The sequence below is a fragment of the Chrysochloris asiatica genome, unplaced genomic scaffold, assembly GCF_000296735.1.
Source record: "Chrysochloris asiatica unplaced genomic scaffold, ChrAsi1.0 scaffold00055, whole genome shotgun sequence".
Taxonomy (NCBI): Eukaryota; Metazoa; Chordata; class Mammalia; order Afrosoricida; family Chrysochloridae; genus Chrysochloris; species Chrysochloris asiatica.
The window spans coordinates 4,865,029-4,922,440 of NW_006408573.1; the positions used below are offsets into that span (position 1 = coordinate 4,865,029).

Sequence of the window (57,412 nt, forward strand, 5' to 3'; positions counted from 1 at the left end):
GTTTCCAAGGGTGTAAATCCTTATGGGAGTAGAAAGCCTCATCTTTCTCCCGCGGAGCAGCTGGTAGTTTCGAACTGCTGACCTTATGGTTCGCAGCCCGATTCGTAACCACTACGCTACCAGAGCTCCTTGAGGACTTAGGTTACACGTTTACAAATGGCGCCCTCTAGGGGTGGTAGTGGTGGTTAGTTTTGACTCAGAGAAGATTCTGGTTTGGAAAATTAGTGGCTTCCATTTGTGTTTCTGCTTATGGTTTCAGTCTGTTCAAGTGTCTGCTAGAAACTGCATTCCTAGTTCTCATCCTGCATGTGGGAGGCCCTGTTGTGGAATCTTGGGCCCAAAACAAATTCAAAATCATTCCTGCTCAAAGGTTCTCAGCTAAGGGATCAAGTCAGACCCTTAATTTGGATTCCCTGACTCCAGCCTAGAGTAGACTTGAAACACCCAGTACAGTACGAGTCAGCCCACCCAAGGCTGTCATTTAAAAAGGAAAAGAAAAAAAAAATCCAATCAAGAAATGCAACGAAGCATTTCTTAGCAAAAGAACAATGTGTTGGAAGAAGGGGGTGGTGGTGGTGGTGTCATTATTACTCTCATTTAGCTGGCTGCCAAAAAGGAAATTATTTAGTGACTCTCTTTTGATGGAAATAATCACTCTTTGGAACTATGGGGTGTGAAAAGCTGAGCCCATTTGTCTGGAATGAGAGGAAACATCCTGAAAGTGTGTGTGGAGGAGAACAGGGCACAGTTCTGAGGGAGTCTGCAGTTTTCTTCTCGCCATCTGTGTGAGGCCCTTCTGTCTCCAGACATTTGTCCCAAGGGGGGATCAGAGATGTGGTGCTAGCTGAACCAGCATCAAACCAACAAAATGGTGCTGCCTTGTGGCGGAAGTTGGCTCCTAAGCTTGGGGTGGGATGAGAGGAAACTGGCTCCAAGTCCAGGGCCCCTAGTGGTGGGGTGGGGTGGGACGTTCATGGAAATTCTCATGAAGGTGCTGGGACACCTCTGGCTTCACCTTTCCACCCAGGCTTATTGGAGAGTGGGCTGTTTTTGTGTGTGTGGTTTTTTGTTTTTTGTTTTTTTAAATAGTGGAGATTGCCTAGAACAGGCATACTCCTGTGTACTGTATAGGACACTTTTGCTATGTTACCAGGTTTTAAAAGAATTATTGTTTTCCATGAAATGTAGAATCATTTTAAGAATCACATTAGCTTGTAAAAACAAAACCAAATTAAGTCCATTGCCATCAAAGGATTCCTATGCCGGGTTACTCCATGTGTCTCAGAGTAGAACCCTACTCCCTCGGAATTTCAGTGGCTGTGGTCCTATGGAAGTGTAGACCACCAGAAATTTCTCTCGTGGATTCCAACTCTGACCTTTCTGTTAGTAGCCAAGTGTAAACCGTTTGTGCAATGATTATTTGATTCCAGATGCACCTGAGACAAGAAGGAAAGATGGCGTCTGTTGCCAAATACCCAAAACTGCCTTAATTCCCAGAGGTAACTCCCGCCCAAGTGGGAGCCAATCTCTGGTCTTGAGATCCTGTTTCCAGCCCTAGAGATGTGAAACGAACACATTCTTACCAAAGAAGTAAATCTGTAGTAAAGCAAGCCCCTGAGCTCATTTCACTATTTATTTTCGTTGAAAGCCATGAAATGGAGCAGAACAGAGAGGGCGTGTGGTGCGTCAGAAAGAGCAGAGCACTTAGAGTAACACAAGCCTGAGGCTGGGTGATGTCAACTTGCTGGGCTTCCAGATTCTTCATCTGTAAAATCAGGGGTTGGGTCAGATCACCAAAAGTCCCAACCAATTCCAAAAAAATGTGTGTCTTATGACAATGTTCTTGTGAAGGAAGCATGTGTTTGACTGCAGGACTTTCCAGAATGATCCGATGACCCATAAACTATTGAGCAGATGGCTGACTTCTGGAAGGTTGGTTCGTCTTTTCTCAGATAGCTCTCTGATGGATGCCAGAAACACTTAACATTAAACAAGTAACAAAAGAACCCAGCCCTTTTGTTTTGAAGCTTGTTCTGGGGTCTTTGAGGGTAACAAATCACCGGGGTCGGAGGTTGGGGGGGGATGTCCAGGGACCCACAGATCTACGGGGAGACAGCCTATGCTGCTGCTGTTGCTATCACAGAAGCCACCGAAACACTGTGGAATGTGAAGTCCCTCTTGGGGTGCCCACCCTCGTCCCTCTGTCTCTTCGCTTCTGTGTAAATAAGGACTGTCTCGGTGTCTTCTCAGTGTCACTGGCTGTCCCAATGCCATGCAGATTTCTATGATTATGATTTATTTTAAAAGCTGTCTATTCACAAAAAATAAATGTACAGACTAATGAAGGCTGTTTCCTGTGCCATGTATCTTATAGTAGAGTTCTGAGAGCTTTCTACCAGAAAGGTAAAATGCTATCAGTTATATAAGGCAAGTGAGTGTGTCTGTGGTCAGCCTTCAGCTGGTAAGGAGATTCTGACCATAAGCGTCCATTTTCACCGTGATAACTTTGTTTATGACCTATCAAACCTGTTCTTGTTGTTCAGTGCCATGGAGTCAGTTCTGACTCATGATGACCCTGTCTAGGACTTCTGAGGCAGTAGATCTTTGTGGGAGCAGAAAGCCTCATCCTTCTCTCTTGGAGTGGCTGGTGGGCTTGAACCGCTGACCTTATGGTTCGCAATCCAGTGTTTATGCTACAGAGTTACTGCGCTCCCAAAACAGGAATCTAGAGAGGTGGTAATCTGTAATCCTGGATCTGAGATTGATACAGTCTTTTAATTTAAATAGTAACATACCAAGTGAGATGAGTGTTAATTATCCAGTTTTCTGTTTTTATAAATCTGTGGTGGTGGTTTCCAGGGAGTCAGACCCTTCTGACCCGAATGCTCAATTCAGTGCACATGTGCATTTTTCTGGTACAAGGGATCCATTCACACACGTAGGCTGTGAGCTGAGGACATTCATCATCTTTTGGGAAAGGTGTAAGCTTATATGTAGTTATTTTTTATGTCAATCAACAAGTACATGATTACCTTGAGATAAAGGAGGTATTGTCGAATAACCAGTAAAAACTACCAGGAAGTGACTGGGAGGGTTGGGCCCAAGGACTGAGTTGGAGCAGGATATCAAAGGAGGCAGTTTGCAGGAAGATTAGACAGCATGAGAGGATGGTGAGGGTACACTCAGCATGGAGATATGTAAGCAGATATCAGGCAGTGTCTCCTGGAAGGCCCAGGTAGGGCTGGGGAGGGTGGTTGCAGAGCTTTTTTAATCCACACCCACATTCCATTGACAGCTTCTGGGATTCCTCTTAGATGATGGTGAGCTCAGCCGTGGGCCTGTGAATTGGGAGATGCAAAGAAATACATGCCAAGGGTCTGGGACCAGTTGGGGTTTGGCCTCAGTGAATTGTAGTTGGGTAGACATCCCAGACAAAATATTGTCATTCTGTTCATTATATTTTAACCTAAAATTGGTGGTGGTGGTTAAGTGCCATCGAGTTGTTTCTGACCCATAGCAACCCTGTATAGGGTTTCTGAGGAGCAGCTGATAAGCTTGAACTGCCAACCTTGTGGTTCAAAACGACTTTGCAGTGCAACGCTTTAACGCACAGCGACACACCAGGACTCCTAGAATTTGCTAGGTTTGATTAATGAATAAAATAAGATAGCCACATTTGCAGCGCCCTTCGTGCGTGTTGATATTTAATGAGTAAGTGGCCCTTCAGAGAGAGGGAGGGAGGCTGGGCCAGAAGGGGCAAGGGTAGCTCTTCTGGGGGTGAGGGGGCTCTGGTAATCCAGACTGCCCCTCTCCTCCCCTGGCTAACAAATAGAGTAGGAGAAGCCGTGGAATCATGGGTAAACCATGCCTTAGGCGCCTAATGGTGATTTGAATTTTCCCATGTTTAATCACACCCTGTCCTATGTTTGGAGACAATACAACTTCTTTCTGACCTTTCAAAAGGAGGTCAATACCCATGTAGTTGCCCTCTAGGCCTCACTGTGTTGATCTGTACAATGGAGCCAGAGTTAGCAAAACTGAGTGGAAACATTCTTGGAAACTTCTAAAACTAAATAAATGTTGGAATGAGTTCATGCCCACTTTTCTGGAAAAAGAATCCATAACATTGATCAGATTCTTAAATGTGCAAGACCCCAAGGTATCGGTTGTCTATGGGTCCCTCTCTTCTGGGGATGCAGGGTGCTCATCTGCTTCCCACCCCGAACCTCACCAGGATGATACAGAGCTTAGGTCTGAGTCTCCATCACCCCCTCACTCCGGCGGCTTTGCTTTCCAATCAATCCACATTGGTTACCTAACGGTGAACCTGGCCGCAGGTTGGCAGCAGAAGCAGCAACAATGTGCCCACCGCACATTGTTGATATCGTGGTTATCAAAGATAAGGATACTGTGGGCTAGAGTTGAGAAATGACCATCTGGGCAGGAAGTTCAAGCGTCAGGAAATACCAGCCCTCATGGCCCTTGCCAGGTGAAGCCAACATCCTGCAGGACTCAGCCTTCCTGCAAACCCTTCACTGTCTCCCTGTTAGGGGCTGTTGGCCAGGAAGATGCTCTGTGTGACCTCAGCTGTGACCCAGAGGGGCTGCCCACAGACTCCTCAATGAGCTGATAATGAACTGGACTCTGGGGGTCTGCTTGTCAGCTGCTAGCTCTGTTGGCCGCAGGCCTAGAGGGGCTGAGCTGGTCAGACTAGCAGGGCATGAGAGGACAGGGCTGGGCTGCAGAAAACCAGGAAGGGCAGTCCTGGCCCCAAAGAAGGCCCAGCAACGACTTGGCCTAGAGTCTATCAGACATTTCCATTGTCTCTGCTGCAGAGAGCGGCGGCTGTGGGATGCGGCCGCCTCAGTCTAGCTCCTCGGTGGCTCCAGAGCTGCAGTCTAGGATGGAGAGCCTTGGAGGCAGAACCAGAGGCCTGAAGTCACCCAAGCCTCTGGCCACGGTGGGCCTGCTGCAGATCGATGGCCACTGTCTGCCATGTAAGAGAGCATCTACTGTTGCCCACCTGAGCCCATGACCATCTCTTCTACATCCATGGAAGGGAGTGTGGGGAGGTCAGGATTTTTAACGAGGTACATTGCTGCCCTGAGCAGACTCCTGGTTCTGTTAGGAAGGGAATGAGAAGAATATGGAGACGGCCTCCTTTCTGTGGCTTCCTCACCCTCCATTCCATCCTGTGGTCCTGAGTAAATGTGCTCTGCAGTCTTGGTGTGGCGTTGTAGGATAAGCACTGGACCGCTAGGTCAGTTTGAACTACAAGGTTGGCAGTTTAGACCCACCAACTGATCCTCAGAAACCCTATATATACAAGGTAGCTATGAGTCGGAACTGACCTGATGGCACTTAACAACAAGAAGTTATATGGACTCAAGACACGGGTCTTGCAGGGCCAAGGCAGACAGACTTGGGGTCAGCATGCATAGAGACATCACTGAACTGAAGGCGAACATGCACCCACTCTGGTTCCCTCTGCATTTGGCTGGCTAACAAGGCACCTAATGGAGGAAGCTGGGGGGCACTGTGGCCACCAGGTGGCACCAACACACATGCCTGCTGCCTGAGGGAAGAGGAGAGGGTCCTAAGGAGGGTCCTAAGCCAGAGGAGTGAAAAGTGGTCCTCATCTAGGTGAAAAGACCCACTTGGTGTTTTATATCTTGGAGAGAGTTATTCATTCATTCACCCATTTGCTCATCAGCCTTCGTCCTACAGTGACCAAGACAGAACTAAAGATTACAAAGAATATCTCTCCTCAAGCAACTCAGAGTCTGAGGTGGGAAGCAGATGGTGTGCTGATTAAGTATTTAGCTCCTGAATGCTTATCAACTGAATGTTGATTTAAATACAGCCCTTTAGTGACTCCGCATTGCCTTTAAGGTAAATCTAAGTTCTTCCATATTCTTCTTTGCTGTCTCACCCCACCTCTGGGCCAGTCACTCACAGCTAGTTGCAGTACCCTGGAAAAACCCGAGCCTTTCCTCATCGCTCCGATACTGGCTACCTCCTTCCTGTCTCCCCAAATGTCACCTCCTACAAATGTCTTTCCTAACCTGTCAGTGCATTTAGCACAGCTAGTTCAGGTGATCTTTTAGGGGACTAGACAAGTAGACAGGGACAGGCGAACAAGGCCCTCTCACAAGCTGGCAGAGGAAGTAGGCACTGAAGCCCATCTGGTGGTGGTGGTTATGTGCCATGGAGTCGGTTCTGACTCATAGCGACCCTGCATAGGCTTTCCAAGGCTGTAAATCTTTACAGGAGCAGAAAGCATCTTTCTCCTGTGGAATGACTGGTAGTTTCAGACTGCTGCAGCCCATCTAGGGAGATCAAATGAGTGATACTTGAGATGAATTTTGAAAAGCAACAGCATGAAGCAGGACAGGGAGGACAAGGATCTGCCAAACTGAGCAAGGTACCAGTGGAAAGGCTGGAGAAAAGCAATGTGCAGACTGTGAGGGGCTGCCCATGCTGGGATAAGGAGGTACAGGTTTTTCCAGAGGACAATAGTGAGCCACTGAAGCAGTTTAGAATGATGGGGTGGTGTTGGGTAGTGTTGTGTAACTACCCCAAACCTAAACCAACCACCATGCATTTAGTATATACATCTGTGGCTCACTTAGGAAGCTCTGCTGATCTCCGCTGGGCTCCTTCATGCTTCTATACTCAGCTGGGACGGACTGTTTCTGGAAAGCCTTACTGGGGTGGCTCCCCTCCACGCTGTGTCTCGAGCTGACAGGCCAGCCTGGGATTGTTCACATGGCCGTCACATGGGTTCAAGAGAGTGTGGACATGTGCGAGGCCTTAGGAGACCTGGGCTGAGAACTGGCACATAATCACATCTGCCTTATTTCATTGTCAAAGCAAGTCAGGAGACCAGCCCAGACTCTTAATGAGTGGAGTCACAAAGTTGCCTGGAAAAGGGCCTGGAAGCAGAGAGGTGAAGACAGCTGAGGCCATACCGATCCGTCTGGCCCTGTGGGGTGAGAATGGCAGCAGGAAGGCCAGGCGGGAGTCTTTGAGACCCCCCTGAGGGACAGACTAGGCAAGTGTGGCTTTCTGACGTGCCAGGAACTGGATTCCTTCTGCTTAAGACCACCCTAAGCTTCTGTTGTTGAATGCCGTCAGTTGCTTCCGACACATAGCGACCTTGTATAGGGTTCTGATGGGCAACTGGTGAGCTTGAACTGCCTACCTTGTTGTTCTAACCTACTTTGAAGTTCAGGGTCAGAAAGTGTTTAATCTCATCTTGAAGGAGGAATGCAATTGACAAAGTCCACACCCAAGTGGACCTTGTATAGTTAGAACCGTAGAGGTGGAAAGAGCCAAAAGACCAGTTTGAATGCTGTCTCTCAAGGTGTCATCTTGTTGTTAGGTGCTGTTGAGTCTCCTCTGACTCATAGGGACTCTCTGCATAGCAGAACGAGACCCTGCCCCGTCATTACCGTCCTCACAACTGTTGTCATGTTTGAGCCCATTGGTGCTGCCACTGTGTCCATCTGTCTTGTTGAGGGTCGTCTGCTTTTGCTCTGATCCTCTACTCTACCAAGCAGGATGTCCTTCTCGAGGGACTGGTCCCTCCGGATAATATATCCAAATTACAAGATGCAAAATCCTCCTTTCTATGGAGAATTCTGGCTGTACTTCTTCCAAGACAGATTTGTTCTTTCTTTTGGCAATCATTATTCAGTTTTCTTTGCCAACATCATAATTCAAATGCATCAATTCATCACCGATCTTCCTTATTCATTATTCAGCTTTCACATACATATGTTGTTGTTGTTGTAGCTAAGTGCCATTCTGACTCATAGTGACCTGGTGTAGGGTCTCCAAAGAGCAGTTGGTGGGTTTGAACTGTCAACAAGCAGTCCAGTGCTGATCTACAGTACCACATCAGGACCCCATATATATATATGGTGATTGAAAATACCAAGGTTTGGGTCAGGCACAACTTAGTCCTCAAAGTGATCTCTTGTCTCTTTAACACTTTAAATAGTTCTGTCAAACTTGTTCAATGCAATATGTCTTTTGATTTCTTGACTGCTGCTTCCATGAACATTAATTGTAGAGCCAAATAAAATTAAATCCTTGACATCAGTGATCTTTTCTCTATTTATCGTGATTTTGCTTACTGGTTCAGTGGTAAGGATTTTTGTTTTCTTTATGTTGAGGTGTAATTCAAATTGACCTTCATCGGTAAGTGCTCTGCTATTTACATATTAACCACAAGAGGGCAGCAGAGAACCATGAACTAGAATGTTGCCCGCGTTAACGTCCAGTGACTTGATTGGTCTGATCAGGACAGGTCCCGGTAAGGATTTCCTAGCTAGGAAGGCAGGGCTGCTTCACACTTAAAGAACTGAGGCTCTGGAGCCAAACTGTCAATATCACGTCCCAGCTCTGTCACTAGCTTTATGGACCGGTGGCGTGTTCTGTCCCAAGGGGCCTACTCTCAGAAGGTTGCCACACTTGCTTTAATGCTTTGCTGTTGCTGCCTTAAGGAGACCTGGTATCTCAATGGGTTAAACATGGGCTTCCAACTACAAGGTCAGTGGTTCAAGCCCACCAGCTGCTCCATGGGAGAACGATGTGGCAATCTGCTCCTGTAAGGATTTGCAGTCTTGGCCCTCCTAAGGAGCAGTGCTATTCGGTTCTATAGCATCACTGAGCCGGAATTGACAAAGGCAGTGGGTTTGGGGTGCTGTTTAGAAGTTCTGAGTAATTTTTAACAGGGGCCCACATTTTAATTTTTCACTGGACCCTAGAAATTATGTAGTTTGCCTTTTTGTCACTGGTGGAGTATTTTTGAATCTTCAAGGGGTTAATCTTCATGAGGACACGGAATGAGGGATATAATTTCTGATATCAGATGGATCTTGGTTGAAAGTAGAGAATACCAGAAAGATGTTTACCTGTGCTTTATTGACTACGCAAAGGCTTTCTATTGTGTGGATCATGACAAGCTATAGACAACATTGTGAAGAATGAGTATTCCAGAACACTTAATTGTGTTCATGAGGAACCTGTATATAGACTAAGAGGCAGTTGTTCAAACAGAACAAGGGAACATGGAATGGTTTAAAATTAGCAAAGGTGTGTTACAGCGTTGTATTGTTTCACTATATTATGAGCACATAATCTGAGAAGTGGATTATATGAAGAAAAACATGGCATCATGTTTTTGCAGGAAGACTCACAAACAACCTGCCATATGCAGATGATATAACCTTGATTGCTGAAAGTGAAGAGAACTTAAAATATTTACTGATAAAGATCAAAGACCATAGCCTTTGGTATGGGTTGCACCTCAATGTAAAGAAAACAAAAATCCTCACCACTGGGCCAATAAACAACATCCATATAAATGGAAAAAAAAACTGAAGTTGTCAGAGACTTCATTTTGCTCGGATCAACCATCAACACTCGTGGAAGAAGCACCCAAGAAACTAAATGACGTATTACATTAGGCAAACCTGCTGGACAAGACCTCTTTAAAGTGTTCAAGAGCAAAGATGTTAGCTTGAGGACTAAGGTGTGCCTGACCCAAGCCATGGTATTTTCTATAACCTCATATACATGTGAAAGTTGGACAGTAAATAAGGAAGACTGTAGAAGATTTGATGCATTTGAGTTATGGTGTAGGAGGAGAATATTGAAAATGCCATGGGATGCCAAAAGAACCAACAGATCTGTGTTGGAAGAAGTACAGCCAGAGTGCTCCTTGGAAGCCAGGATGGCCAGATTTCATCTCTCATACTTCGGACATATTGTCAGGAGGGACCAGTCCTTGGAGAAGGATATCATGCTTGGTAAAGTGGAGGATGGGAGAAAAAGAGGAAGCCTCCAATGAGATGGATTGTCACGGTGGCCGCAGCAGTGAGCTCAAACGTAACAACAGTTGTGAGGATGGTGCAGGACCGTGCAGTGTTTCATTCTGTTGTGTAGACCATCACCATGAGTCAGAACCAACTTAATGGCACCTAACAACAACAATCACCTCACAGGTTGCTGTGAAAATTATTTGTATAATATGAACAGTGTCTAGAACACATAATAAACTTGCAGTTGCTGCTAGTTATTACTATTATCATAGGGCTTAAACATACCAAATGCAATCAACATACCACTGAAGGTTGAGGTCCACATCTGCCTTGTAAAGATCCATCTCTCTGCCAGTCTATCAGTCGATCCATTTTTCTTTACATCCTAGCTCTTACTTACCAGATGGAGTCTGTTAAGTCATTTATAACTCTGGCAACCTCATGTGTGTCATAGTAGAATTGTGTGCAATAGAGTTTTCAATGGCAGATTTTTCAGAAGCAGATCACCAGGCCTTTCTTCTGAGTTGCCTCTGGGTGGACTCCAACTTCCGACCTTTCAATAAGCAGTTGAGTGTGGTGACCATTTATACTCAGGGACTTGCTAGGGACCACAAAATGAATCTAACCTTAGTCCTGTCCCCATGTAGGGAAGGAAGCCTCTGACCAATAGCTAACTTGCCTTCATTTTCATTCCTGGTGCCAATGTGCAGATAAACGCGGAGATGCTGACGGCTGAGTGGTCCTGAATTTCTAGAGTCATCAGGACCTGAAAACAGGCCTGTGTGTTCTTCTGCTCAGTGTGTCAGCCATGTGACCTTGGACCTCTCTCAGCCTAATAAAAAGAGCCATTCCCCTTCTGCAAGGTTGGTAGTTCAAACCCACCAGCTACTCTGCAGGAAAAAAATGAGGCTGTTTGCTCCCATAAAGATTTCCAGTCACCGAAACCCCACGGGATACTTCCACTCCATCCTGTGGCATCACTGTGAGTTGAAATTGACTTTCTGGCAGTGACTTGGGTTTTTTCTCCAAGGTTCTTGTAAGATTAAGAAGAAGTGTTGGCCATGGACATGCTGTATCCAAAACAGAGGGGCTGTGTGTGATGATTGTGAACGGGGAGTTCTAGGACACCTCCCCAGCTCACGTTCCTCTCACCAATGACAGAAGGAGATGGGGCTGTGGCAAGGGAAGGAGGGATTTTCCTAGCAGCAGAGCTGACATGTCTGTGGGAATCTAACATGGGTTTCATTCTGGAACAGTGGCCTCATTGAGAAGAACCCACGCTCGTGCTAAAGCAGAGGAGCCTCTTCGGCAGCACTGGAGTGCATAGGTGCTCTGGGGTGGAATTTATCCACATCTACCCACCTGATCTTTTGATAATATAAAGAAGGAGCCCTGGCAGCGAAGTGGTTACAAATTGGGCTGTTAACCTCAAAGTCAGCAGTTCAAAACTACCAGTTGTTCTGTGGAAGAAACATGAGGCTTTCTGCTCCCGTAAAGATTTACAGCCTCAGAAACCCTGTACAGGGTCGCTATGAGTTGGAACCAACTCCATGGAACATAACTACCACCACCACGAAAGAATTGGAAATCTGTCCCTTGTTTTCAGTGCAGGCCTGGCGGGCACTATTTTGAAATATAAGCCAGAACTTGTGGCTTCTTTTCTGCTCTCCCCCCGCACCTCTCATTTCATTGTGTCTCTGAATCTTCCCCATTCACTTGCCAAGGGCTTTCCACAATTACTACCTTAGAAATGTCAGAACAGAACACAGAAAACCAAGGACATTTGACTTTCAAGTCTAACCTTTGTGAATCATGAAAGATCTCAGGGGAAATGGAAGATCTGGAAGAATGAAAGATGATACAGGAGTAAGACATAATGAACAAGCTGTAGAGTCCTGGTGTGGTGCTGTAGGATAAGCACTGGACTGCTAACCACAGGTTGGCGGTTCAAATCCACCAGTCGCTCCTTGGAAACCCTATGAGTTGGAACTGACTTTATAACACATACCAACAACAGATGTCCTGGAAGGAGCCCTTATGGTAGATGGTTAACTAAAACATTGGTGGTTCGAGGCCACCCCACTACTCCACAGGATCTGCTTCCATAAAGATTTTGTTGTTGTGATGTGTCGTGGAGTCAGTTCTGACTCATAGCGACCCTGTACAGGGTTTCCGAGGCTGTAAATCTTTACGGGAGCAGAAAGCCTCATCTTTCTCCCGCGGAACAGCTGGTAATTTCGAACTGCTGACCCTGAGGTTAACAGCCCGATTCGTAACCACTACGCTACCAGAGCTCCTTTTCCATAAAGATTTCAGCCTCGAACACCCTATGGGACAGTTCTCCTCTGTCACATGGGGTCACTGTGAGTCAAAATCAACTTGAAAGCATGTAAAATCCACCATTCATCTGTCTGTTTGTCCTACTGTGGTGGCTTTTGTGTTGCTGTGATGCTGGAAGCTATGCCACTGATATTTGAAGTACAGAAAGCATCATCCATGGTTGAATAGGTTTCAGTGGAGCTTCCAGACTAAGACAGACTAGGAAGAAGGAGAGACAGACTGCTTCTGAATGTTTAGCTGCTGAAAACATTATGAATAACAATGGAACGTTGTCAGATACAGTGCCAGAGGTGAGCTATTCAGACTGAAAGACACTCAAAGTCCAACTGTGGAAGAGCTGCCTCCTCCAAGTAGAGTTGACCTTAACGACATAGATACAGCAAAGCTTTCGTGACTTTGATCTGCTGATGGGGCAAAGTGAGAAGCAAGCTGCAAACAACCATTAATCATTGAAATGTGGAAACTTGGAAATTGTAATAAATATTAAATGGAAAAATAAATAAATATTGACATTCTAAGCATTGAGCTGAAATTGGCCATTTTGAATCAGATAATCACATGGTTTACTGTGCCGGGAATGACAAATAGAAAAGGAATGGCATCACATTCACCTTCAAAAAGAACATTTCAAGATGTATCTTAAAGTACTATGCTGTCTATAACAGGAAAATATCTATATGCCTACAAGGAAGCGGGACTCAGCCTTCAGTGGTATGTTGATTGTATTTGATATGGTTAAACCCTATGATAATACTAGTAACTAGCAGTTACTGAATATTTTATTATGTGTTCCATGCATTTTTCATATGAATCCAAATAATTTTCACAGTAACCTGTGAGGTGATTACTTGGTGGCAATCCCATGAAGGTTAACACAAGATCCAAGAATACTCCACTAATAACTGATAAAAAGGATGACACCACTATGATTCAAATTAATGCACCAACCACTAAAGTCAGTGATGATGAAATTGAAGAACTCTATCAACTTCTTCAGAGTCCTGGCATGGCACTGTAAGATAAGCACTGGACTGCTAACAACAGAATCAGTGGATCAAAGCCACCAGCCGCTCCTTGGAAATCCAATATAAGATTGCTATGAGTTGGAATCAATTGTACGACACTTAACAACAATAACAACCAACTTCTTCAGTCTGAAATTGATCAAACATGCACTCAAGATGCATTGATAATTACTGGTGATCGGAATGTGAAAGTTGGAAACAAAGAAGGATCAGTAGTTGGAAAATATGGCCTTAGTGATAGAAACAATTCTGGAGAGCGTGTGATTGATTTCTTTTTTTATTAGTTGCAAATGCATTGTTTAAACAACATAAAAGGTGTCTATGCACCAGATGGAATACACAGAAATCAAATTGACTGCATCTGTGGGAAGAGACAACGGAGAAGCTCAGTATCATCAGTGAAAACAAGGCCAGGGGCAGATGGTGGCAGAGACCATCAATTGCTCATATGCAAGTTCAGGCTAAAGCTGCAGAAAACTAAAACAACTCCACAAGAGCCAAAATGTGACTTTGAGTATATCCCATCTGAATTTAGAGGCCATTCCAAGAACAGATTTGATGCATTAGACACTAAAGGAAGACCAGAGGAATTGTGGGATGACATCAAGAACATCATACTTGAAGAAAGCAAAAGATCATTAAAAATAAACAAGGAAAGAAAGAAAAGACCAAAATGGATGTCAGAGGAGACTCTGAAACGATTTTGAATGTAGAGAAGCTAAAGGGACTAAAAGAAAGGAAGTAAAAGAACCAAACAGAAAATTTCAAAGGGAAACCCAAGAAGACAATGTGCAAAGACCTGGAGTTATGAAACACGAGAAAAGACCACACTCATTATTTTTCAAGCTGAAAGAGCTGAAGAAAAAAAAAATTCAAGCCTTGGGTTGCAATGTTGAAGGATACTATGGGCAAAATGTTGAATGATAATGGAAACATCAAAAAGAGATGGAAAGAACGCAGAGTCACTGTACCCACCCCACCCCGCAAAAAAAAGGTATATGTTCAATCATTTCAAAAGCTACCATACGATCAAGAACCGATGGTATTTCAGAAACAAGTCCAAGCAACACTGAAGCCATCGGCAAAAAACAAGGCTCCAAGAATTGACAACACCAACTGAAATGCTTCAACAAACTCGTGAAACATTAGAAGCATCCACTTCTCTGGGCCAAGAAATGTGGAAGACAGTTATCTGGTCAACTGATTGGAAGAGATCCATATTTGTGCCCCTTCCTAAGAGAGGTGACCCAATGGAAAATCATTGATCAATATCACATGCAAGTAAAATTATGCTGAAGATAATTCAAAAACAATTGCCACCGTACATTAACAGGTAATTGCCAAAAATTCAAGTTGGCATAAGAGATATCAATGTTGATATCAGATGAATCTTGGCTGAAAGCAGAGAATACCAAAAAGATATTTACTTGTGCTTTATTGACTATATGAAGACATTTGTGGATGATAACAAATTATGGGTAACATTATGAAGAATGGATATTTCAGAACACTTAATTGTGCTCATGAGGAACTTGTATGTGGACAAAGTGGAAGTCATTTGAACAAAACAAGGGGATACTGAATGGTTTAAAATCAGGAACGTTGTGTGCCCGGGTTGTATCCTTTCAATCCTATACCTGTTCAATCTTCATGCTGAGCAAGTAATCCAAAAAGCTGGATGATGATCTGGAGTCAGGATTGAAGGAAAGCCATTAACGGTCTGTGATATGTACCACCTTCCTTGCTGAAAGTGAAGACAGGAGAAGAATCAATGCATTTGAACTATGGTGTTGGTGAAAAACATTAAAAGTACCACAGTACCAGAAGAATGAGCAAATCTGTCTTGGAAGGAGTACAGCCAGGATGCTCCTTAGAAGAAAGGATGTGAGACTTCATCTCTCCTACTTTGGACATATTGTCAGGAGGGACAGTCCCTGGAGAAGGACATCATGCTTGGAAAAGTGGAGGGTCAGTGAAAAAGAGGGAGACCCCTCAATGAGATGGGTTGACACAGTGAACACACTGCAGCAGTGGGTTCATGGGTGACAATAGTTCTGAGGATGGTGCACAACTGGACAGAGTTTTGTTTGGTTGTACATGAGTTGTGCAGAACGGACTCAACAATACATAACAACAACAGTAACAACCACCAAGATTTCCTGGACTGGAAAAGCGAAGAGGAGAAGAACAGTATTGCCATCCTCCCTCCAAACCAACTGCAGGAAGGTACCACAGAAACCTGACAGGTCTTAGAGGTACCTAAGAACAGAGGAGACCTTGGAGAATATCAGAAGAAAACTCAAAGCTCCAATCAGCTGTTCTTTCTTAATGAATCTGGGCAGACTGATTAAAGGCAGGGCTGCCACACACAAATATTTATGCAGGTTGGCCACAGCACATTCTCCTGTGCAGGCCTTCACACCATGCCTGAGACAGTCTTACAGCGCTCTCGGAATTTCAGTGAGGTGAAGAAAAGCAGCTTTCTCCCTTTGGGTCAGCAAGGAAGGTGACACGGTAGAGCAGGGGCTAGCACACTACATACAGTCCAATCTAGCCCCACTGCCAGTTAGTGTAAATAGAGTTTTATTGGAACACAATCCTTCTCATTTGTTTACATGGTTTCTATGGCTGCTGTCTTGCTACAATGGCATTGTTGAGTGGTTATGACAGAAACCATATGGCCCACAAAGCTGAAAATATTTCATCTCTGGCCCTTTTTAGAAGATGTTTTCCGATCCTTGCCATAGTCTGGCAGTCAGCCCAGACCCAGATCTGAGGACCAGATGGAGACCTGGAGGTCTCAGGAGACACCAGTGTGGCCAGAGGACAATTATGGCATCTTATTATTCCCCTGCCCACCATAATAGCTCTGAAGAACCAGGACCTGTCAGACCCCTGCAAACTTAGATGCAAACCCAGGAAGGTGGGCGAAAGATCCTGAAATATGTCAAAGGGGGCCCCAAATGAAAATTAGGTTTATAGTTTAAAAAAAAAAATAAAGTCACATTTCTTGCCCGTTTGCATTTATAAACTGAGAAGATACCCTGTCCAGTCACAGGGCTAGGTTTGCAGATTCTAGGCTAACTGTTCAACACCCACCCCCTTTCACTACCCACCTTTGTTCTATCCAGGTGAAGCTCTAGACCAGGTGCCAACTTCAGAAGCTCCATTCCCATGGCGTGGGTCAGGGAGATGGCACTTCCTAGGCTCATACCCTGCCTATGGGCCTGCCTTCTTGTTCACCACCCAAGAGGGCCTAGAGGATGGGGAGGGTCATCAGAGTCGATGGCAATCAGTGTCAGAAGGTGGTTCAGGTAACCCGACAGACCTTCTCTCTGGGGAAGTTTCAAATGAAACTGTACAAAAAGCCAGAGTCCAGGAGAGGGGAGCAGAACCCAGATGTAGGCCGATAGATAGGGTCTTGGTGAGAGCCAGGACTACAGAGGCTGAGCGACCATACAGGTTAGGAGCAGTGGGCACCACTGTTGTTGTTGTTGTTGTTAGGTGCCATTGAGTCGGTACCAACTCATAGCAGCTTTACACACAGCAGAACGAAACACTCCGCGATCCTGGGCCAACCTCACTGCTGTTGACATGCTTGAATCTAGTTCTTCTCACTTGCTTGTATGGTGGCTCCATCTTCCTCCTGGGTTCTACTACAGGCATCTCTATGCAAAATGACTGTCACCTGTCTTTCAGACTATGTGCTTGACTTACAACCTAAGCTTTTTGGTTTTTGTCATTGTTGTTAAGTGCCATTGAGGTGGTTCTGACTCCTATCAACCTTGTATAGGGTTTCCAAGGCTATAAATCTTTACAGGAACAGAAAGCCTCATCTTTCTCTCTTGGAGTGATTGGAGGGTTTGAACTGCCGACCTTATGGTAAGCAGTGTAGTGTCTATCTTACAGAGCCACCTGAGTTCAGGGAAAGTTAGGATTTTGTGCAAAATCCAGCATTGTCCTGCTGTTAGGGAAAGAGAGACATTCGTTGGAGCTTTCTAGATCTGAGCAGAAGTCAGAAGCTATGCCTGTGAGTCTAAAAGGGGCAGTTTTAGGATGATGCTTGAGAGATTTAGCTCAAGAGGTCACTGCCCAAGAAATAGTCCAGGTATAAAGGCTACAGAGCAGCTGCTGGAGGAGGCTGCCTCAGGGAGGGGCAGGGAGGGTACTGTGCAGACTGAAGGTGTCAGACTGAGCAGCAGTGTTATGGGGTCACCATGGGACCTCTCCTTCACACCTCACTCCAGGGACAGTCTCAGGTGGTATCACCTCCAACTGCCCAGGTAGCTCCACAAGGAGGACAATCCTACTGCCGGAAGCTGTTGGTGGCCAAAGGGATGGTCCAGCCCAGAGCCCAGCATCCTCAGCAGAGTGGCCTTCAAGTCTGACTCCTGGTGACGTCATGAGCAGAACTGCGCTCTGTGGGGTCTTCATGGCTGTGATCTTTAAGGAAGGAGACCATCACATCTGTGTCACGGATTGTTGTTTTTAAGGGATTCCAACTCATAGCAACCCTGTGTAGGGTTTCTGAGGAGTGATTGGTGGGTATGAACCACTGATCTTGCATATAGCAGTCTAGTGCTTAGCCTACAATGTCACACCTGGACTCTGTGGCACAGCTAAGGGGGTTTAAACTGCCAACCTTCCAGTTAATAGGCAAGTGCAAACCATTTGTGGCATTTGAGGACTTCATTCTAAGGAGGAAGGTTGAATCTCTTGCCCAAGACACAGACACTGGATTGGTTTCCAAGACAATGTTTATTTCCAAAACTGAGGCCACAGTACAAAACTCCCCCTCCCTGGTCTGCTCACTTCTTCCCTACAATTTTTGAACCTCCACAATAAGAAGCCTCTTTGGGTTACAGACTACTTCTGTAGAATACGCCTGCGTGACTCCTCCAGGCCGACTGAGTTGGATGGCCTTCCAGTCACAGCTCCATGTGCTCCGTCTTTGGTGATATCTTTGCTGCCTTCTTAGCCAAGACCTCAGTCCAGAGAGCCACCTCTTTGTCTTTCAGCTTCTGGGCTGTTTTACTGGTGACACCAATCTGTAGGTACCCTTCCTTCTGGTCATACGCTGGCCAGTGGGGCAGCCCCTCTCCATTGGGGTCCCTGGGAACAGAATCAAATAGGAATTCTCCAAAGTTACGGCATGAAGCGACCTTCTGAGACCTGTGGGTATTCAGCTCTGCTAAGTGGTTCATCCCCTTCCAATACAAGTTGCTTACCACCTCTGGGGAGTGCTTACCCACCTTTAGAGAACTTTCATTCTTAAAGTTCATAGAATCAAAAGCTTTACCACTCAAACCTCTGAAGACAGCTGTTACTGATAGGTATGCCCTGCTTCCCATGTCCCTAGCCCTGGTTCATCTTTGCCACAAGTCTCACCCATTCCGAGCAAAATTAGCCCACAATTTCATCACCATCTTGCTGAGTTTGACCTCCTCTTCTGGGGCTCCCTCTGTGGGGAAGAAGAAGAAGATAAAAGTCTTTGCTAATTAATGTATGGACTCCTGGTGTGGTGCTGTAGGATCAGCACTGGACTGCAAACCAAATGGTCATAGTTCAAACCCACCAGCTGCTCCTTGGAAACCATAGACAGAGTGGCTATGTGACTCGATGGCACCAACAGCATCAGAATTATTTGGGACTCAGAAAAATTGCAAAATCTTGGCCCTTATCAGACCTACTGATTCAAAATCTACATTTCATCCTGATCCTGGAGAATTTGCGGGTGCTTTACAGGTTTATAATTACAGTCTAGGACTCAGCCATGGGTCCACAGTCAATCTCTAAGCAGGCTGCATTTATATTTTTGTGCCCATATGACCCTCAGGCCCTTCAGAATACCACGTCCCCCAGCTTTGTCCACTACAACACCAATTCCCAAGGCTGCTCTTCCTTGGGCACTTTCTCCATCTCGTCTGAAATAAACAGAGTTAAAATGCCCTACAGAGTTATCTAACCAGGACATAACTAGAGGCATGGACAGCCATGAGGTGGGTCACAAATCATCTGAAACACCTAGTAACAGCTGTCAAAGAATTTCCTTAAAATATTATACTACTAATATAACACGTTTAAAAAAAATATGAGTTATAGATAGATATTAAGATAGGTGGTAGATAGCTGATAAAATATCTATTGTTGTTGTTAGGTGCCATTGAGTTGATTTTGACCCATAGTGACCCTGTATAGGATTTCCAAGGAGCAGCTGGTGAGTTTGAACCTCTGATCTTGTGGTTCAAATTGACCTTGCAGTCCATCACATTATCCTGTAGCACCAAACCAGGACTCCAGATACATAGATAGATGGTGAACTACAGGCAGAAACATAGACAAACCAAAGGACACACACACACAAACACACGTAAGAACTAATTCAAAGTTAGCACAGGTCAGACCTCATTCTCACTCACATCTCTTATGCCCTTGTGAGTGGGAGAGGAAGTGGCACTTTAGCCCTTGAGCAGGGCCCTGCAAGTGGCTGGCCTACCCCCTGTCTTCTTTTCTTTCTTTTTTAAAAGTTTTTATTATGAACTGAGTGATAGTTTACATGATAGAACATTGGCTTTACACCATCATTTCATTGCAATGATTACAGTCTCCTCCGTGCATCATCACTCAACAGTATTTGCTTCCATTTCCTCTGTTTTTTGGGGGTGTGTGTGTGTAGCCACATTCTGCAAGCCTGCCTCCTCGCTGCCAGCATCCAGGCCCTCTGTTTCCATGAGTCCAGAGTGCTCAGCTGCTCTCTGTTTCCATGTCCCCATCTCTGCCTCCATCTCTGGTGTTGCTGCTTCTCTGAATTGTGTCCTGCATTCTGCTTGTGTTCTTCTCCCTTGATGGTCCTAGGGTCCTCTGTTTCTGGATTGTAAGATTAACCACTCCTCCATTTTTGTTACAAAACTTCTACCTTTACAGTTGTGACAGTTGCAATTAGTCATGATAACAATTACTCACTATTGAATCTTAAGAATCTTATCCCCATCTCTTTTCACCAGACCCGTCTAGATAAGATGAAAACTATTCAGTGGGGACTCTATCTTCCCCACACACTTTTAAATGAAACTCCCTCTTGAAATTCTGTAAGCCAGTCATTTCGTGCTTTTATTGCCCCCTCATTTTAGGCAGCCAGTGTCTAAGTTTGCCCATCCCTATCTACCCTGTATACAGAGGGGATAGGATTGATACTTGATGTGAAGACTCCTTCCCCTTCAGTTGGTCTTTTGAGCTACTACATCAATAAGTATAGGTCAAGTTCATCAAATTCATCATCACTTCCTTTATCAAAAAAATTTTTTTTAACTTCCTCTAGTTGAGTTCTGATTATCAAGCCATTGAGACTAGGCCAAATGCCTGCCCTTGTCTTAATGAGGCCACAAGTCTGAATTCTGAGAGTGACCTTAGGTCAGGTGGATGCACATCCGCCATCATGTAATAATAAGAGCTCTCCAGCTATAAAGACTGGGAGCTGCCCAGGGAGTCCAACTCTATGATGGTGAATTCAGGAAACTAAAGGTGGGAAATATGGAGGCTCTTGCCTCCAAACTGAGATTTGAGCAAAGATCTCCTGATTCCAAGATCATAGTCAGCAAAGAGCCATCACCTTTTAAAAACGGAGCCCCGAAGACCGAGAAGAGTTCATCTCCGTGGTCTCCTATCACCGTCTTGGGTCTCATCTCTGGTGAGAAGCTTGGGCGATGCTGAAATTCGTACATGTAGGTGGGGGCTCCAGCATCTGAGGAAACATGAATTCATTCATGCTCAGGTCATTTCACCACATGCAAACCGGGATGGTCAGGGCCTTAAGCACTCGCGGATTTGGCACACACCTGGGTACTGAGTATACCACAACAACCACATTTAATAGCAACTGTCCTTTGTGAGTGCCAACTGTGTCTTGGGCACTGTGTGGTCCCACAGGAGCACCTTGGGTATTGCAATTGAGAAATGGCATTTCAGGACAGCTCATTACTCACTTAAGACTGCACAGCTGGTGGATGTGGGGGAAAGGGTTGTATTTGTTGAATGAATAAGTGAATGTTGAATGAATGTATACCGAAAGTTCTACATCAATCCATACAAATTGATGGTCACTATAGGGCACTGAAGGAGCTCTGATCGAGCAGTGGTTACAAATCGGGCTGATAATCTCATGGTCAGCAGTTCAAAACTACCAGCTGTTCCATAGGAGAAAGATGACACTTTCTGCTCCCGTAAAGATTTACAACCTCGGAAACCCTATACAGGGTCACTGTGAGTCAGAACCGACTCCACGGCACATAACAACAACAACACAGGGCACTGAGGCCTGGGGTGGGACTGTGGGTTAATGTACCAGACTGCAAAGCCATTTGAACTGTAAGGTTGAAGCTCACCAGCTGTTCCTCAGAAACCCTAGACAGGGTCGCTATGGGTCAGAATCAACTCGACAGCACTTAACAACAACAACAATGACCACATAAGACACTAAGTCAATTCACATAAGCCCCTTTGCCTACTGATGCATTCACACATACACAAATCTATATATATCCATTGTAAGCCATTATGTTTCCTTGAGAACAGACTCATGTTCCTTTGGAGAATAACTATAGCCTCACAGGTGTCTTCTACTTTCCCCAGTTGTGACCATTTCCACTGTCTTTCCAACCTGTGCTGAGAAGAGTAAAGTAAATCAAGTTGTTCGTCTGAAAGCGAGGCTATTGAAATACAAACACATGCAGAATGGGAACAATCTGTCTTGTGTCTCAGGCAGCCACAAGCTCAGCATTTCATAATTCAATCCCCTCTGGTATCTTACTTCCTGCCTGGCCCAGGGAGTGCTCAGTGGTGGCCCAAAGAAAAGGGGCCAGGGAAGGACAAACTTCCCTCCCTCCCTCTCTCTCTCTCCTGTTCTCCAGCCCCTCCTCTTGCCACTAAAGAGTTTCTGCCTAAGTCCCCCAAAAGATGCAGATTTTCTGTAGACTGGCTCATCAGAGCTAACCCTCAAAGCTAACTTACGGCTGCCTGACTCCTATTGGTCACAATGTCCATAGAGAAGGGATTCTGACAGCGTCAGGCCCCAGGTAACACTTATTGTTATAGGCCACTTGGTCAATCCACATAAACCCCTTTGCCTACTGATGATTTGCACACAATGTATACATATGTACACATCTATACATCCAGCCTTATCTATTGTGTTTCATTGATAACAGACTGATTTCCATTCTTTTAGAGAATATTTATAGCCCAACAGGAGTCTTCTATTTTTCCTAGTTTTGCACATTTTCACTGGTGGAAAAATATTACGACTTGTCACCCTAAGTACAGTAAAAAACTTGCAAAATGCAGAAAAAAAAATCAAAAGGAACATTTATAATTCTACTGTTCAGAGAAAGCCTCTGTTAATATTTTAGCACATATGCCTTTAATACGTATAAAATGGAGATAATATCGTATATGCTATTTTGTATTATGGAATCTTTGTGAGTCTCTGCAGGATAATGCACTGGATCACAAAGTCAGTTTGAACTGCAAGGTTGGCGGTTCAAACCCACCAGCTGCTCCTTGGAAACCCTATACAGGATCACTATGGGTCAGAACCGACTCGACGGCACTTAACAACAACTATTGTTGTTGTTGTTGTTGTTAAGTGTCGTCGAGTCGGTTCCAACCCATAGCGACCCTGTACAGGGCTTCCGAGGGTGTAAATCCTTACGGGAGTAGAAAACCTCATCTTTCTCCCACGGAGCGGCTGGTAGTTTCGAGCTGCTGACCTTAAGGTTCGCAGCCCCATTCGTAACCACTACGCTACCAGAGCTCCTTAACAACAACTATAACGTTTTGTAATATGGGAGCACAGTGGCTCCATACAATAAGCACTAGACTGCCAACTACAAAGTCTACAATTTGAGCCTGCCTGCCACTCTGTAGGAAAAAGATGAGGTTCTCTGCTCCCATGAAGATTTAAAGCCTCAGAAACCCTATACAGGATTGCTATGAGTCAGAACTGACTCCACAGCACTTAACAACAATAACAAATTTTGTAATAAACTATATCATTTCTTTACATTGTCAAATATTTACCCACAAAATGATTAAAAATCTACAAGGGCACGTAAAAAATATTGCTACAAAATCCTGCTCTCATTGTTGCTTTTGAGAACCATCAAGTTAGTTTTGACTCGTAAAGACCCGGTGTAGGCTTTCCAAGAAATGGCTGGCTGGTGGGTTTGAACCACTGACCTTGTGGTTAGTAGTCCTTGAATATTCTCCACATAGGTCTGCACAGTTCTGAAGAATTTTGTGTTCTGATTTACACCACGCCAAAAAGACAGTATCCTAGAGGCTCTTGAACCATGATTATTTTCAATGTTGTTTCCTTTGTGAGAACGTAAGAAGTCTGGAGGGGCAAGATCAAGGTTGTAGGGTGGATGAGGTGAGGTTTCCCAATGAAATTCTCATTAGACAGCTCTTGTTCCTCTTGAGAATGAGCAGGTGCATTGTCATGATGGGCAAAAATCCTCAAGGCAATTTTTCTGACCTTTTTCTCACCAATGTAGCTTTCAATTTTCTTAAAGTTCCTTCATAAAAAGACCCCATGATTGTCCTTTGAGAAAATCTATCCATATCATCCCTTGGAACCTCTCCCCACCAAAACAGTGTCCATAACCTTCTGAGCTGACCTCTCTGCCTTGAATGTAACTGGCCTGGCAGAGCCCATCAGAAGCCACTGTTTTGATAGGAACTTTTATTAAGGCACAGAACCGACTCAGTGGCGTACCACCACCACCATCAATGGAGTTCTGGTGTAGCACTGTAGGATAATCACGCCACCATAATGTCAGTTTGAACCACAGGGTTAGTGGTTCTAATTCACCAGCTGCTCCTCAGAAACCCTATACGTGGTCACTATGAGTCCATACTGACTCAACGGCACGTAAGAGCAACAATAAAACTAAGGAGTGCTGGTGTGGCGCTGCAGGATAATGCACTGGACTGCAAGGTCAGTTTGAATCATAAGTTCAGTGGTTCAAATCCACCAGTCGCTCCTTGGAAACCCTAGACATGGTTGCTATGAGTCTGAACCGATTCAATGGCGCTTAAGAACAACAGCAACAATGAAACTGAGACAAGTTTATTACTGAGAGAACTTGTCAGCAGCCCTTCACTGAGCACAGAGTCATGTCTAAAGTTGTTTTGTTTGAAATAAACACATGCATGGATGAACTGGAGCTCTGGTAGTGTAGTGGTCACGAATTGGGCTGCTAACCTCAAGGTCAGCCGTTCGAAACTACCAGCCATTCTATGGGAGAAAGATGAGGCTTTCTACTCCTGTAAATCTTCCATAAAGATTTACAGCCTCGGAAACCCCGTGCAAGGTCACTATGAGTCGAAACCGACTCCACGGTACTTAACAACAAATGGGTGAACTGGGATCCTAGTAGCAATCCTTTTTGACTTACCTTTGTATGTCATCCCAGCATGAGGGTTTGTCCTTGGGTAGTACAAACAGTTCATAGGTTTAGGTGCTAACCGAAAGGCTGACGCTTCAAGCATACTCAGAAGTACCTCAGAAGTAAAGTCTGGCGATCTATGTCTGAAAAATCAGTCAGTGAAATCCCTATAGAGTACAGTTCTACTCTTGCACACATGGGGTTCCCATGAGTTGGACTCAACTTGGTGGCAACTGGACCAGAAACATGAGGATTTAGTATTTAATCCTCTCACTCACTACCCCCATCATTGCACCCATGATTTGGTAAGAAGCACTGTTTGGAACAATCAGTCTTTATGTGGCTCATAATCCACCTGTTAAACAGCTGTTGCCATGCCAAGCAGAATCTGCTGAAAGGAATTGATTTAACCTTGTCTCTGCCACTTAAGCATTTTAGAAAGGCAACAGAACCCAACCCTAGAAGAAAGGCCTTCTGTAAATGAGAAAACTTGTTTCAGACAGCATCTTGTCCCAAAGAAATTCTTCTTCTTTTCAACTTTCAGCCTAAAATCACTGAGATTTATAAAACTCCTACAATCACAACACAGGTTTTCAAAGGAAATCAGGGCACAGATTTGGATAATTACAATTAGGAACAAGAGAGGCAATGTCAGGGAGAGACAGCTAATAATCAAATATTTGCAAATTAAAATACAGCTCGATGTTCTTTTTTTGGTGGGATAGGGCTTATGAAATTGCAGCATTTTTTAAACCTTAGTATTCCAAGTGGGAAAGAGAGTGAAGGCATATACACTAGAGCCAAGCTTCATTTGCTACCGGGGCATGACTCAAAGTGAGAAGAAGCAGGTGCAAGCATCCAATATAATCAGAATATAATAATTATCAGAACATGGTATCTACGAAATAGGAATTTCATCAAAAGTGAAATGGAACACATAAAGATGTCTATCCTAGGCATTAATGAACAGAAATGGGCAGATATTACCATTTAAAATTGGACAATCACACGGTATACTATGCCAGGATGGCAAATTCAAGAGAAATGGTGTTGCATGCATTGTCAAAAAGAACATTTCCAGATCTACCCTGAAGTATACTGCTGTCTGAGATAGGATACCTGTGCCTTGAAAAGGAGATCAGTTAATAGAACTAGTATTCAAATTTATGCACCAATCACCAATGCCAATGATGAAAACATTGAAGAATTCTACCAACTTCTTGAGTTGTAATATTGAAGGATTCTAGGACAAAATATTGAACAATGTAGAAAGCATCAAAATAAAATGGAAGGAATACACAGGGTCACTGTACCAAAAAGTATTAGTGATGTTCAACCATTTCAGGAAGTAGCAGATGATCAAGAACCAATGGTATTGAACAATGCTGAATAATTGTTATCAGGACTGATTGTAAGGGCTGGAAATGTAAAGGCAGATGTTTTGTAGCAAAGGGAGGGAAGAGATTAATTTGGGACCATCAAGGGAGAAGAGCCCTATCCCACCCAGAGAAGCAGTGATGCCAGAGATAGAGGCAGAGACGACAATGTGGAGAGATGAAGCGGCTGGGGACTTTGGACCCGGAGAGGGAGAGGGGCTGTGTGCTGACAACCGAGGGGCAGGCTTGTAGGGTATACCCTGTGGTTGGTGGCTGTTGCATGGAGGGGATTGTAACCATGGCAAGAAACGACATATGATGGGATCAGTGTGAAGCTAATGTTCTCCCATGTAAGCTATCACATAATTCACAATAAAGCATTAAAAACAAAATGACACAACAACAAAAATAATGCTATTGAAGGAAGATATCCAAGCTGCTCTGAAGGCATTAACTGAAAACAATAAGGATCCAGGAATTGATGGAATATCAATGGAAATGTTTCAACAAACTGATGCAGTGCTGGAAGAACTCACTAGTGTATGCCCAAAAAAATTGGGAGACAGCTACCTGGCCAACCAGATGGGAGAGATCCATATCTGTGCCCATTCCAAAGAGAGGTGACCCCATAGAATGCAGAAATTATTGAACAATATCATTAATATTACATGCAAATAAAATTTTGCTGATGATAAGCCAAAAATGGTTGCACAGTACATAAACAGGGAGCTGTCAGAAATTTAAATTCAGATTCAGAAGAGGGTGTGGAAAATGGGATGGATGTTGGCTGAAAGCAGAGAATACCAGAAAGATGTTTACTTATGTTTTATTCACTGCGTGGATCATAATGAACTATGGATAGCATTGCAAAGAATGGAAATTCCAGAACAGTTAGTTGTCCTCATATGGGCCCTGTAAATAGAAAAGAGGCAGTTATTCAAACAGATCAAGGGGATACTGAGTGGTTTTAAATGAGGAAAAGTGGGGTTTTAATCTTCAATATACTTATTCAGTCTTTATGATGAACAAATAATCTGAGAAAACCATATGGCGAAGAATAATCTGAGAAGAACATGGCATCAAGATTGTAGGAAGACTCATGAATAATTTGTGCTATGCAGACTACACAACCTTGCTTGCTGAAAGTGAAAAGAATTTGAGGCACTTGCTGATAAAGATCAAAGAATACAGCTTTCAGTATGGATTACAAGTAAATAGAAAGAAAAACAATCCTGACAACTGGACCAATAAACAACATCATGATAAGCAGAGATAAAATGTAAGTTGTTAAGGACTTCATTTTACTTGGATCCACAATCAATGCTCATGGAAGCAGCAGTCAAGAAATCAAACGATATATTACGTTGGGCAAATCTGCTATAAAAGACTTCTTTTAAAGTGTTCAAGAGCAAAGATGGAGAACTAAGGTGTGTCTGACCCAAGCCAAGATAGGTATTTTCAGTCATCTCATATGCATGTGAAATCTGGACAATGAATAAGGAAGACCAATGAAGAACTGATGCTTTTAAATTGTAGTGTTGAAAGTACCATGGACTGCCAGCAGAAAGAACAAATTTGTCTTGGCAGTATAATCAGAATGCCCTTTGGAAGCAAGGCTAACAAGACTTCATCTCACGTAGTTTGGACATGTTGTAAGGACACCATGCTTGGTAAAGTAACAAGTCAGTGAAAAAGAGGAAGACTGTGAACCAGATGGATTGACACAAAGGCTGAAACAGAGAGCTCAAACACAGCAACAGTTTGAGGATGACATGGGCCCAGGAAGTGTTTCATTCTGTTACGCTTAGGGACGCTGGGAGTCAGAGTCAAGATGATGCCTAACAACACACACTGGATATCAACTTTGCAATATGTATCAAGACCTTTAAAGTACTCAGTTTAGTCATTTCAATTCTAAAAACCAATCTTAAAAAATGATTAGAGATGCAGTCAAAGATTTATGCACATAAGGCAGAGACTAATGTTATTTATAGTATCAAAATGTAAGCAGCCAGCCTACAAATCCAGTAAGACAGGAACATTAAAGAGAATTCTCATACAAGTACATTTATTTCATGACTCCTGGTGTGGTGCTGTTGGATCAGAACTACAAGGTCGGCAGTTCAAACCCACCAACTGCTCCTTGGAAACCCGATACTGGGTCACTATGGGTCAGAATTGACTTGATGGCACTTAACAACAACAACAACAACACATTTATTTTATGGAATCACGAAACAAATGTATGACATAAACAAATCCCATAACAATGATCTTTTAATTATAAGACATGAAAAGTCTATTTGAAAAAGTTTATAGCAAATACTGAAGGCAGAGGAACTGAGGGATAGCTAGCTTCTTCTATTTATGTTCCAGTATTTTTCCACATTTTCCTGATTGCAACAGATTAATTTTATGTTTAGAAAAGTTATTTTAGCTAAAAGGACTTTAATTAAAAGGACAGTGAAATAAGTATATGAAAAAAAAGGAATTAAAAAAATCCCTTAAACCCAGTGTCTTGTAATAGCCTGAGAATGGGCCCAGCAGAGGGTGCAGAAGGGAACACCATAGATCAGATGTGTAGCAGGAGGTGAAACTAAATGGATGAAATCATAGCTTTGACCCCAGGTGACCCCACTAAAGAGTGTCATCAGGAGCATGAGGAAGAAGGTCATTAGCACCTGTACCCTGTGGCTGGATAATGTGCTTGAACACATGGTGGCTCTGTTTCAGAAGTCGGCTTCCTGCTATAACCACCCACTGCCATGGAGTCAGCTCTGATTCAGAGACTCCAGCTCACCTTATCACTAGGGCGTTGTATTGTTACTGCCGTTGTTGAGTGCTATCAAATTGGTTCCACCTCATAGCAATGCTATAAAGAATTTCTGAGGAGCAGCTGGTAGGTTTAAACTGCTGACCTGTCAGTTAGCAGTCCAGTGCTTATCCTGCAACATCATTTTAATCATGCTTATAAAGTCCTGAATTTAAAAACTCTTTTGACAGGATTAGAGAGAGAGAGAAGTCTGGGAACCGTTTCTTGGCTTTCCGATGAGGTGAATGAGCTAATGGGGATATAGAAAGGGGAGCCGAGTAAAGACTTCCAAATGGGATTCAGGAGACAGCTACGATCTAGGTGAGCTCCCATTCCACCCACTCAGACCTGGGGAAGGGGAGGCTGGAAAGTCCCACTGGAGATCTGCCCTTCCCTTCAGCATCATGCAGACACACCCTCTGGACAAAAGTGGCCCCTGATGGTGACATCCTCCAGCCTGCCCCCTCCCATCGCTCAGATTTTGTGATTTGGTTGGTCTCTGACAATCTCCCCGACCCTATGCTTGGCTCCCACGTTTCCCTCAGCACCAGAAATTGACATTTAGAGAAGATGCTATCAATATCCACCCATACATCCTATTTCTGGGACCTCTACCTCCTACATCCGTAGCTATTTGCCTGAAGGCTTTGTCGGGCCTCTGGAAACTATTCTCTCCACATGTGCAACTGGTCAAACTGTGAGGAAACTAACAACCCATTGGCAACTGCCTTTAACCAGTGGTTGATGGACAAGTACCCATGCTGCTCAGATGTGATGACCCTGAGACATGCTCTCTCGTTGTTTTCCAGAGTTCCCAGCTCCAGTGGTCTACAGTGGACACCTATAACGTTGACTGGCTTCCTTCCTTTTCCTGTGCTGACTTCCTACACTCCTCCTGGGGTTTCCTGACATCACCTCCCCAATAAGCTATTTGCACTCACAATCTTTTCTTAGAGCTGACTTCTGTCAGAAACTAAAATAGGGTAGTATCCCACTCCAGGTCAAATGCAGTCTTAGCCGTTTCAACATCTCAGTTTATGGTGAGGATCAGTGACTAGGAAAACCCAACATAGAATACAGATGGGTCAGTGTCCCTGTCCTGCCCAATCTCTGGGACTCACCCCTGTGAAGACGTGCCACAGCCACAGAGGGGACACCAAAGATTCCATCTGCAAGTATGTCCAGGAACAGGTCTTTCTTTTTAACAGGGTCTTCAGTCCCACCTAAGTACTCCTGAGTGAGGACAGGGGTCAGTTCCTCAGGGACTTTCTGAAAGGATTAACAGTGAAAAGTGACCACCAACACGCACATACCACTGAACCGATATGGCTTCTTCCCTCGATGAGGGAAGTTTGCATTAATCACTTGAGTCCTCTGCCATTCTCCCTGAGGGTGGCAAGGTGGAAAGGGCAGGAAAATAAGACAGAATTCTTGGGTTCTGGTCTTTGTTCCAACATTTAACTGTTGTCCTTTCCCCTTTTTGGGTCTTAGCCAATTCCCATGATGCCCTGGGCTCTTACAACAAGGGGGTAGGACTTCCATAAGAGTGAAGTAGCCGTCTTCTGGTCCAGTTTCCCTTCAGAAAGTGGGTAGCCCATCATCTGTTAAAATAAATAATTAAGCACCTGTGAATCGCCAAAACTTAGCAGGAGAATAAACCAACAAAACCAACACAGACAGAAGACCCGCTTACTCGGATAAACTTTGATGGACAAGGGCTTTGATGAATTGGACAAAAATCAATGAGTCAAATCGGCATATGTTCAGGAATTCAAGAAGTGCAAAGAGGATCAAAAATGTTTTGCAGTACTTTGCAGTCCACTGTGACATTTATCAGCCTAGAATCCCTGCAGTGGCCAGTTGGTCAGAAGGGGAAGGCTGGAGCTGGGCTGAGTTTAAGTAGAGGTCTTTGGGGCAGACAACACAGAGTTGCCAAATGTTCCCATTTGCCTCAGATGGCTAAGGAAACCCAAAATCCTTTGGGATCATCTCTGAAATCCCTCTGAAGGAAAGGCCTTCAGAAGTTAATTTTAACTCTTGAGAAAGCATGTGTCTTTGATCTTTCCAATTGGGTTACCAAGAGTATGGGCAGAAAATGATGGAGAAAATCTGAAAGCCCCAAGCTCACTGTGAGAGACTCCGAGCCCCAGGCCTAGCTCTTGGTAAATCCCAAGCTCATTCCTCGTTCTAGGCTTTGGTTTTCCCATCTGCCTACATCATTATTATCTCTATAGACCCTCCCAGCATCAACATTTCAGAATTCTTTGATTGGAAGGACACAATGTTGAGAAGCTGGGTTCCCACAGACAGCTACCCATCTGGCCATCCCAGAGAAGGTTTCCCTGGAAATGTCAACTCATGCCAAAGGGGACTTCTGTCCTCTATTCAAAGAGGGGCTTGGAGACTGAAGAACTTCTCCACTAGAGACGGGAAGGGTCCTGGATAGGGGTGTCTAAGTGGCCTCCACATTCTCACTGTTGGAAGAAGCCAGCCAAACTCTTGTTTATTGATTCCAACGATGTAGGGGACGGTGTTGAACTTCCTTTCAGCCAACATCTCTTCAGGTGACTTTGGCAGCAGTACTCCATCAACCACAGTGGGCGTGAAGGGACAGCTCTGGGGAAAAGGAAACAGAGTAATGAGAGCCAGCAGAGCAGTAGTGAAAACCAAAACCAGGCCCACAGTCGCCAGGTCGATTCCCACTCATGGCCAACCCTGTACAGGCTTTCTGAGGCTGTAAATCTTTCAGGAGCAGAAAACCTTGTCTTTTTCTTGGGGAGTGGCTGGTGGGATTGAACTGCTAACCTTGCAGTTAGAAGTCCAGTGATCATCCTACAACACCACCAGAATTCGTTCCACAGCAGTGAGCACAGTGATAATTTTGGCTGTCTGGAGTGGAGCACCTGGCTGCCCTGTATGGGTTACTTGCACTATCTTGAGCCAGTAAATGACCAAAAACAGGGCTATCTCTCACTCCTCTCTTTTTCCCCACACCCACATCCAGTCTTTCAGCAAATCCTGTCAGCTTCTCCTTCAAAATGGTGTCCCGGTATAGTGCTGTAGGATGAGCTCTCACCTACCACTCCTAGGAAACCCTATACAGAGTCGCTATGATTTGGAACAGATTCTATGGCACTTAACAACAACAACCATAATATTCCTTCAAAAATATCCAGACTCTGACCCTTTCTCACCAAACCCTGCGGCTACTGCCCTGGACCTAGCCGCCATCTTCCTGTGCCTGGATTACGACAGTACAATGGCTTCTGTCTGGGCTCCCTGTGCCCACTCTTGTCCCTTCCCTATAGTTTATTTTCAACACAGCAGTCAGAGACCCTTTGTGACATCTAAGGTTATATCACTCATCTGTTCAAAACTCTCCAAAGGCTTCCCATTTATCAAAATCTCAGTCCTTTAAATGGCCACACCCCAACCTCCATGATCTCTGTAGCTTCAAACCTATTCTCCTCCAGCTAAACTGGACTCCTGCCTCAGGACCTTTGCAAAAGCTATTCCCTGAACATTTCCTGAACCAACCCAGAGTTGGTTTCCCACTTACTCCAGAATTTGGCTTAAATATCACTTTCTCATTGAGCCTTTTCTTGAAAATTCAAACCATTAACATACCCACTGGCAAACTCTAGCCTGATTTTCTGCTTTATTTTCCTCCTTAACACTGACTACCAAACACCACATTATTTTCTGTGTTGGTTGTAATTCCTCCAACTAGAACGTTGGGTTCGATGAGAGCAGAGAATTTTTTGTCTTTTTTGGTTTGTTTGTCTATTTTGCTGCTATACCCCCAGATTCTAAATCAGGTCTTGGCACATATTGCTTTTGATTTATTTATTTTTAACTTCTTTTTGTGAATTGAGTGAAGATTTGTAGAGCAGATCATCAGTTTGACATTCAACAAATCAAACACTTTGTTTTATATCAACTATTGCCATTCCCTCCATGTAATAATATCCTTTGTTTATTGTTTGCGTTCATCCTTCTTTCCCAACCCTTCTGAATTTTGTCCTGAGGTCATTGCTGCCCTTTTGACCTTGAATGGTTGTCACTTCTGTGGTGTGCATACCTCAGTAGTGTTGTTGTGCCCCCTATATATCTATTGACTGCTTTACTAAGAATTGAGCCATGAGGTTGAGTTCAGTTTCATACCTGAAGGGTAACCAAGGGCCAGAGTCTCGTGGCTCCTCCAGTCTCTATCTGACCCGTAAGCCTGGTCCTTTTATGATTTTGAGTTTTGATCCCCATTTTCTCCCACTCTATCCAGGACCTTCTAATGTGACCCTTTCAGAGCAGTTGGGAGTGGCAGCTGGGCACCATCAAGTTCTGGTCTCAGGGTTGTGGAGACTGAAGCCCATGTGACTCATTAGTCTATTGGACTCATTGTTCCCAGGTGTCTTCATTTTTCACCCCTTTTTCCTTCCGCTCAGGAAGAGACAAATAGCTGTACCTTAGATGACTACTCATGAGCTTTTAAGATCCCAATCGCTATTCACCGAAGTAAGACATAGAACATTAGCTTTGTGGACTATGTTTTGCCTGGTCCTGAGCCCCCAGGTCCAGCAACTTATTACTTCAAGGTGTTTGGTAATATCTAAGAAGTTTTCATAATTTTTCCCCTTCTATGTTCTACCACTTCCATGGATATGTTTGCAGCACCAAGTAAGTGCCCATGTTTAACACAACTACCCTGTGTTAAGACCTTTATATATTTGTGGGTATGCTGGTAGTGCCCCCTCCATACCCATTCAGCTGCATATCTCTCCATGCTTTATTGTTGTGAAGTGACGTTGAGTCGGTTCCAACTCAGTAACCCTGTGCAAAGTTTCTGAGGAGTGGCTGGTGGGTTTGAACCCCCAACATTGCAGTTGGCAGCCCATTGTTGACCCTACAGTGCCACACCAGTACCCAGCAGGGCCATTTTTGGAAGTAGGAGATGTAAACCAGAGCAAGTTCAACTGAGAGTACTGGGAGTGGGAGCCGAGGGCATGGGTTCGAGTCCTGCCTCCAGCCCTCCTGGCTGTGTCATCCTGACCAGCCTCTGCCACTCTCTGGGCCTTGGTAATGTAAATAAAGGGGTTACTGTTGTGATTCCACAAAAAAGGGAATTCTTTCAGATATGCAGAGTCTTGAAACCTCGAATTAAAAAACTGAAGGCCTTACCTCTCTGGGATCGCCAAGTAAATCAAGAGCAAAGAATTTCTGGAAAGGAAAAGGCAGAGGCTGTGAGTTAGAGAGTTCCTGGGGGAGATGCTGATCATTTGCAGATATCAGATGGCCCCTCTGGCCATCAGGAAGTGAGCAGGACCCTGGCTATCCCGGATGTGGGACAGGGGAGAGGGAGGCATGGACAAGACAAGGGCAGGTCTTGGGGACCCAGGCCAGGCTCACTGGACCTCTGGAGAGGGCAATTCTTGTTTGTATTGTCCTGCTTTCTCTGTACCATGAAAGACCATGTAAACATAAAAATAACAGAGAAAAATCCTTACTGTTGTTTTCCATTGTTATTGTGTGTCATTGAGTCAATTTTGACTCCAATGCTAAGCACAGGAAGCTGAGATATAAGGCAGACAGCTTTCCAATAATATTCTATGAGCACCTGGATCCAACTGTACCTGAAGCTACCTAATCCTGAACTTGTCCTCTGTGACCTAAAGATTTTGTTACAATATATTTCTTTCTTTCTTTTTTTTTTTCTCAAGACACTTTGAGAGGTGTTTTCTCATCTTGCATAGAAAATCCTGACTCCGACAAGTTCACAGAAATGCATGGAGTTCATGGTTCTTACTGGTGTGTGTGTATTCACCAAAATTGTACTGGTTGTTACATTACACTGCAACCAACAGGCCTGACCAGGAACTGACCAGTGAAGTTCCCTTCATTGTGAGTTGTAGCTCAGCAGCTAATACAAGTGTGGAGTGTGTGTGTGTGTATGTGTGTGTGTGTTGGGGATAGTGGATAATTATAAAAGGTACTTCCACATGATCTCAGAAAATCTCAGGAGCTTTTAGGACTCAGGTTCTCTGGGCTTTTCCAAATAAACAATTAGGTCTTCTTGTGCCTCATGGCTAAAGATATTTGTATCTTTCCAACCACCAGAAAACAGTTGCATGTTGACTCTTAGAACACTTTGGTTGCCTTATTTGGTCAGGAGACATCAGAATCCAAGCCCAAAGGCCATGCTGAGCACAATTCCTAGGGAGACAGGCAGAGTCCAGTGTTCTGTGCCTGCTCCCAGGGAAATCAGAAGGCCAGGGTCCAGAGGGAAAGTCAAAGGCTCAGGCTACTCCAGAGTTCACATTCACATCCTTCCCCAACAAAGGGACAGCTTGGCTCTAGATTTCTGTATCCTTTGAGGTGTCTGCTTTTCTGTGGTGACAGACACCAAAGTCATCCATCAATCCTCAAATGTCACCTTGTCTATGAAGCATCCTTGCAGGTTAAAATGAATGCTCCCCTCTCTGAACTGCCAGCACAAGCACACTTAGCTCAGTCAGCATATAGGTGTGTTTCTCCTTGGATGCTCCTTCTGAGCAGGAAACACGCCCATATTCATGTCTGCATCATTTCTCGGACACTACCCCATATGACTAATGTGGATAGGTGGATAGATGAAGTTAGTCAGTATACACAGACTATGGATTAATTGGATAAATAACTGGAGAGATGGATGGTAACTAAGACAGGGATGATGGATGAACCATTGTGTTTTGGAAGGATGGATGATGGAGCGAAGATATAGGGTGGCTGGATGATGCATATCTTGACAATAGATGGATGTAAGATTATGGATCGATTAGTGGGTTGATTGATATTAGAATGATGAAAGGATATTGCAGGATTTGATGTATTGGTAGTTGAGTAGATGAATAGTAGATGAATGGATAAACAGTTGGGTGGATGGATGACTATCCTAGAATCACAATTGAGGCTGGACCTTAGGAAACCTCGAAAATTGGGCTACCACTGAATTATAATTTAGGTTTGTGACTACCCTTTGTTCTCAATAGCTTCATTTCCCAGTTTCAGGATGGTGGCTACCACTGGGAAGGAAGGGGGAAAATGGAACCAGAATGGGGTACCCAGGGATTTTTAGTTAAATATGCAATGCTTAATTTCTTAAAATTATATCTGAAAGTTGTTGTTATTGTTAAGTGCCGTTGAGTCGGTTCTGACCCATAGCGACCCTGTACAGGGTTTCCGAGGCTATAAATCTTTACAGGAGCAGAAAGCCTCATCTTTCTCCCATGGACCGGCTGGTAGTTTCAAAATGCTGACCTTAAGGTTCACAGCCCAATTCGTAACCGCTATGCTACCTGAAGAATGGCAAAATAATAAGGTTTGATAGAAATGGGGAATCATTATGTAAGTTTTCATCATGTTATTATTACTTTATTTATCTGACATTTGAAATACTTCACAATAAAAAAGGAAAAAAGAAATTTCTTACTCAGATCCTAAGGCTGCCATTGTTACTAAGAGAAAAGAAAGTGCTCCGGATAGTTTGTCCAGGTAAAGGGACAGCTGAAATGATGAAGGCTGGAACCAAGTGGCCACACGAACGACGGTACCTACCATTTTCAGTGACGTCTCCAAGAGTTCCTCCTCCGTCTTCTGGCGTAGGCAGTGGACCATGACAGCAGAGGTGGTGGTTTTACACCCAGCAAAGATAGCAATTTGCTGCAAAAATCACAGGGTACAATAGATTCAAGAGCGATGCCCACCCCGCCTCTCACCACTATAGACAGACTGTTCTACCTGACCCTATTCTGAAGGCAGAAGAGGCTAGCAGAAAATAGTCCAGAGGCTAGCAGAGGTGAGTCCTGGGTCCTAGTCTTGTCTCTGTTGCTAATTCAAATTGTGCTTTAAAGCAATTGTTATTGTTGTTGTTAAGTGCCGTAGAGTCGGTTCTGACCTATAGCGACCCTGAACAGGGTTTCCGAGGCTGTAAATCTTTACAGGAGCAGAAAGCCTCATCTTTCTCCCATGGAGCAGCTGGTAGTTTCGAACTGCTGACCTTGCGGTTCACAGCCTGATTCGTAACCACTACACTACCAGAGTACACATCCTTCATTCTCCTGTTACTTTAACCAGACCAGTTGTGATCAAGTCTATTCCAATTCATGGTGCCCCATGTGTTTCAGAGCAGAACTGTGCTCCATAGGGTTTTGAAGGCTGGGTTTGTTCTTTCTGAGGCATCTCAGAGTGGACTTGAACCGCCAACCCTTCGGTTAGTAGCAGAGTACTTAAAGACTTTCTCCTCCCAGTGAACTCTTTAGTTACCTTATCTAATATCTTTGCTACAAAGGGTGTAATCAACTCAAACCTGACTATCTTAGCAGAGGCAGTGGGGTGGAGTAGTTGTTACAAGTATACAAGAGTCTGAATTCAAACCTCTGCTTCTGTACTTACTAGCCATTTGACCTGGGGCAAATCACTGAACTTCTGTGTTGTTGCTGTGTGCCACTGACTGATTCCATCTCACGACAGAGTAGAACTTCCCCAAAGGGTTGTCTAGGTTGTAATCTGGTAGCGTAGTGGTTACAAATTGGGCTGCTAACCTCAGGATCAGTAGTTCGAAACTACCAGCTGTTCCACGGGAGAAAGATGAGGCTTTCTGCTCCCATAAAGATTTATAGCCTCGGAAACCCGGCACAGGGTTGCTATGAGTTGGAACAAACTCCACGGCACATAACAACAACAACAACAATCCTTACAGTAACGTATCTTCAGGTCTTTCTCCCAAGGAGCAGCTGGTGGGTTCAGCCACTGCTTTCAGTTAACAGTCAAACATTTAACTGTATGTATGCCACCAAATTTCCCCAGCTTCTCCACCCACAGAAGAAAATAGTGATTGGACCACTATTCTCCAATCACTATACATAGTTATAGTTATAGTTAAGTTAACACATGAAAGGGCTTAAAAGGGCACTGGCACATAGAAACATGTATGTAGAATTGTGGGAGGTCTGGGTAAAATGACTCGCACAAAGGCACTTTAGAGAGGACAGAATATTACTTAAACAGGAGGCCTAAAGCAAAATAGCACGGCACCGACCCAACAGAGCAGCTGTTGCTTCCAAGTCAAATGAAGTGTTTGTGCCATGGCTAAGAGTTTCCATCTTCGAATTCACATCTGAGAAATCCAAATAACAATCTGACATGCCCTCTAGGGCAGAGGTCAACACAGTTTTTGTTAAAGGGCCAAGTAGTAAATATTTGAGACTTTGCAGGCCATATGGTCTGTGTTGCCTCCACTCAGCCCTGCTTCCGTTGTAAAAAGGAGTTGTAGACAATGTGTTAACAAATGGGTCTGTCCGTGTGCCAATAAAATCATATTTATTTATTTATGGACACTGACATTTGGATTTCATATCATTTCCACAGGTCGTATTAATACTGTTGGTGTTTTGATTTCTTTTAAGATGATTTAAAAGCGTAAAAATCATTCTTAGCTTATTGATTTAAAAATCAAAACAATTGGCTGGAGTCTAAGACAAGCCATGGAAGGGCCCACATTAATACTTGGCGAGCTGTTAACAAAAGCCCAGAATTTCTCTCCTTCTTAAAAACAAACAACCAACCAAAAAAAAGCAAAAAGAAACTGCTGCTCAAGTCTGTTGTGGAGTTGGGCTTGCCAACCTCCAGAACACTCTTGTCCCCTACAGTTCTGAGAATGCTTCTTTCTTCTCGGCCACAAGGTCCTATATTGATTCCTACCAGCCGCATTCATCTAAGATGCCCACCCCCATGACTATTTTGGATTGGATCAAGGGCAGACCCAATAGCAGAGCTGAAACAGAGCCCTCTTTCCTAAGTGATCAAGAAGAGGGCTAAGAGCTGCTGTCAAAGAAATGGGAAGCATTCTAAAACCAGAGGAGGAAGTCGGACTACTTTCTTGAAATCAAAGGGGAGTTCTGGAACTCAGCAGCAGGTGAAGTGGTCATGTGAGCTGGAAGCAAAATGTAACCAGAGGAGAGGCAGCAGACGGCCAGAAGGTGGCGCCATGGTGAGTGTGCACTGGCTCCCCAGAGCCTGGTACAGTGCCTGGTACATGGTAAGCCCTCTGTATGGATTTACTGCAGAAATTAAAAGGCACAAGGAGAAACAGAGAACACACACACAGAGTGAGACCCAGAAATGCCAAGGATTGCCCAAAACTACAAAAGCAGAAAGAGACAAGGATCTTTCTGGTAAGCTGATTGGGAGAGAGAGCATCTAGCCCTAAATTCAAACTCAGAGTCTCCAATACTGTGAGACAATAAATCCCTGTTCTGTGAAGTACTCCACTTGTGATATTTGTGTTAGGCACCACCACTGGCAAACCTTGGGGAGGTGTCTCATTGTCCTGCTCAGCCCTCTCATTTCATGAGAGCAGAACAAAGTGGTTCCTACCTCAGCTATGGACCTGCTTTCATTCTTGATGAGCACAGCAGTCAGAGCCACGCCACTCTCTGAAATGGCTCGGTGGAAGAGATTCTTGGCCAGAGGAGATAAAACCTGTGAGAGACGAAGAAAGAGGAGAGCTTGTGTTCAGGGGGAAGGGGCCAATGACACAGCTGCTCTGAGCCACCTTCATCCACAGCTCTGCCCTGGCCCGCTGCTCTGGAGGTAACTCAAGGAGTTTCAGGAGGAAGTGAGGAGACTCAATGGACATACTAGCTCCTCATCTACCATGGCCTGCCTCCCTGAAGAAGCTCAGCAGGCAGACCAGGAGCACAGAGTGAGGGCCAGAACGGGAAGTGTGTAGCACACCCTGACTAAACAACCAGAAGTGCTCTGCAGGAGAGCTTGACAATTCCCAGAAAAACTTTAAAGACACGTTTGTAAGTCAGCATTTCCATTACCCAGACTTGATCTTACGCTAAACACTAGTGGAGGCATACAACAGGGTATACGGATGTTTCTGCTGCAATGTTTATAATGGTGAAACACGGGAAAGAACTCCAGTGTCCAATATTATGATACTACTTAAATAAACTCATTTGCATTATCACCATGAAAGACCATGTCCACTTAAAAACAATATGTTGTGATGTGCCATGGAGTCAGTTCCTACTCATAGCGACCCTATACAGGGTTTCCAAGGCTGTAAATCTTTACTGGAGCAGAAAGCCTCATCTTTCTCCCACGGAACAGCTGGTAGTTTCGAACTGCTGACCCTGAGGTTAGTAGCATGATTCGTAACCACTACGCTACCAGAGCTCCTTTAAAAACAATATAGAATCCTTAATGCTGCTTCTTGTTGTTGCTACGTGCCATTGAGTCACTTCCGTCCCATACGACCCCATAGGACATAACAGCTCTGCCCCATAAGGTTCCCAGGCTGTCACTTTTATGACAGCACACTGCCACATCTTTCTCCTACAGAGCAGTTAGTGGGCTGGAACTGCTGGAGTGCTTAGCCACTGTGTCACCAGGCCTCCTTAAAATAGCATTATGGTAGAATGTTTCATGCTAAGGGAACTATTTATGGTATAACCGTAAGGAAGTCTTTTTGGTAGACACCAGCACCCGCTGCCATCATAATGATCCCATGTGTGTCAGAGGAGAACTGTCTTTCACAGGGTTTTCAGTGATTGGTTTTTCAGAAGTAGTTTGCCAGCCCTTTCTTCGAAGGACCTCTGATAGATTTGCTTGAACTGACCAGTCAGCCTTCCAGTTAGCAATCAAACATGTTACCTGTTTGTGATCCCTCAGGACTGTAGATAGATAGATGGATAGAGACAGAATGAATGAATGAATCAAAGGAAATCTTAGAATAACACAGGTCCAAATACTAATGATGAATATCCCTGGGTCGTGCAATTCTGGATGATTTTTTTTTTTCTCTGAGATTTTGCATACTTTTCTTTTCCTTCACTCTATAGACTGTAAGGAGCTCTGGTAGCGTAGTGGTTACGAATCGGGCTGCGAACCTCAAGGTCAGCAGTTCGAAACTACCAGCTGCTCCACGGGAGAAAGATGAGACGTTCTGCTCCCGTAAAGATTAACAGCCTCGGAAACCCTGTGCAGGGTCACTATGAGTCGGAACCGACTCCATGGCACACAACAACAACAACAATAGACTGTAAAATGTCCTTCTGAGTATTCAGCTATGAAGACCCCCTGGAAAACTTCTTATACCTCCCAGCCTCTTCTAATCTGGATTCCACCTCAGCTTCCCTCAGTGTCTGACCAGCCCCAGACCCACACCAGCGACACAATTGTGTCCCCAGATTTTGTCCATGGCCCATATCCCTTGCCACATTCCTCCCAGTCCCTCTTCACCCTTGTCCCTCTTGTCCACCACCCCCAGACCACCTCCCCTAGAGCACTTTTATTCCTGGGTCCCGGAGACTGCTGTGCTCCCTCTTTGGCATGGAGAAGCCATCAGACCACCTCAGAGGAGGCTCTGCCCTTTCTTGGAGCTCTGCCTCTCCTGGGTGTCCATGTTCTCTTGTCCTCTCACCTTGTATTCATAATTTGGACCCACCCCACTTCCCATAAGAAGTGAGATAAGTCCTCATCTGACAGTGGTTTGGGAAGAGTGGGAATTCAACTAGGTTGGTGGTGCTAGTGGTGTTTTGTATCACCAAGTCAGTTCCAACTCATAGCCACCCTGTAGAAGGTTCCCAAGGCTATAAATCTTTATGGGAGCAAAAAGCCTCATCTTTCTCCTGTGGAGCAACTGGAGGAGGATTTGAACTAATGACTTGGTGGTTAGCAGCCCAGCACATAACACACTGTACTAACCAGGTTAGAAGAAGAGAATGTCATGGTCGCAGGCTGTGTTTGGAGATTCATTCATCTGGCCCCAGGGCCCCCAGAGCTATGGGAGTCCACGAGAGTTTAACCATTAGCTCTTTGCCCTCTAATACTGTGCAGTGAACGGATCCGCCCCCAATAGATGCCTTGTAAGGAAAGTTTCCCGTGGCTGTACTGGCTGGTTTCCAAGTGGCTCTTAAGACGTCAGGGTCACTTACAAGAACAGAGACACTTTCACCTCCTGCAGACTCTCCAAAGATGGTTACCAAGCCTGGGTTCCCCCCAAAGTTGGCAATGTTCTCCTGAACCCAGTGTAGTGCAGCCACCTGGTCCAGGTGACCCCAGTTCCCCCGGCTGTGCTCATCTCCCGTGCTGTGAGTGAGAGAAGAGGGTGGGGTGGGGACAGAGACATCACAACAAGGCTCTCAGAACAAGATGGCGGAGGGTGAGGGGAGGCTCCAGGTGGGCCTTTCAGAATGAGACTGGGCTTCCTCTTCCTTGACACTTAGGGCCCCTCCTACAGTGTTGTTCTGGTTAGGATGTTGCATTAATTCATTTGGCAAATATTTATGTGTGAGCCCTTAAGTGCTATGCTGCTTGTTAACTGTCACGAGAGACAAATGTGCAAAGTGCTGAGATTCAGGCTGGGCCTTGTAGGATGAAAAGGAGTTTGTAGGTAGAGTAGGCATTCTAGACAGAGAACAGCCATGCAAAACTTCAGAAATCAGTGGACCAGTGTGGCCAGGGAAGGAAGGGGGCTGACCTGCTCAGACCTAGGTCCTGGCACCCTTAAACTGAGAGTCCAGTGTCTTACCTGAAGAATCCCCAGATCCCCAGGCGGTACTGAATCGTCACCACCACCACATCTTCATGGGCAGACAGGGCCAGCCCATCGTAGGTGGATGCCCCGCCCACCACTAGGCCACCTCCATGGATCCACACCATCACCTGGACAAGGAGAAGCAACCATATTGGCTACAGGAAGCAGCGTTGGAAGTGACCTTGAGAAATTGTGTGGCTTGGCCACAACTCAAGGAGGCTGTTGTCCGAAGTCCACAGCCCGTGGCCAGGTTAGAGCCCTCAGTTGTTCTTCTCTCCCAGCTGGGCCCAGGCCACCAACCACCCTTAGTGCACTCTGGATGCTCCCATTTTCCTCCCAGACTCATCATGCTGCCATTGGAATAACACAGGCTGAGAGTCATGCTCTGTGGGCAGTCCTGGTCCTCATGTGAACGCAGCTCATGGAGGCCTGGGTGTGTCCACTGCACCTTATTAAACTCTGTCATGGTGAGCGGAATGTACCCTCGAAGCAAATGATTATCTCAAGATGCCTGCTTATCCCTTATGGAATCTTTTCCTAGTATGCCTCCTCTCTGCCTCGTCCAAAGCCCAGCCTAAAATTCACCTCCTCTAAGAAGTCTTGAACCATCTAATGTTAGCTGAGGTCCTCCCATGAGAGCAGACACAACTATTCACAGCATTTGGTTCTTGAATAGTAAGTGGGAGCGACTAAAACAATGATATTGTCAATAAAAAGAAGAGACATTCTTAACAGTGCTGTGTGCCAGGTACTAGTCCAAGCACTTTAGGCCATTTAATGCTTAATAAACTACCTACGAGGTGGTGCTTCTTGTTAAGTGCGGAAACGTCAGTTCCAACTCATAGTGAACATGTATAGGGTTTTTGAGGAGCAGCTGGTGGGTTTGAACTGCTGACCTTGTGGCTAGCAGTCCAGTGCTGATCATCCAGCACCAGCCAGGACTCCTATCCATAGGTAGCTATTAATATTATTCCACTTACAGGACAATTGAGGCACTTAACTGGTTTGAGGTCACACAGCTAATAAATGGTAGAAGCAGGACTTGAACCCAGGCAGTCTGGCCTCAGCTCTGTCTCAACAGCACTTAACTAGTCTTTCCTTGCCTCCAGGTCCCCAGAGGCTCTGCTTCTTCATACCTTCAGGGTCACTGTCCACCTCTGGAGATAAGGACTAATTTACAACCATCCTAGAGTGCAGGCTGAGCCCCAGAACTGGTCTGCAATAATTTGGTGAAGAAGTACAAGGGGGCTGGCTGTAAAAAGTTCGTGCAAAAATTCCATTGTCTTTTAATGCCATTTTTCTATGAACTGTTTGAAGCTCCCTGGTATAGGTCCTTGGAACCCTGATGGTAAGATTATGAAAGCAAGGCTGTGTGTTAATGGCTTTATGTTTCCCCTTTCTCCTAACCCTAACTGTATTTATGGAAGGCCAACCAACCAGCTTCTATATTGTCAACTCCAACGTATAGCAACTCCATGCGTTTAGTAGCAGAAGTGTGCTTCAGAGGACTTTAATGTTTTAATGACTGTTTGTTTTGCAATAGATCACCGGGCCTTTCTTTTCCAGCATCTCTGGGTAGATTTGAATCTCTGAACATGTGGTTAGCAGCCAAGCATGTGAATGCTTGTGTCACCCAGTATACCATTTGGAGGGCACTCAGTATATAATAGATGAATGAATAAATGAATGAATGAACCTTTGTCCCCACCTCCTTATACATGACCCATGTATTGCCACCTTCTAGGCACAAGTTCACAGACACCTTCCCCACACCTGAGCACCATGCTGGGGTTCTCCTGGCGACTGGCTGGGTGTTAAGACCCCTCCCTCCTCCACCCCAGGGATCACCTCCTTTCCCCATGTAGACATTGTGAGGCTGGGCCTCCACTCCAGCCTGCACCTGGCAACCTGCTCCATCTCTAAGCTTCTGTTTATTCTAGAAGTGCTGAGTCACTGGGCCATCAGCGGGTGCCAAAGAGAATTAGCACAGGAAATTAGCTACAATAAAACCCCAGAAAGTAGGCCAAGGGCAAAGGAAAGTGTTTCTTGCATGCCCCAGCCTCTACAACACACTCCCCCATCTCTGTCATGGGACAGGAGACTTGTCACAGATAGATATGTTGATGGGCTGAGGAAAGGCCTCACATGCTCTCCTAGTGCAGGTCAAAGAGCGTGGATTTGACCTTTCCTTCCCTGGGCCTCATTTTTCCTCTCTGTAAAGGAAGGCTGGGCTGTTCATCAAGCTCTAAGATTTTTTTCAGCTCTAATTTTATTTGACGGAGCTCTGGTAGCATAGTGGTTATAAGTTGGGCTGCAAACCTCAGGGACAGCAGTTCAAAACTACCAGCTGTTCCACAGGAGAAAGATGAGGCTTTCTGCTCCTGTAAAGATTTATAGCCTTGGGAACCCTATGCAGTGTCTCTATGAGTCAGAACCGACTCCATAGCACACAACAACAACAACAACAACAACAACAACAGTTTTACTTGAAATGATGCCTTGTCTGCACTGGGTGTCCGATTGCTTATCTGCAGTTGGGAGTAAACATTCTTGTTTTCCTATCAGCACAAGAGAACTTGGAATCCTGATAATATGTATGACAGTTGTATGAGAAACTCCCCCAAATGCCATGTGTCACTGGGAGAGAACTGAAATATTGGAAAACTTGTCGGGTTTCCCATGGTCATGCTGTCTGACCCTGGTTAAGTAAAGAAAGTTCATTTGCTATGAACTCAATTCCCAACTCATGGTGATCCAACGTGTGTCAGAGCACGGTTTTCAGTGGCTGACGTTTTTAAAGTAGATTACCAGACCTTTCTTCTGACGTGTCCTTAAAGGGACTTGAACCTCCAACCTTTAGTTTAGCAGCCAAGTGTGTTAGTCATTTGCCCAAAGGAGTCCTGAGACCCCTGAGGTTCACAGTCCAGTGACTTGAGCCCTGGTACCCCACCACAAGCTGCCTTCATCCCCTCCTTGTCTGTGCCCCAAGACTTACGGGCAGCCGGCTTTTCTTTGTCAAGTCAGTGGGAGTGTAGATATTTAGGTAAAGGCAGTCTTCAGCAAACCTGAGGGGGATGCTCTCCTTTCTGTTGGTGAACAGTTCTGATAACACCTGTGCAGCCACTGCATCTTGAGAGCACCTGGAGTGGGGGGGAAGAAAGCACTGAGGGGCTTCAACCAGGTCTGAGGGCTGCTGGGGTGGGAGGAGGACGGTGCAAAGGGACTGAAGCAGGGAGACTGGGACTTAGTGCTGTGTCCCACTCAAAATGCCATTTCTTAGAACTTCTCTGAAGGAAATATTGATGGTGCAGCATAAATATTTAGCTATAGAATGCTCATTACAGTGTTATTTATACAATCAAAAAACATCAAAAGACTAAAAAAAAAAAAAAAATTAGTAGCACCAAATAGGAGATTGGAGAAATAAATTGGTAGTTCCAGCGTCTAATGCAGTGCAGTTGTTAATGGCAGCCTAGGACATTTATCACGACTTAGGACAACATCCGGAGTCCTGGTGTGGCGCTGTGGGTTAATGCGCTAGATTGCAAAGCCGTTTGAACTGCAAGGTTAATGGTTCAAGTTCACCAGCTGCTCCTTGGAAACCTGATACAGGGTCGCTATGGGTTGGCATCGATTCGACGGCACTTAACAACAACAATAACAGGACAATGTCCAGGATCCACTTAACAGTGAGCAAAACAGGAGGCCAAACTATCTGTAGAATGCGACTCCGCCTCCAAGGGAGAAAGTAGTTATGCAACACAAAACGCAAAAATAACCCCCCAAAAAAACCAAAAATAAACTGAAAAACATATTCTAAAATATTCATCGCAGTTCCCTCTGGGTGGTAGAATTGCATATAATTTTAATTTTCTTATCTCTCCTTCTCTTGTGTGTGTGTGCTTTTAAAAACTTTTCTATAATGAATAAGTGTGGTACTGCATTTGTAATCAGGAAATAAAAACTGAGTTATATGTATATATACATTTTTTTAGAGGAAAGGAAAACAAATGAAGAAGGCAGCAAAAGGCTGGGTCCCCAGAAGCATCTGAAGTGGTTGGTATACCTGCCCCAGGTCCCTAGAGCAGCTGGAGGTCAGCCAGGAAACCTTTGTCTTTGTGGCCAACTTGGCTCAGGTGACTGGGAAAAGTGGATCGTTGTTGGGGGCACCTGGGAGTTGATAGCTGGCCAAACCCGGTCGGGGCTCAAGGCTGGAAAAGAACTGAGTCATTGCTTTCAATTCCCCTCACCCTGTCAAACCATTTATCATATTCTCTCACTTTACAGGAGTCCTGGTGGGTTAATGCGCTGGATTGCAAGGTCAGTTTGAACTGCAAAGTCAGTGGTTCCAGCTCACCAGCCGCTCCTCAGAAACCCTATACAGGGTCGCTATGAGTCAGAACCGACTCGACAGCACTTAACAACAAACAACAACAATCACATTACAAATGAGCACTGGTGGCACAAGCAATTGGCCCATAACCTAGGGGTCAGCTGTTCAGATCCACCCAGTGGCTCTGTGGAAAAAAGGCCTGACGAGCTGCTTCTGTAAAAAGTCCAGCCAAGGAAATTCTCTGGACAAGCTCCATGGAAATGAGTCTAGCTTTAGTTTCTAGACATATTACATAATTTATTAATTAACAACCATATCGTTTATATTGTTGTTGTTTTTTAAACCTGCCTTCCCCTGTTCATAGAATACAAGCTCTATGAACATTGAAACTCATTTTGTTCACTTTATGAATCCCAGAAAAAACTAGGAGCCTTGACACTTTTTTGCATCACTTGGAGACATACATTTCTACCCAAAGATGTCAAAGCTACACCCCCAGCGACTTACATAGGAGGGTACGAGGTGGTATTCTTCACGAAGTCCCAGGGTTCAGCAGGCTGCGGTGGAGTGAACCTCAGGGGTCCAAGAGGGGGCTTGGCAAAAGGGATTCCCAAGAAAACAGCCACAGGCTGAGTAAACCCCTCCAGGCTGACATACTTTCCCCGGACTCTGCCATACACAGTGTCCACCACAGGTGCTGGGTGTCCTGCTGGACAGTGGGAGGAAATAAAGATGTATCAGAAGTGAAAGGTTTGAATAAAGCAACTTACAAACTGATAGAAACGCTTTATGGTGCTTTGATCTGGCATGTCCAGTCTGTTGCTGTCTGGTGGCGGTCCTGAAAACTGGCCTACATTCCCAGTGTGGGACCCTGGCTTCCATTTCCAGAGGAACAAAGCAGATCTTGTTCAGCCATTTCTACATTGGACTCCTGATCTGCCTGGGGGCCGCGCCTGAGTATGATGTTAGCTGTGGGTTGTTCATGTTGTTATTAGGTGCTGTCAAGTCCGCTAGAATTCACAGTGACTCTGTGCACAACAGAATGCAATATTACCTGGTCCTACCCCATTTTCACAATTGTGCTTATGTTTGAGCACATTGCTCCAGCCACTGTGTCCATCCATCTCCTTTCTGGGGGTCTTTTCCCCTGACCCTCTACTTTTTGAAACACAATGTTCTTCTCCAGGGACTGGTCCCTCCTGACAACGTCCAAAGTACGTGAGACCAAGTCTCATCATCCTTACTTCTAAGGAACATTCTGGCTGTACTTCTTCCAAGATACATTGTTTGTTCTTCTGATAATCCATGGTTCTTTCAATATTTGCTGTCAACACTATAATTCAAATGCATCATTTCTTCTCTGGTCTTTTTCACTCAGTGTCCAACTTTCACATGTGTATGAGGCAATTGAAAATACCATGGCTTGGGTCAGGCACACCTTTGTCCTCAGAGTGACTTCTTTGATCGTTAACTCTTCAAAGAGGTCTTTTGCAACAGATTTGCCCAGTGCAATACATTGATTGTGAGTCGCTATGAATTGGAACTGACTCCACGGCACATAACCATTACCACCACCCCTTCATCATGTTCTTAATTTACTCAGAAGTCTATAGAGACTGAATGCAGATGGGTGGTTTCCAGGAAGTGAGGGAAGAAGACACTAGGGGGCGGGGGACTGCTTAGTGGGTAAGGACTTTTTGTTTGGAGTGATGGGAATTTTAGGAACTAGATCAAGGTGGTAGTTGCACAACATTGTGAATATGCTAAATGCCATTGAAGTGTTCACTTTAAAATGATTCATTAAAAAAAAAAAAACACTTTTCATTGTGAATTGAGTGACGGTTTACAGACAAGATCATCAGCTTTACATTCAACAAACCATGTATCTACTTTGTTTCATCTCAACGATTACAATCTTCTCTGTGTAACATAAGTTACCCCATTTCCGCCCTGTGGCTTCTATTTACATTCCACCCACCTTCCCATCTCTCCTCAACTTTGTCTTTAGGAATATGTTGCCCTTTTGATTTTGAGTGATTGATCATTCCATGGTGAGCATGCCTAATTATTAGTTTTGCTGTTCCCCTTGACTATAAATCTATCTACTGCTTGGCTGAAAGTTGGGCCAGGAGGGTGAGTTCTTTTCCAGACATGAAAGGTGGTTGAAGGCCATAGTCTCGGGTCCCTGAAGTCTCTTTCTGGCCGGTAAACCTGATCTACTTCTATTATCATTATTAAATAATTTTGAGTTTTGTCCCACAGTTTCTCCCACTCTATCTGGGACCCTCTAATGTGATCCCTTTCAGAGCAGTTGACAGTGGTAGCGGGGCACCATCTAGTTCTTCTGGTCTCAGAGTCATGGAGACTGATGTTCATGTGTTCCATTAGTTCACTGGACTGATTGATTCCAAACCTCATCAATTCTTCTCACTCTTCTGTCTTCCGCACATGGAGAGACCAATAATTGCTGCACCTTAGATTGCCACTCAGAGGCTGCTCAACCAAGTAAAGTGTAGAACATTGTCTTTGTGGACTATGTCATACTAATTGACCATGGTGTCCCCTGAGACTATGGTCCTAAGTCCCCAGACCCAGTCACTGATTTCCTTAAGATGCTTGATAATATCTAGAAGTTTTAATCCTTTTGCCGGCTGTATGCACCACCACACTCAATTGTGTTTGCAGGAGAGGTAAAATACTCATGTGCAAATAACCTGTTTCAAACTCATATATTTGTGGGATATATAGGTATATCTGCAGTGTGGCACTGTGGGTTAATACACCAGACTGAAAAATCACTTTGAACCATAAGGTCGGTGGTTCAAGCTCACCAGTTGCTCCTCAGAAACACGATACAGGGTCATTATGGGTTGGGTGGAATTGACATGAGTATATATAGATACCATTCTTCCTTACCCAGTCGGCCCATGTCTCAATCCAAGTATCTACACACAGAACACTGTTGCTCCAAGGTTGTGTATATATCACCATTTACCTCTACCCCCTTTAGCCCATGTACACCTCCCTGTGTCTTCACCTGTCTTCATCATTCTTTTGCCACCCTCCCTCTTTTTGTATATTGTCCTCCGTGTTCACCTGAGCTAACATGTGCCTACCCACTAGCCAGTGAATTACTCTCTTCTTCCTCCCACCTCTGGTAACCATCAGAATAGATTTCTTTTAGTATGAAAACCTTTTCTTAAGTTTTTACAATAATGGACTCATACAATGTTTGTCCTTTTGTGATTGACTAATTTCACTCAATATAATGTCCTCCAGGTTCATCCATGTTGTGAGGTGTTTCGCAGATTCGTAGTTATTCTTCAACGTTGCATAGTATTCCATTGTGTATATGGACCAAAGTTCGTTTACCCATTCTTCCAAACAATTGTTAATTTCATGCTGTGTGTACTTCACTCCAATAAATTAGTTTAAAATACATGTAAATAACTGCAGAGAGGCAGACTGTGACATTTTGTTTTCCTCCATTAGGATCCTGATGCTGAGCAGCATGCTGAACGAGAGGAGGAGCAAGAGGTGGTCTCCATTCTCAGAAGTCGTGACCCTTGCAGGATACCTGCAGGGGAGTCACAAGCAAACCTGACGGTGACTCTGGGAAGTGTCCAGTGAGAGGTGGAAGGAAGTGCTGTCTCTCCTTGTGAGGAGGTGGCTCTGCAGCAGAGACTAGCAGGAGGGAGAATATGGACACAAGAAGATAAAAGATGGGCTATAATGCTTTAAAGGAGAGAGAAGAATGTGCTGAGGCTCTGAGACAGCAAACTACAAGAACTGCCGGGAAGGGCGAGTGGCTGGGTTGGGCCAAGCGGAGCCTTTGAGGGATCAAGCACCCTGGAGAGGTGTGTCTCAGGGAGGGCCTCTGATGCTAGCCTCCCCAGTGGAGTAATGAACAGAGGAACCATTCTGGAATAAGGGAGGGGGCCTTCTAGCAGCTCTGAGCAGTTTCACCCAGAGGGGAGGGAGCCTGGGGATCAGATTCCAGCCCACTCCTTTTCCATTATTGTAAAGCACACAATTCTTCTCTCTTGAGTTGAAATTCATCTCCCTGCAGCTTTCGCCCATCAGCTCTGGCCCCACCTGCTCTGGGACTGGGACTGAGTGACTTTACCAACCTTTCATGTGACTGGCGGCATTCAGCCCCAGTGGTCTCCCTGTGTTTAAATGTCCATTCTAATCTCCTGCCCTCCCAATCGCTTCCCTATGTGTACAGGCAAGGTGTCCACAGCTCCTCAAAGTGTGGGCCCAGAGCTGAGAAGAATAATACAGCTCAGGACTAATCAAAGAATACCTAGTGATAAGGGACATTTTCCAAACAAAACAGGTCACAACACAGCATCATGTCTGAAGCAATTAATAGTCAATCCCATACTGGGGATTGACTTGGTTGTTTTCTTTTGTAGCTGCTGCTAAATGATTACAAATAAGTATTGCTACTAGGAGTCTAATTCATTCTAAACAAAACATGTTTAAGCATGTCTGTATGGTTAGTGGATAGCTGCAGATAAGTTCTCTCAGTAATACATTTGTCTTAGTCTTGTTAGGTGCCTTCCAGAACGAAAAGAAACAGTCAGGAGAATGGCTTCCCAGGGAATCTGCTGGGCCAATCAAATTCAAGGCAGAAAGATCAGCTCAGAAGGTTATGGGTTATGGCAACTGTTTTGGGAGATTCCAAAGGAGAGTTCTTGAGAGAAGTTTTTCAAAGGACATAGGTTGATTTTAGGGCCTTATTACACAGAAGTTTTCAGAAAATTGAAAACTGCATTGGTGAGAAAAAGACCAGGAAAGTTGAACTGAGGAATTTTGTCCATCATGACCACAAATGAGGGCTATCCTAGGAGAATTTTGCTGGGAAACTTTACCCCATCCACCCTACAGCCCTGATCTTGCTCTTCTGACTTCTTTTGGTTCACCAAACTCAAAGAACATTTAAAAGGAACATGATTTGAGTACTTCGAGGATGTCAAAATTTGCTGTGTGGATGTGTAAAATGAAGATTCTGTGATGAAAGACGAGAGAGAAGAGTACAGAAGTAGATGGAGGGTATGCTGAGGACCAATAGCTTCCCGTTTTGACACCTTTGTTTAAGAACGGTTTCTAAGATTTTATAGCAATACTTTTTGAGTTACTCTTGTTTTAATTGGAAACTTAGCAGCAATACGTTTTGTAAGTTCTACAACTCCAATTCACTTTTAGTAAGCCTCAGAACAGCCCTGATAGATACGTGTTAATATGCCCATTTTACAGATGAGGCAAATGAGAAAACATCAACAGCATGTGGACTTTGTAAAGATGGAGAGAGGGTGCAGGAACCAGCTTATATAAAGAAATGTTCCAGTGTGGTTCCTTTCTTACTAAGCCTCACACTCAGCCCCATTCTCTAACTGTGTCACGCTCACAACAGTCATGAACTCTCTCTCTCTCTCTCTCTCTCTCTCTCTTTTTTTAACTTTCTGTTGTGAATTGGGTGCAGGTTTACAGAGCAGACCAGTTTCCCATTCAACAATTCGTATGGATTTCATTTCATCTCATTGACTGCAACCCCCCCCCCCCCACCATGAATCACACTTATCCTGCTTCCTCTCCATGTTTACTGTTGCCATTCCTTCTTCCTTCCTAACTCTTCTGAACTTTGTTCTTGAGTAAATGCTGCCCTTTTTAATCTCAAATGGTTGAATCTTTTAAGGTGTGCCTATCTCCCTAGTGTTTTGTTCCCCTATTGCTTGGCTGAAAATTGGGATGAGTTCATTTCCAGACTGGAAAGGAGACACAGGGATCTTTTATGATTTTGAGCTTTGTTTTACATTTTCTTCCCACTCTATCTAGGACTTTCTGTTGTGATCCCTTTCCGAGTGGTCTCTGAGCCATGGAGACGGATGTTCAAGTTGCCCATTGGTCCATTAGACTAATTATCTCCATGCATCTTTAGTTCCCATCCCTCTTCTTTCCTCCAGACACGGAGAGACCAACAGTTGTGCCTTAGATGGCTGCTTAAGAGTTTTTAAAGACCCCCAGTTGCTGCTCACTAGAGTTAGATGCAGACCTTTGTCTTTGTGGACTATGTTATGTCCTTTGACCTAGATCTCCCCTGATGGTGGTTGGTGGTGGTTATGTGCCGTGAAGTCGGTTCAAATCTTTATGGAGCATATCAAGATATCGAGATATACCCCAGGCCCAGCTACTCATTCCCTCAAAGTACTCTCTTTTGTGCTCCAGAAAGAAGAGAAAATCCAGCTGGGGCCAAGGCTGTCAGCTCCAGTGACCGGAGCCTTTGGGCTGAATTCAGCAGCCAGTCAGAAGTGTCACCCTGGGAATGCAGGGGTGTGGATCACTCTGGGACCACACTGACCACTCCTCCATCAAAGGAGGAGTCACCAAATGTTGCAGCAGAAATTGTTATTTATAAAATACCAACACAATTATAACAACAAAAAACATTTTTTGTAAACCCAACTTAAATGTATCAATATACCTACAAGGGTATAACTCCATGCAAATTTAGGGTTGGACCTTTCTAATGTTCTCTGGCTAGAGCTGTTATTATTACCAATGACAACGACACTTTGAATCCCCTGCTTTTTATCTGCACAAACCACAAACCTGCGCCGTTGTTTTCCCTGTTGCTGATATTTTATAGTCCTTGGTTTTGTCCAGTTTTCTGGTGTTTCAGGTATAATATCATTGTAGTTAGTGTTTGTAAGTCTAAATCAATGATTTTTTGAGAAAGAAGTTGTGATAAAAGCAAAAGGAGAAGAAATTTAAAACACTTCCATTCAATTACTAATAACGTAGCTCAATGTAGATTTTACAAAACAATTGTGTTCTTACTCGTATTCATATAATCAAAGAAATATTCCATTTAAGCAATCTACAACTGTATTTATCACATATTATTGTACGATTAAAGTTTAAAGACATAGAACTCAGGACTCTGGCTGGTCTGGTACTGGAGGAGGTCTGTGGGGGAAGGCAGGTGACATCATGAGTGGCCACACTGGATAACAACAACCACAGTGACGCCTCTGGAATCAGTGACAGATTCCAGGGCCCAACTGTCCATGACCTTGGGCAAGTACTTTTTCCTGTCTGAGCCTTAGTTTCTCCATCTCTAAAATGGCACATAAGCATTCTGAGGTTCCTGGCTTTCCCTCGTAATGTCTCACCCCTTTTTTTCAATGCTGCTTCTATGTCAGGCACTATCTTAAGTGCTTTGGAAACAATAGCCTATTTCATTTTCACAACAGTGCAGTGAGGTAGTTCCTGTTACAATCTCCCTTTTAGAGATGAAGAAACTGAGGCACAGAAAAGTTTAGAACACACAGCTAATAAGTGCTAAACTGGGATTTGGACCCAAGCAGTCTGGCTTCAGAGGCTGCTCTATTAATATTCTGTTAAGCCATTCCTTAGTACACACTGATGAAGATCAAAGTCTTCAGTATGGATTACATTTCACTATAAAGAAAGCAACAATCCTCACAACTGGATCAATAAACAACATCATGATGAATGGAGAAATTATTGAAACTGTCAAGGACTTAATTTTACTTGGATCCATTATCAATGTCCATGGAAGTAACAGTGAAGAAATCAAACAACATAGTACATTGGGTAAATCTCTGCAAAAGACCTCTTTAAAGAGTTAAAGAGCAAAGATGTCACTAACCCAAGTCATGGTAGTTTCCATTGTCTCACATGCATGTGAAAGCAAGAGAATGAATAAGACCAGCGAATTGGTGCATTTGAATATGGTGTTGGTGAAGAAAATTGAATATACCCTGGACTTCCAGCAGAAGGAACAAACCCTATTTTGGAAGAAGTACAGCCAGAGTGCTCCTTAAAGGCAAGGAGGGCAAGGCTTCATCTCATATACTTTGGACATGCTGTCAGGAGGGACGCGTCCCTGGAGAAGGAACACCATGCTTGGTAAAGTAGAGTCAGTGAAAAAGAGGAAGACTCTCAATGAGACGGACTGACACAGTGGCTGCAACAATGGATCAAACATGGGAAAGATTGTGACGGTGGTCTCAGACCAGGCAGGGCTTTGTTCTGTTGGGCAAAGAGTCATTCTGAGTGGGAGTCCATTCAATGACACCTAACAACAACAGCAAGTCATTCCCCATGACTTAGTCATATCTAGACTAATATAAGTCCTCATTTGTGAAATATGAGGCAGTTCTTTGATACCTATGAGTGGGTTGGGGTCACAGGATGCTTATCCTCCCCTCCCCTGGAAGGCCCAGGGGACGCTGGGCCGATGTTCCAAGTTGGAAAGGCATTCATGCCTCGTTAACAGAATGGAACTTGTCACCTCTCTAGAGGTGTATATAAAGTATCTTGGTGTAGGATAAATGTTGATGGATACCACGAAGTTGGCAGTTCAAACCCACCAGCCACTCATTGGAAACCCTATACAGGGTCACTATGAGTCAGAACTAACTAGAAAGGACTTAAAAACAACATATACGTTCTCATAGGTATAGTATGTGCCCTGGCACTGTAAAGGAATGCCACTGAACAGTTTCTATTAACCAGCTGTGAGAGATCATTTAGCAAGTTAAAGCTAATATTTAGTATTTTCAAGCTTCCATGCATCAAGGCAGACTGTGTCATCTCGTTCTGCTGAGTATAGAAAGAGAAGAAACTGGAGGAAAAAGTAAAAAAGGGCTTTAAGCACACCATAGACCAACTTTCATCAGTGAAAGGAAGAAAAGTGCAGTTGTAAAAAGTTTCATGTAGTGCCATCGTGTGCTAAATAAAAGATGGATGGGTTTTATTTATATTTTGAGCTGCTATTATGCTAAAGTTATCTAAAAGAAGGGTGTTAGATGTTTGGAGAGGGACACAGATTCAGGGCTTGCCATGGGCACTATTTCTGTAGATATGCCCCTCTGGACTGTGTTCTATACATAACTCTACCTACTTCTCCGAGTGAATAAAGAAGACCAAAGAATCGATGCTTTTGAATTATGAAGCTGAAGAATATTGAAATACCATATACTGCCAGAAGAACAAACAAACGTGTGCTGTAAGAAGTGCAGTCAAAATGCTCCTTAGAAGAGATGATGGAGAGACCTCATCTTAGGTACTTCGGACTTGTTATGAGCAGGTACCAGTCCTTGGAGAAAGGTATCATGCTTGATGAAGTGGAGCATCATGGGAAAAAGATGAAGACCCCACCACCCAGAAAGATGTACTGACACAGTGGCTGCAACAATGAGTTCAAACATAACAGCATATGTGAGGATGGCACACGACTGGGCAGTGCCCACTCCATGGCACCGAACAGCAACACTATTCCCCAAACAAGGATTTTAAGTTGTGTGCTCTAATACTGATATTTCAGAAGCACTCACCCTGAACTGTAGCAGCGGTAAGGGAGGCCAGGACCAGAGCAAGCAGTCTCATCATGGAAGAGCTGCTGCTTTTGTGGCCAGCAAGGTTCCCGGTCTTCCAAGGGTCTTCTGGTCCCTCCCCAGGGCACAAGCTCCAGACCGGTCACCAAATGCAGATATAACTTTCAAAGCTCTCCCTCTCCTAAACACCACTCTGGGAGTCTGTTGGGGCGTCTTAGTCACGCCTACTGAGAATTTAACTTCTTATCTAAGCAGTCCAGACCAAACTCTCTTATTACAAAAGTCATGAACTTGCCAAACAACTTGTTACATAAGGGTTTCGCTTTTTCTGGACTTTAACTTTAGTGCCCTGTGCACTTCCAAAAGGCAGGCAGAAGCTTGGTAACAAGGGGTAAGCTTTGATCGGATAGAACCCAGAACAAACTTTACAATTGTTAGAGCAGCTCCCAGTCCCATGACTACTGGGTAATTGAAGACAAATCTCTTAACTTCCCTGAGCTTAAATTTCATAGAACTGTAGGCTCTCAAGTTGGGAGATATCTTAAATTTCATCCACTCCCCCTTCTGTAGCCTAAATAAACTTTACAATATTCTTGCTAGATGATCTAGTGCCTCTGAAGGCAGGGGTGTATGCACAGACTGTTTTTACAGTAAAAAAAATCCATCTTCCCTAGTCCCGGATTCCACTCATGCTGTCTTTATATTCATTCAGTTTTGTTTTGTGAATTTTTAAATTGTGATTTGTGGAAGGTTTGTAGAGCAGATCAGTTTCCATTCAATAATTCATATGCATTTTGTTTCATCTCATTGACTACAGTCTCTACAATGTAACATCATGTGCCCCACATCCTCCCTGTGTTTCCTGTTTCCATTCCTCTGACTTTCTTAACCTTCTAAATTTGTTCTTGGGTAAATACTGCCCTTTTGATCTCAAAAGGTGCGTGTACCTCACAAGTGTTTCTGTTCCCCTTCTAAACCTGTCTATTGTTTGACTGAAAATAGAGCCATGGGGTTGTGTTCAGTTCCAGACCTGAGAGGTGAGTAAGGGTTACAATCTTGGAGGTCCTACCAGTTTCTATCTGACCAGTAAGCCTGCTCATTTTTTTTTTTTTTTTTAATGTTTTATTGTGAAATATGAGATCGTTTACATGGGAGAACATTAGCTTTACATTCATTCTATCGTATATCGTTTCATTGCCATGGTTACAATCCCCTCCATGCATCACCAACCAACCAAAGGGTATACACTACAAGCCTGCCCCTGTCGTCAGCACACAGCCCCTCTCCCTATCTGGACCTAAAGTC

The 57,412-nt window shown here is 44.4% G+C and overlaps 1 protein-coding gene across 2 annotated transcripts; it reads right to left on the reverse strand.

Moving 5' to 3' along the window:
• Positions 1 to 18,123: 18,123 nt before the first annotated feature.
• CES1 (carboxylesterase 1) lies at positions 18,124 to 56,159 on the reverse strand. Of its 2 annotated transcripts, none has more exons than XM_006863529.1 (14): positions 56,108 to 56,159; positions 47,247 to 47,445; positions 45,402 to 45,546; positions 42,401 to 42,534; positions 41,805 to 41,958; positions 39,235 to 39,339; positions 36,415 to 36,519; positions 34,003 to 34,041; positions 31,303 to 31,443; positions 30,348 to 30,428; positions 29,949 to 30,096; positions 20,805 to 20,936; positions 18,584 to 18,656; positions 18,124 to 18,307 (listed from the first exon to the last, which is right to left on the reverse strand). In XM_006863529.1, exons 1-14 carry the CDS (start codon positions 56,157 to 56,159, stop codon positions 18,124 to 18,126), a joined length of 1,692 nt encoding a protein of 563 aa, XP_006863591.1. The 2 variants fall into 2 exon arrangements, with proteins under 2 accessions (XP_006863591.1, XP_006863590.1); XM_006863528.1 differs by having other exon boundaries at positions 47,247 to 47,448.
• Positions 56,160 to 57,412: the final 1,253 nt, after the last annotated feature.

Coding starts and splice junctions, on each gene's coding strand:
- CES1 (XM_006863528.1), bottom strand. CDS start 56,159: ATGAGACTGCTTGCTCTGGTCCTGGCCTCCCTTACCGCTGCTACAGTT. Junction 34,042..36,414: donor TGGAGACGTCACTGAAAATG/GTAGGTACCGTC, acceptor TTTCCTTTCCAG/AAATTCTTTGCTCTTGATTT. Junction 20,937..29,948: donor TGTGGCACGTCTTCACAGGG/GTGAGTCCCAGA, acceptor ATGTTTCCTCAG/ATGCTGGAGCCCCCACCTAC.